Below are 72,089 nucleotides of genomic sequence, written 5' to 3' on the forward strand. Positions count from 1 at the left end.
GTTACTTATGGTTACACTTATATATTGGCATAGCTATGACAACAGGCCTGATAATAATAGTGTATTTGAAGGTAACTGCAAATTAGAGAAGTAGCAAAGAACAGACAGACTAAGTTTCTTCTTAATACTTGTCAGATGACAGATTATCTACAAATTTATTTATCTTTCAATTTTTGTGTACAAATGCTTTACTTAGTGCCATATATGTATCCCCTTTTGGATCATTTTACTCCGAGATGCTATAGAACTTTGTTAATGCAGAAATGCTGTTTTTCTTCCAACATATTTTATTGTAATATCATTGTTTACAATAGTGTGAATATAACTTTTTTTATGCTTATGCATCTACTGTACCATATGCAACATCGGAGTGCTGATCTATTTATTCCAAGGTCTTTGCTGTGTCCCACCTCCCCAAACTTGTAAGCCTCAGTTTTCATTTCTGTTAGTAATATCTCAGGACTTTCTTCTGTTGAGAGTTGTCTAGCCCCTTCCTCTGTCTTTTTATGCTCACACATCTATGAGATAATCCTTTGTCTTTCTCCTTCTAAATCCACTTAACTTGGCACCTTTCAGTTCTTTCCAAGTTGAAGCAAAATCTGAGGCATGTTGTTAATGAAATGGTTCAGTTCCCTAAGCCAATTGCTCAGCTGAAGCTAAGCAAGTTTTAGAGAATGGGTGCCAGGATGAAAGGGAAAGAAGCATTCTGAATGGCAAGGAGCCACCACATTAAAACATAAAATGGGGTCAGGATAACAGATATAATGTGTAGGTTTTTGTGAATATGTGTAGTCATGTATCAACATACTTTGATATTGATGTGCATATATTATGATAAAGGGTTATTTAAAACAATTAAATGCAATGTTTTAATGCAATATTTAAATATTAAAATGAAGTAGAAAATATTAAAATAAAACAGGCTATTCCAAGTGTCTGAAGCAGAATCATATGCACATTTCAAGCAATCGTGTTTGTTTGAAGGTCAACTATTCTTCCCAGCTGATTCTGTCAAACTGCCAACCTTAAGGCTTCTCTAAGCTCTTCTACCAGTGTTCAATGGCAGAATAGATCTGTCGGAATTTTTATAACATAGAATTGGTTTATAGGGAGCATAATTATTAACTGAAAGCTTATTCTGTTTCCACAAAAAAGATATATCTCAGGTCATATATTTTGTACCTTGGATTCAAGAATATATTTTATGATCTTGCTGTGCTTTAAGTAATATAAAGTAATAGAAATTAGTGCTGAATCTGATTTCAAATTTATCCTAGATTTTTAAAAGCCAACAGCTATATTCAGTTCACTCTCTCATATGGAATACTTCCTTTATGAAAATTTTATCTGAGTTATTTTGATTTACTAGTATTACTTAAATTTGACCCTTTCTAGCCTTCCTTTCAACCCTCATACTTTGTAATTCAGTCACTTTCAGAAGACACATCAAAGGTAAAATATAATGGATACTAGTTCAATGCGGGCATAACATTGTTTCTTTATGTCAATTATGTGCATCTTTAAAACATTTGTTTTCATTTCTAAGGGCAAAATAACTGTTAATTGCCCTACAATTTCCTGATAGACTAGAATTATCATGAAACATTTTATGACATCCTGTGAAATTTATAGTGGAATAACTACAAAATAAGAGTGATAATATCAATAGCAATAGAATGGAGTACAAGCACTATGATCTATGATCTTCAAATACGTTTAAATTAACTTATTTAATAGTGAATATAAAGTAGAAACAAAAACTATAGCAGCACATTATCATCTTTCAGAATTTTCTAGAAGCAAGTAGTTTACATCATTAGCTGCACTCAGAAAAAGGTATGAGTTGCTTCCATTTGCTCTCCTCAAAAATGAATACTATTTAATGCTGTAACTCTATCCCTGATACAAAAGAGATAAGTCTGCTAGATAAGTCAAATATGTAATAATAATACACCTTCCATAGCTTTTAATAAGGCTTTTTATTTGTCACATTCCTATTGAATAATACCGCACTACCAACTGGCATATGCTAATACAAAAGGCATATCATTACAGTAATGAGACAGAGGTTGTTTATTTGTAAATACTTAGTTTGTTTCAATAGGTGCCTTTTTATCTAATTTATTTTAGATAAATCCTCATAACTTGTGTTATGCCTGGTTTACATGAGTTATTCAACTAATTAATTGAAATGAGCACATAGTGCAGAATAGTACTATATATAAATGTTCCCAAAGGTAAATATGAATAACCTGCCAAAAATCATGGTTTACGTTCTTATGTTGCAGTATTTGTCTTTGTTCTTAATTTTGATATAATTCCTATTATGCATTACTAAATTTTTTAGCTTGTGTTACTAGCCTGCTGTAAATTATCCTCTTTGATAGAAGAAATGATAGGGACTAAAGAGATAGCAGAGCAATTAAGGGACTTACCTTGTACAAAGCTCATGTAGATTTGATCCTTGGCACCACATATGTGCCCCCACCTTTTTCTGGAGGGATCTCTGAGTACTGAACCATTAGAAAGCCTCGAACACAGATAGGTACCATGGGCCAACCATCCCTCCCACAATAAAGAGGCTTGCCCATGAAACCAAGCACTCTTTTAAGTATCTATGTGAGCAAACCCCCTACATTTATTTTGTAAAAATCCACTTTTTGCTAGAAAATTGTCTTTTCGGATGATCCCACTTATCTGTGGTATATAGAAAAACTAAAAAAATGTAATGAAGTAAAAGGGGGATGACTTGATCTCACTTGACCCTGAAGTACAGGTAAGATAAGGACAGAGAAGGAAAATCTTCAAATGGGTAAGGAAGAAAAATAATGGGGGAACTCAGTCAGGGGCCTTGGTTATTCTGGTGCTCTGGGGAGTTGTATAGCACAGTTTTATAGCACATTGCATATCAGAAGCACAGACTAAAACACTGAAAAAATGAGATATAAACTGCAATCACTGAACTTTAAAATGTGCCTGTCAAGTCGGGGGCGGGTGCAGGGTCACAAAAGGGAGCATGGAAATAAATGTGGAGGAAAGTTGACACTGGTCCTGGGATTGGTGTTGGAATATTGTGTACCTAAAATTCAAATATCAGTAACTTTTTAAATCATAATTGTTTAAACAATCAAAAAATCTTTTAGGAAAATGGAATAATTAATTATTTTTAGTTAATGGGACCTTTTAGTACCCATAAATACGGTCCAAATAAGTTTTCTCATTCTAATCCGTTAGGCTGCTTATTCAATAGAAATGAAATGTCATCTTCCTCACAATTAAAAGGAAATAGGTAGCTAAATGGAGGGAAGATAAAATGTTAGAAGATAGATTTGGGAATAGCCAATTAAGGAATTCTATATGAATGGAGTTACTAAATTGCCATGTGCATGAATAAAGTTACAACAGCATAACCGAATTTAATATTTTTTAGTCATGCACAAAAAAGACCACAGTCCATACACAACATTACTGGCAGAAAATATTGGTAAAAACATCATGTTGGAAAAAAGAGAACAGGCTTTTTAAAAAAATGTACCAAATTATTTTCTATAATGGAACTTTCATCATTTTTAATTATTATTATCAATCTTATGCTCTATAATAGAAGCAAAATAATGTAGAACAAAGATATACTATGTGATGATTCAAAATTTGAACACTCATGTAAAACAGTGCTTCTTAGATTAAGTAAAACTTATTTAACCCATAAATTTTGAGAATACAATTAAAATGTAATACTAAAAACTGAAAGAAAAGCAGTAGGTAATCAGTGTTGCATGTTATCATCTTATCTAGCTATTACATGGTGATTAGGAAATATGCAAACATTCTGTAAGGTCATTTGAAACCATTGCTTTGTATTCACCATGTGGCAAAGTGCATTATTAAACTTTTGTTGTAGTTATTGACATTTTTTTAAAAAAATTGTTTGAGTCACCGTGAAATAGTTACAAGCTTTCATGTTTGGGGTACAATCACACAATGATCAAACACCCATCCCTCCACCAGTGCACATTCCCCACCACCAACATCCCCGGTATACCCCCCTTTCCCACCCTCCCCCTGCCTCCATGGCGGACATGATTTCTTATAATCTCTCTACTTTTGGCATTATGGTTTGCGATACAGACCCTGAGAGGTTATCATGTTTGGTCCTTTATCTACTTTCTGCACACATTTCCCATCCCAACCGATTTCTACAGCCATTTTTTTCTTAGTGATTCCTTCTCTATTCCAGCTGCCTTCTCCCCTTGGCTCCTGAGGCAAGCTTCCAGCTATAGAGCAATCCATCTGTCCCATGTATCTACTATCCTTAGGTGTCAACCTCACATTATGTTGTTTTATACTTCACAAATGAGTGCAGTCCTTCTATGATTGTCCCTCTCTTTCTGACTCATTTTACTTAGCATGATACTCTCCAGGTCTATCCATGTATAAACAAAGTTCATGACTTCATCTCTCCTGAACACTGCATAGTATTCCATTGTGTAGAGTTTTCTTTAACCAGTCATCTGCTCTCAGGCACTTGGGGTGTTTCCAGATTTTGGCTATTGTGAACAGTGCTGCAATGAACATATAGGTACAGATGTCATTTCTACTGTGCTTTTCTGCCCTCTTGGGATATATTCCAAGAAGTGGTATTGTGGGATCATATGGAAACTCAATTTCTAGTTTTTGAAGGACTGTCCATATTGTTTTTCAGAAAGACTGGACCAGTCGGCATTCCCATCAACAGTGAAACAGTGTCCCGTTTTCCCCATATCCACGCCAGCACTGGGTGCTTTTGTTCTTTTGAATGTGTGCCAGTCTCTGTGGTGTGAGACGGTATCTCATTGTTGTTTTTATTTGCATCTCCCTGATGGCTAGCGATGTGGAGAATTTTTTCATGTGTCTTTTGGCCATTTGCATTTCTTTTTTGAGGAAACTTCTGTTCATTTCTTCTCCACATTTTTTGATGGGGTTGGAGGTTTTTTTCTTGTACAATTCTATTAGTGTCTTGTATATCTTGGATATTAATCTCTTATCAGATGGGCATTGGGTAAATATTCTTTCCCATTCTGTAGGCTATTTATGTATTTTGGTCGGTGTCTCTTTTGAAGTGCAGAAGCTTCTTCGTTTGATGTAGTCCCATTTGTTTACGTTTGCTTCCACTTGCTTGGTCAGTGCTGTTTCATCCTTAAAGATGTTTTTAGCTTCAATGCCATGGAGAGTCCTGCCTACATTTTCCTCTATGTATTTTATGCAGTCATGTCTGATATTGAGGTCTTTAATCCACTTTTATCTGACTTTTGTGCCTGGCATTAGACAGAGGTCAGAGTTCATTTTTTGCAGGTAGCTAAACAGTTTTCCCAGCACCATTTGTTGAAAAGGCTTTCATTGTTCCACTTCAAATTTCTTGCTCCTTTGTCAAAGATTAAGTGGTCATATATTTGGGGGTTTGTGACAGAATATTCAACTCTGTTCCGTTGGTCTGCAAGTCCGTTTCTAGCACAGTTCCATGCTGTCTTATTTACTACTGCTTTGTAGTGCAGTTTGAAGTTGGGGAGGGTGATGCCACTTATCTTCTTTTTAATAAGGATTGTTTTAGCTATTCCTGGGGGTTTGTTGTTCAATATTAATTTCAGGAGTGATTTGTCTATTTCTTTGAAAAATGTCATGGGTATACTGATAGGGAACACATTGAATTTCTATAGTGCTTTGGGTAGTATTGCCAATTTGATAATGTTAATACTCTCTATTCATGAGCAGGATATGTGTCTCCATTTTCTAGTGTCCTCTTTTATTTCTTGAAGTAGTATTTTGTAATTTTTCTTGTATAGGTCCTTCACCTCTTTGGTTAAGCTGATTCTGAGGTACTTGATTTTCTGAGGTACTATTGTGAACGGGATTTTTTTAAATGTCTCTTTCTTCTCTTTCATTATTTGTATATAAGAAAGCCATGGACTTTTGGGTGTTGATTTTGTAGACTGTCACTTTACTAAACTGACCTATTGTTTCTAGGATATTTTCTGTGAAATCTTTAGAGTTTTCAAAATAAAGTATCATTACATCTGCAAATATTGATAGTTTGACCTCTTCCTTTCCTATCTGTATTCCCCTAACACCTTTCTCTTGCCTAACTGAAATAGCCAGGACTTCCAGTACTATATTGAATAGGAGTGGTGAAAGTGGGTAACCTTGTCTTGTGCCCGATCTTAGAGGGAAGGCTTTTAGTTTTGCCCCATTGAGAATGATACTTGCCGTGGGCTTGTGGTAAGTGGCTTTGACTATATTAAGGAAAGTTACTTCAATGCCTATTTTGCTGAGAGTTTTCATCATAAACGGGTGCTGGATCTTGTGAAACTCTTTCTCTGCAGCTATTGATATGATCATATGTTTTTTATCTTTTCTTTTCTTGATATCATGGGTTATGTTGACTGATTTTCGAATGTTAAACCATCCATGCATCCCTGGGATAAATCCTACTTGGTCATAGTGTATGATCTTTTGGATGAGTTGTGGATTCTTTTGGCTAATAGTTTGTTGAGGATCTTTGCGTCTGTGTTCATCAGGTTTCACGATCACGATCATGATCATCCTGTTGTTCATTGATTGCCTCGAGCAGGCACCAGTAACATCTCGTTCGCCCTAGCACTGAGATTTTAAAAAGTGCCATATTTAAGGCTCTTTCAGAGTTAGGAGAATGAGAGCCATCATTTTTACTGGTATTTGGCATATTGGGTAAACCACAGGGAGTTTGCCAAACTCTGCCATGTGAGCAGGTTACATTTGAAAGCCTGCCAGGTTGTCCAAAGTAAGAATGAGATAATAAGGTATCATGGCTGCGCGCTTCCGGAGCTGGGTTTTATAGTCTCTGGGTCTTCGCCGATGATGGGATTAAATGGCGCCAGGGGGCAGTTGGTGGGTGTGACCCCTGCCTACTGGAAGTTGGAGGATCTGGGTGGAGGAGGCTCAGCCCCGATCAGAGCAGCCTTAGAGATCTCAGCCCCAGAACCCGCATGCCTTTGTTCCCATGCTGATACCTTCATCCGTGTGGAGAGTGGTCTCAGCATGGTTGTGGCTGGTTCTGGAGGTCTCTGGCTGCCGGGACTCTGCTCGGGGCAGGGAGGGAAACTCATCAGGGATATCGGCTTGTAATTCTTTTTCTTTGGGGTATCTCTGTCTTCTTTGTTATCAGGGTGATATTTTCTTCACAGAAACTGTTCGGAAGTGTTTCTGTTATTTCAATTTCGTTGAAAAGCTTAAAGAGCATTGGCAGTAAGTCCCCTTTAGAGATTTGGAAGAATTCACTAGTGAATCCATCGGGGCCAGGACTTTTGTGCTTGGGGAGACTTTTTGTTACCGTTTCAATTTCCTTCATGGTGATAGGTCTTCTTGGTTCAGCCTTGAGATTCTATAGGAATCTAGAATTTATCCATTTCCTTGAGATTTTCGTGTTCTGTGGCATAATGCTTCTCAAAATACTCCCTGAGGATCCTTGAATTTCTGTGGTTTCTGTTGTAATGACCCATTTTCATAGCTGATTCAGTTTATTGGGGTTTTATCTTTCCCTTTGTGAGTTTTGCTTGAAGCTTATTGAACTTGTTAATTTTCTTGACAAACCAGCTCTTGATTTCATTGATCTTTCGGATTTTTTGGGGGGTCTCCATCTTGTTAATCTCTGCTCTTAGTTTTATTATTTCCTCCTCTTGTTTGGATTGGGCTCCTTTTGTTGGTCATTATCAAGCTCTTAGGCTGTGAGGTTAGTTTACTTATGTGAGTTCGCTACTCCTTCCTGAGGAATGCTTGTAGAACTATAAACTTTACTCTTAACAAAGCTTTTGCTGTATCCCATAAGTTTTAGTAACTCGTTTTCTTAGTTTCATTCGTTACCAGGAATCTTTTGATTTTTTCTTTGATTTCCTTTTTTAAGCCACTCATTGTTCAATAGTGAGCTGTTTAATTTCCAGGTGTTTGATTTAGTTTTCTGTTTGTGTGTCTTATTTACTTCTAATTTCAGCACATTGTTGTCTGAGAAAATTGCTGATACAATCTCTATATTCTTAATTTTATGGAGGTATGTTTTGTGGCTCAGCATGTGGTCTATCTTGGACAATGTTCCATGCACACTTGAGAAGAATTTGTATTCATATTTTTGAGGATGAAGTGTCATATATACATATATATTATATATATTAAGTCCCTTTCTTCCATTTTTCACCTAAGATGAAGTATGTTCTTCTATGTTTGAGTCCGTTAGCTATATCAAGAGGTGATAAAGCAGTATTGAAGTCTCCCACTAGTATTGTGTTGCTATCGATGTCTTTTTCCAAGTCTATGAGTAGTTGTTTTAAGTACTTTGAGGGTACCTCATTAGGTGCCTATACATTTAGTATTGTAAGTCCTTCCTGTTGTACATATCCCTTGACAATAAGTAATGGCCTTCACTGTCTCTTGCGACCTTCTTCAGTCTGAAATCAATGTGGTCTGATACTAGGATGGCTACCCCAGTTTTTATGGGAGTTGCTTGCCTGTAGGATTGTTTTCCAGTCTTTGACTTGAGCCTTTGTTCTGACTATTAAGATGTATTTCTTGCAGGCAGCAGAATGTTAGGTTCAATTTTCTAATCCATCCTACCACTCTATGTCTTTTAATTGGTGCGTAGAGGCCACTGGCATTGAGAGAGATTATTGTTATGGGGTTTTATCCCATTGTTCTGTTGAAATTTGGTGTATTTGAGCGGCCTGTCTTGTCTTAAAGTAGCCCATTTGGTTATTCTTGTAACCATGGTTTTGAGTCTATGAAGTTCCTGAGCTGTTGTTTATCTGTGAAACTGTGTGTTTTTCCTTCTGTTATGAATGGGAGTCTCACTGGGTAAAGTATTTTTGGTGAGGCATTTAGTTCATTGAGTTTTTTCACTATATTCCACCACTGTTTTTGGGCCATGAGCGTTTCATCAGAAAAATCGGCTGTAAATCTTAAAAATGCTCCTTTATAGGAAATTTCTTTCTTTGATCTTGCTTTCAGAATTTTGTCTCTATCTAAGGTTTTGATCATTTTGAAAAGGATGTGTCTTGGGGTATTTTTATTCATGTTTCTCTAGCTGGTACCCATCGGGCCCCTGAATGTGGTCACATGTTTTCCTCAGCTCTGGAAACGTCGTAGCAATGATATCTTTAACAGTTTCTTGTTCATCAGGGTTTTCTTCCTGTCCCTCTGGGACTGCAATATTTCTTATCTTACTCCTCTTTCTTCATCACGATCTTCTCTTGCCATCTGCTCCCGGATTGTGATTCTATTTTCCATTTTCTGCTCTTTTCTGGAGAGTCTCTAGAATTCATTTTTGAGGCTACTGATTCTGTTTTCAGCAGCTGTTACTCTGCTGCTGAGGCCTTTCACTGAGTTTTTCAATTCGCCAACCAGATTTTTCAGGTCTGACATTTCCTCTTGTAATTTTGTTTGCGTTTTCCTCATTTTTATTTTCAAATCCTTTTGTCTTTTATTGGCATTGCTTTCCATTGTTTCTTTTAGCTCCCTAAGAATTCTCAGTAGCTCCCTTCTAAATTCCTTGTTAGCTCTTTTTCTTTGCCCCCAACACTCTGCTCGTCTTCTTAACCACCCAGGTCAGTTTGCCTGGCAGTATTCAAACCTAGGACTTGGCTTTTGCAATGCAAAGCCCCAGGCATCCTCTAGGACCCTGGGACAAATGCGGAACTGAGCCTCTTTCTCTTCGTCCCCAACACTCTGCTCGTCTTCTTCCCCACCCAGGTCAGTTTGCCAACCAGTATTCGAACCCAGGACTTGGCTTTTGCTGTGCAAAATCCCAGGCATCCTCTAGGAACCTGGGAAAAAAGCAGACCTGACCCTCTTCCTCTTTGCCCCCAACGCTCAGCCTTTACCCCCCACCAACACCAGGTTCCCCTGGGGGCGTGGCCTCTTCAGAAGTGGGCCTGCCTTTGGTAGAAGTTGGCGTGTTCTAATTTTAAGTGGGCGGACGTTACTCATACCAAGAAATCTAGTGTAATATCACAGTTCGAATACCTAAACACCAACATGAAGAAACAACACAAATCCCCACCACTTGGGGACAAAGATGAAAAGAGTCAGAAGCCTCAGTAGGTGCTACTCACCTAAAGGAACTCTCTGACAAAGAATTCAGATATGAAGTTATGAAGGTGTTCAATGATCTCAATGAAACAGTTAGACAGATATCCAGTAACATGAAAGAAATTACCGACAAATTACTGGAAGAAATGAGAGCAGAAATTTCACGAATAAAAGATTCCATAGATGAAATAAAAAAAAATCAGTCTGTGCCCTCAACAGTAGAATGACCACAGCTGAAGACAGAATCAGTAAGCTGGAAGATCAGCTGCACCAAGCCAACAGACAACAACAAAAAATGACAAGAGACCTCAATATAGCTCTAGAGTGAACCAGAATCCTAGAGGATGATTAGAATCATTGGAGTACCAAAAGCTCAGGCAAACAAACCCAAAGAAAAACCCACGGTTAAACAATTCATTACTGAAAAATCCCCAAAGCTCGACATTGCAGCTATTGAGATTCAAGGAGCTCGAAGGGTGCCCTCTAAAAGAGACCCTAACAAAAACACTCAAGACATATCAAAGTTAGAATGATTGATGCCGCCGATAGAGACACAATACTGCAAGCAGCAAGGTCAAAGAAGGAAATCACATACAAAGTAGCACCCCTTAGATTCATAGCTGACGTATCAGAGGAAACACTCCAAGCCCAAAGGCAATGGTGGGATATAGTAAAAAAATAAAACGCACTGAAATGAATGCTTCACCAAGAATACTCTAACGGCTAAACTCTCACTCAAACTCGAAAGAACGGTACACTATTTTCTGGATATACAGCAGCTCAGGAACTTCATAGACTCAAAACCAAACCTAAAAGAAGGGCTAAAGGGGCTACTATAAGATAAGACAAACCCTACACACAACAGACCCCTAAATAAAGATGACACAAAACCCCATAACAACAATATCTCTCAATGTCAACGGTCTAAATTCACCAATTAAGAGACACAGAGTGGCAAAATGGATTCCCGGACAGAACCCAACATTATGCTGCCTACAAGAAACATATCTCAACAGTCAGAGCAACAGAGACTCAAAGTTAAAGGATGGAAAAAAATCGTGCAAGCAAACAGCTCCCTCAAAAAAGCTAGAGTGGCCATACTAGTATCCAACAATGTAAATTTCAGGTTGGAAAAGATTAGATGGGACAGCGAAGGTTATTTTCTATTCATCAAGGGATATGTACAACAGGAAGAAATCACACTTTTTTTCTTTTTTGGGTCACACCCAGCTATGCTCAGGGGTTACTCCTGGATCTGCACTCAGAAATTAATCCTGATGGTGCTCAGGGGACCATATGGGATGCTGGGAATTGAACCCAGGTAGACCACGTGCAAGGCAAATGCCCTACCCGCTGTGCTATTGCTCCAGTCCCAAGAAATCACACTCTTAAATGTATACACACCTAAAGAGGTAACAGCCAAATATTTAAAACAACTGTTAACATATTTTAAGGAGGACATTGCTAGCAACACAATAGTAGACGGAGACTTCAACATTGCCTTATCACCTCTGGATAGATCAACAACTCAGCAAGAAAAAATTGGCTTTGAAAGAAGAAATACAAGAGAGAGGGCTTCTAGACCTGTACAGGGCTTTACACCCAAAAAGGAAGAGCACATGTTCTTCTCCAGTGCACAAGGAGATTTTCCAAAATAGACCACATGCTAGGACATAAAACGTACCTCAATAGAATAAGAAAGGTAGAAACAGTATCAACAATCTTTTCAGACCAATATGCACTGAGAATAAAAGTGAATCACACACAGGCACAGAGAACCAAATCAAACAGCTGGAAATTAAACAACTCAATGTTGAACAACGAGTGCGTGAGGAAGGAAGTCAAGGACGAAATCAAAAGATACCTGGAAACAAATGAGAATGAAGACACAAGCTACCAGAACTTACGGGATGCATCGAAAGCCATGTTAAGTGGAAAATTTATAGCTCCCCAAGTATTTCTCAGGAAGGAAGAAAGGGTCCACATAAACAACTTAATTTCACAGCTCAAGATCTTAGAAAAGTATAAACAAAAGGAGCCCAAGTCAGGCAAAAGGAACGAGATCATAAAACTTAGAGCGAAATCAATGACATGGAAACAAAACAAACAAACAAAAAAACAATCCGAAAGATCAATGAAACCAGAGATGGTTCCTAAAAAAAATAAGATAGATAAACCACTAGCAACACTCACAAAGAAAGAGAGAGAACCCTAAAAACTGAATTAGAAATGAGAAGAGGGATATCACAACAGAAACCAAAGAAATTCGAAAGATCATCAGAGACTAATTTGAAAGACTGTATGCCACAAAACAAGACAATCTAGAAGAAATGGATAAATTCCTGCATTCCAACAATCTCCCAAGTCTGAATCAAGAAATCTAGAGTACCTGAATACACCTATTAACATCAAGGAAATTGAAATTGTAATCAAAAGTCTTCCCAAAAATAAAAGTACAGATAGAGATGGATTCTCTAGCGAATTTTTCCAAACATTTAAAGACTTAGTGCCAGTTCTTCTCAAGCTTTTCCAGGAAATTGAAGAAAGAGAAACTCTCCCAAACAGTTTCTATGAAGCCCATATCTCTCTAATACCAAAAGGAAACAAAGATAGCACAAGAAAAGAAAACTACAGGCCGATATCCCTGATGAATACGGATGCGAAGATTCTCAGCAAAGTACTATGAAATAGAATTCAACAACTCATCAAAAAGATCATATACCATTACCAAGTGGGATTCATCCCGAGGATGCAATGATGGTTTAGCATTCGAAAATAAATCACCATAATCCATCATATCAACGAAAGGAAAGATAAAACTACATGATCATATCAATAGATCCAGAGAAATCATTTGACAAGATCCAGCACCCGTTTATGATGAAAGCCTTCGCCAAAATCTACCGCAAGCCTACAGCAAGCTTCATCCTCAATGGGGAAACACTGAGAGACTTCCCTCTATGATCAGGGACAAGACAAGGATACCCACTCTCTCCACTGCTATTCAATATAGTGCTGGAAGTACTTGCAATAGCGACTAGGAAAGAAAAACATATTAAGGTCATCCAGGTAGGAGATGAAAAAATCAAGCTCTCACTATTCGCATATGATATGATACTATACTTAGAGAAACCTAATACCTCTACCAAGAAACTCCTAGAAACAATAGACTTGTACAATAAAGTTGCAGGCTATAAAATCAATACCCAAATGTCTATGGCTTTCCTATATGCAAATAGTGAGAGAGAAGATAGTAATGTGAAAAAAAATCTGCACTTGTTTGTTCATTTTAGCACTATTTGCAATAGCTAGAATCTAGAAAAAACCTGAGTGCCCAAGAACAGATGACTGGTTAAAGAAACTTTGGTACATCTACACAATGGAGTACTATGTAGATGTTAGAAAAGATGAAGTCATGACATTTATATAAAAGTGGTACTACATGGAACGTATCATGCTAAGCGAAATGAGTCAGAAAGAGAGGGACAGACATAGAAAGATTGTATTCATCTGATGAACATAAAGTAGTAAAATAAGAGACTAACACCAAATAATAGCTGAGATATTTATCAGGAGGTTTTCTCCATGGCTTGAAGGTCAGCCACATACTCTAGGAGAAAAGGCAACTCAGATATAAAAGGGAGCACCAAATAAAGGCTGTTGGGAGGATCTTCCCAGGATGGGAGATCGTGCTGAGAGTAGATTATAGACCGAACATGATTGCCACTCAATGCCTCTTTTGCAAACCACATCACCCTAAAGGAGAGAGAGAACAAAAGGAAATACCCTGTTACAGAGGCAGGGTGGGATGGAGGGGGGTCCGGGGGGTTGGAGAGATACTGGGATCACTGGTGGTGGAGAATGTGCACTGGTGGAGGGATGAGTGTTCGATCATTGTATAACTGAAACCAAGCACAAAAATTTGTAGGTCTACAACTGTACCTCATGGTGTTTCACTAATAAAAATTTAAAAAAAAATTCCTTGTCAGAGAGTTTGATAGAACTTTATTACTTTTGGGGTCTTCTGGGCTAGCCTCCTCAATAAGTAACCTTGGTGGGCTTCTGCATTTCTTTTCCTTTGTGACCTGTATGGTTTAGACCTTCACACTTACTCTTTCTATTGTGCTTATGATGCAGAATTAATTGAGATGGGCTTAATGAATTCTTGACTATTGTTTTTCTCGTGGTTAAGCTAACCTAGTGAAAGTTCCATCTAAGATGGTAATTTATGGTTCCTGTGGGATATGTAGGGGGAGAATAATTTGCGGCTGCACTAGCGGCTGTGGCTCTGGGAAGTGGTCCTGCTGCGGGGCAAGTACCTGGATGAGTGATCAGAGGTGTCAGAAACGGTTCTGCTTTGGGTGAACGCAGTGTGCCTAAATTCCTGTCTCCTGCAGACAGAGGATGTAAACCGGCCAATCTCTGGTCGGGGGTGGGGGTGGGGGTGGGGAAGGCGTCGAGTTAGATGCGCAGCTCTAGGAAGGGGCCCTGACACGGGCGGGCATCTAGATGAGTGAGCCATATTATTAAACTTTTTGTTCTCAATTCAACAACTTTAACCCTTCCCATATTGATGAATTTGAATCTCATGCTTAGAAAGAATAATTATAAAACAAATTACTCACAATTTGGAAAGCAAGAAAGTTTCAGTTAATGGGTCATTTGCAGGCCTTCTCTGTAATGCACATTTTCTCCCCCTTATTCTTGTTTGCATATACATATTCTTGCATATCTAATATGCAAATGCATATTAGAAAGAAGTGCAAATTTCCCAAAAATATATTAAGAAATTTTTTCTGAGCTAATATTATGCTGCAAAAACATTAAGAAAATGACAAGATTGTATAATCAGTTTTCTTTAAAGCCAGAAAATTTTGACAATTAATTTAAGAATTGAAAAGAGATCATCTACACAGCGTGATATGTTGTTTGCAATGGATTTGAATCACTTTCAGTTATTCTAGATAAGTGAATTATATGCTATAGCCATCTCTGCTTAGAAAAAAACTGTCTGGTATCCAATAAATGGTAGAAGTCATATTTCAGAAGACAAACTGCAAAATTAATTAATATATTAATAAACATATGAAATTATTAGTCAGAATGTTCCAGGTGAAATTATATAGGTCATCAACCACAAGTTTTCCCCTTTTAAAATTATGTTATATTTGGTGCATATGCCGCCCAAGTCTGTGTGCTGCTTGTGCCCATGTGGCCAAGCACATGTGGTGCCTGAGCACATGTATTGCCTGCATCTCCCCTCTTGAGATGTGTACTTTCCTGCTTTCATACCTAATGCTTGGGTATGTGGAGGGGCTGTCTTCACCGTTGAGGGAGCCCAAATTCTCTCTTGAGCGCATTGCTCTGTGTCTCTTACTCTCCACTCTCTCCCACTTTTCTCTTCTTCCTTCCATTCAAAACTCCTCCAAATAAAATCTATTTACTTCAAAAATAAATAAATATAATAAAATAAAATTATGTTATATTTAATTTAAATTCTATAGGTGACTTTGTTTTTCAAGAGGCAAAAATGCTAGAAATATTGAAAAAGCAACCACAAATAAAATAGAGAGCTTCCCTGATGGAACAAAAATGATTTAGCAAAGGAACATGTCTGAAGAAATTTACTATTAAAATAAGTGAAAAATTAAGTGAGTGCTATGAAGATCCATGAAAATAACATACTTTGAGTTTATTACTATTTATTAAAAGCAAAAATTAAATATTCAAACATCTGTACATAAAATGAAGAAATATATATGACCTGAAGAAGCAGAAAATTCGAAATGAATTTTGAGCCCGTATCAGGACAACATAATGCAACTTTTACATAATATGTAACTTCACGAAACTGACAAATGATGTCTTGTTGGTCAAGTTCCATGAATTACATTTATTTTGCTTTTCTTGTTTTCTGACAGTTTTTAAAAAGATACCTATATATTGAAGTGGTATATCTAAAAACTGATAGGTCTTACATTAGCTGTTCTGGACTTTTAGGATTTTAATCTTTTACATCATGCATAATTTTAAAAGATCTGGAATGCTCCAGAAAGCAATTTGAGTGATTTGGTTGATGATTGTTGTATAACAGGGCTGAGCTTGAAAAAATGCCTATTAATACTTCTAAGTTAACAGGAATGTCTTTAGTTTGTTCAGTACATATGTGCTTTTTGAATTCATTCCACTAGATATTTTGAATGCAGACTTTGGACAGAAAATACAATTTTTTAATTATCTCATTCTGTTCTCAGTTAGACACCGAATGCCACTAACTTTCACAGAAATTCCTGAGATTCAAAAGAAAGTCTGTCTCTAAGAACATGGTGTGCCAGTTATGAGAAAAATGATTACAGGAGAGATTTACGAACATTTTAAAGTAGTTAGCACATTTGTTCAGAGATAAACAGCTTTCACATAAACAAAAATAGTCTACAGTTGATTTTTATTTTTATTATTATAAATGTAGTAATTTGCCTCATAATATTAGATTTCTTAAAATGGGAGTATGGTAATATTATTTAATATAACATTTTATAATATGGTTTATAAATGAATCAATATAGTGTACCAAGTTTGTGTACCATGACCATCAAAGTGTTGAAAACTCCTGATGTTCTGTCCCTTTTTTTTCCTTTTTGATTCACACCCAGGAATGCTCAGGGGTTACTCCTGGCTTTGCATGCAGGAATTACTCCTGCAGTGCTCAGGGCACCGTATGGGATGCTGGGGATCAGACCCAGGTCGGCCACATGCAAGGCCTTACCTGCTGTGCTATTGCTTCAGCCCTGTGATGTTCTGTCCTTACATCCTTTCTGATCAACTCCAGTCCTCACACCCTAAAATGGTAACCTCAGTTCTGTTGTCAGAGTGAAAGGGTTTGTTTTCAGTAGACACTGTATATTTCCTTAATTTATTTTGTTACATGCACTTATGAGTGATATTAGGACTTTGGTTTTTGTCTTTTCTTATTTTGCTAAATATGAAACTCTCTAGTTCCATCCAAGTTGTAGAAAAAGGCAAGATTTTTATATTTTATAGCTAAGAAGCACTCAATTTGTGTGTATATAGAAGAATATATATGCATACATATATATCATAATTCTTTATCTACTTCTCTGAAATTTGATAGTAGATGAATTTTCTTATTTTATTTCAGTTAAAACAGTCACAATATTTTCTTCTATTTTATGATATATAATAATTTATTCTCTCACCCTAAAAGCCAAGAGAACAGATACTTATAGAAGCAGTTACAATTACCCATGCGCATTTTGCATCCAAAAGTAGTTTTTCAATCAGATATAGAAAACAAGCAATTGACTTTTTCTATGATTATCTATTAAGTAATGCTTAACATGGTATGCAGAAAGCAGAATTTTCCCCTCAGTATTGCAAGAGGTCTATTTAAAAGTAATTATTCAAAGGATTAGAGATTAAAACTCCATTGCTGTTTTTACAATTATACAAATTCCAAAAACTGCAATGTTTCCCAGGTATCAGAATACCTCTAGTTATGATAAACTGTATAAAAAGTCATATTCATCTCTGTTAACGTCAGAATCATGAATTTCTCTAAGCGATCAATAGGCCAGTATTAGAAAATAATCACATGTTCACAAATAACCAAGCTTCAATGAAAAACTATAGTGGAAGGGCATTTACATTTTATTTTTTAATTTTAATATACTTTTATTGTACTTCAAATAAGATGATAAAATAGTTTTAAGGTATATGCTACTGATGTACATAGTTGCTGTACCCCACTACGTTTAAAGTGTCATGAGGTTCACCAGTGTCCTCTGTCACCTCTAGTATATTTTTCACTTTCCTCACATCTCTCTTGTTACTGTTGGTAAACTGTTTTGCAAGCCAAAGACACAGGTTTGCCATTGTTCGAAATAAACCTATGTTTTGAAAATAATATAAGATATCACTTATGTTATGCATGGCTATTTAAATTCACTTAATTTGCAGATAAATTTTGATCATTATAATAGGAAATGTTTTATTGTACTGCTCGGATCGGGGCTGAGGATTCTTCACCCAGATCCTCCAAATTCCAGTAGGCAGGGGTCACACCCACCAATTGGCACCCTGGCGCAGTGTAATCCCATCAATGGCCAAGACTCAGAGACTATAAAACCCAGCTCCAGGAAGCACGTGGCCGCATTTGCGGCAGCGTGACATCTTATCTCATTCCTACTTTGAACAAACTGGCAGGCTACCGAATGTAACCTGCCCACACAGCAGAGTCTGGCAAACTCCGTGGCGTGCCCAATATGCCAAACACCAGTAACAATGATGGGTCTCATTCTCCTAACCCTGAAAGAGCCTTGAATATGGCACTTTTTAAAAAAATCTCAGGGCTAGGATGAAGGAGACGTTACTGGGGCCTGCTTGAGGCAATCAACGAACAACAGGATGGTCGTGATCGTGATCGTGATTGTTTTATTGTACATGACTGAAAAAAGAAACTCTGGTACGTGGACACCATCAAATACTACTCAGCCTTAAGAAAGATAAAACTTGCTACTAAATGATGGATCTGAGCAGCATTATGCTGAATGAAGTTATTCAAAATGAGAGACCAATAGAGAAAGCTCTCTCATATGTGGGATATAAAGGGGAACAACAAAAGTCCCCAAACAAAACAAGGAACATGAGTACTAGTTTTCTTTAGGAATCACTGCTGGAAGGGGATAGGAAAGGGAAGAAAACTCGGTAATAATGGTGGAGGGAAGTGATTAACTGGGAGGTGGAGGAGAAGGGCACTGAACATTGGTAAAATGTTAGTCATGAAACCTTATCAGTAACAGTACTTTAAACCATAGTATAACAATTTTTTTAACAGAATGAAATATTTGAAAGTGGGTGCCTTACTTACTCTTGAACCCAGAATATGGGGAAATAAGACAGAAAATGAAGGAAAAAACTGGGAGGGAAGAAGTAATAGATGGGAAACAACTTGTCAAGATGAGCAGGGGTCAAAGTGATTCAAGTACAATGTATACGATTTATACAAAGTATAAATATCCAAACAACATGGTCAACAATGATAAAAATAATACTATGAGCAATACTAAAACCAAACAAAAACAAAAGCAATATTGAAAAGGAAGACTTCAAAACCAAACTTTAAAATGTGTCTGTCAGGGTGCAAGACTGGGTGAGAGGAAACCTGGGAATCCTGGTGAAGGGAAGATGATACTTGGGGTGGAATTGGTTCCTGAAGATAGTATGGTCTAATTATGTTCCATAGTACTTAATTATCAATAACATTCAAAATCATGGTGCTTTAATGAAATTTTAAAACATGTGCCCCTCATAGAGGCAGGGTGATTGGTTCGTAGGAGGGAAACAGGGACATGGGCAAACAGAAGTTGACACTTTTTATTTAAGCATTGGTGTTGAATCATAGTATTCCTGCAGCCCAATCAAGAATACTTTGTAATCTGTGATGAGTGAATAATTTTTAAAAAGAAAGGATAAAGAAATAAACAAAAAACCTAATTATGCCAATGCTATTTATTTGTTATTTGTATTATATGCATGTCTACTAATTTGTTAATCCCAAGGTCAAAAATAAAATAAAATATTCTTAAGGGTTTGACAACATTTAATTCTTTAAATTTTTCTATAAAGTTTCATAAGAAAATAATTTTAAAATGTCTTGTGGCACTTTTAGGTTTAGTAAAATAAGAAGCTTTTTTGTTTGTTCATCTCATCTGGTAGTATTCTGGGCTTATTCCTTGAATCTGTGCTTAGGAATCACTTTCTCCAGGCAGCACTCAGAATACCGTATTGTTTGCTGAGAATCAAACTCAGGTCAGTTGCATGCAAGGCAAATTCCAGTAATCTCTTCACTATTGCTCAGACAGCATGAAATTAAGAAACTTTCAAGTAATGTCTGATCTTAAAAGGAAATTTACCTACTTTTGAGAGGCATTAACTTAGTTTAGTCCTGGATTTTCCCTCAAGGATCACTCCTGGCAGTGCTCTGGGCACCAGATTGGGTGCCAGAGATTGAACATGTGTCAGCCATGTGCAAGGCAAATACCTTGCCCAACCTCAGAAGTTGCATTGTTAGTAATACTAATTGCCTTGTGCACAATACTAAATGGATCTTATGTTGTCTCTTCAGAAGTTCTTTCACCTCAGATTATTAAATTTGAACTATATTAATTTGATCTTATGCATTTATGCACAGATAAATGTCAATATATTCTTTTTAAGCCCAGGAAACAACTATTGCTGATAATTACTTTCTGCACAGACAGTATATTCTATTTAAATGTTGATTTTAAATGTTTTCAAAATATTTATATTTACTCTCGCCAGTAGTGGTAGATTTAAAATAATTTTGGATATGATACATGTATTTTTGAAGTAGAGCGTTTTAGGGATTAAGTAGCCTTCATATAGCTAGAGACTGACTTACTGGTTACTCTTGAGGACTAGCTTAGTCTATTCATTATTAACCAAAATTTTGTGTGGTGCTACTTCTCCTTTGACTCAGATAGGTTCTTAAATAGTTCACAATTCTGATTATTTGCTGACATTAGCTTTGATAGAGCCCCAAGTACTAAGTACAATTTCAGCTTTGTCATGTCAGTTTTCTCTGAATACATGGGCCAGGTGTTATCACACAGGTTAAGTTTCTTTGAGGCAAAACAAGAGTTATAAACAGCAGAAAAATCTGCATGTGTGACATGACACTTTAAAATTCTATGCTTTCACTTTAACTTAAACTGTATGTTTCAATGACAGATAGCAATTAATAATAATATCATTTTAATGATTGCCCAGTATAAAAAATTACAGCTTTTTTAAGCATCTTAAATCTATTATCTTTATGCTCTTCATCATCGTGTAATAATAAACATATATTTATTCAGCAAACATATCAGGTATGTATATACCTGATATACACAAGGAGCTTGGAAACATATGCAATGGTTACTCAAAACATTTCATTTGAGTAAATATTTATAAAAACTAGGGTTTAAGTGCATTAGGAATTCAATATAAAGCATATATTAATCACTATTAAATGGTGAAATGCAGTAGAATTGAGAATATATAATTTTATGGATTTACGACTATAGTTCTCCCAAATTGTACATTTGATTGGAGAGAAGTTACATGAAAATGTACTGAATGGGAGTCAGAAAAATGAAGATGAAAGATATAAAGGATTTAAAAAATTAAGGTGTAGGAAAGGGCAAAGGAAGGAAAAGCCAGCAACGAATAGGATTACTATGCAGCACAGGTTCCACAAGGACTTTCATTTCTTTATCCTGATTATTTATTATTTACCCCTAATCAGGCACAATCTTCTAGGTTTTGATAATTTCATTTCTATGAAACTGACTCTGCAATTATAAAATAGTGTGTGACATCAATAAGAAAGAGGAGTATTCTGACCATTATTGGAACTAACATGTAGGAAAAAAAATTTATTTTCACTTAATGTTAGCTCCCAGTTAGTTCTCAGAATATCTTCTACCTGGATTTTTAGTAGCAAAGCACCCTAAATCCAGTTGAGGCTCAGCATAACCCCTTTGTGAAAAGAGAGTAGATTTAGCAGTCAGTCAAGTCTTGGTTTAAATTTCGATGGTTTATCTATATGGAAATTTTTAAACTTGTTAAAATTGGTTTCTTGATATACAAAATATAAATACATAATCTTTAATGGCGGCCGCATGGGAGCCTTGTGGACAGCAGGTATGAGCCGGGGGTCGGGGGTGATAAAAACCTCATGGGAAAGGGGGTGTTCCGGCCTGTCCTTTATGCCCTACCGAGGTCACCAGTTGCCCCCCACGAGCAGCTCTCTGGCACGGCCACTACTCAAGAGCACAGAAACCAATCTCTTAATTATCTGACTTTTAGTAGAAATACTTCCAGTATTAATAAGTAAAATAGCAGAAATCCAAAACCGAGTGGCCGCTATTGCGGCCGTGTGACAACATTTAATTCTTGAACCCAGCTGTAGAAAGCAAATCATTTCACAATGCTTTTTCAGCATGTCTGATTTGGGGGGGTAAACTCTAAATAACAATGGTGCATCTTTTATCGAAACAATGAATCTAATCAAAGTAGATAGAGTGTTAACTAGAACTCATCTGCCTCACAGGAATTGGGAGGGGTGGGAGGTGGGGTTCTATTGGGGTCCATGGTAAAAAATAAGTATTGGTAAAGGGAAATGTGTTTGATATTTACATGACTGAGACCTAAACCTGAAAGCTCTGTAACTTTTCCCACAGTGATTCAATAAATAAATAAATTATATAAAAAAAAGTTACTGGAATAGAAAGGCATAGCTGGGTACGGGAATGAACATAGAATGTAGCACATGAATTAGAGACATAGATTGCATGCTATAGATTTTTATTGCATTTTATTCACACAATTTTCGAAATAAAAACAAAATATTGGTTCTTAAATTCAAGTTCAGAAAAATGAGGCTCAGAGAGACTGTGTTTATTCAAAGTCATGCTACCAATAAGTGGACATCCTGGAATTCAAACTTAGATTTGTTGAATCCTAATCGCCATGACAACCATGCGAGCAAGCAGGGTTCCGCAAAGGATTCAGCACCATCGACCATATCCACACAATAACCAAGCTCATTGAGGTTTCTCGGGAGTTCAAGATGCCACTCTGTTTAACGTTCATTGATTTAAAGAAGGCCTTTGATTCTGTTGAGATGGAAGCGGTCATTGAAGCCCTAGCCAATCAGGGCAATCAAGCCCAATATATCAGGATCCTCCGTGAGCTGTGTTGTGGATTCACTACCAGGATCTCACCATTCTACAAAAAAGTGATCGTTGATGTCAAGAGAGGGGTGCGGCAGGGTGATACCATTTCACCGAAACTCTTCAATGCCACCCTCGAGAACATCATGCGATGACTGGAATGGGAAGGAATGGGAGTGAAGATAGATGGTTGGCAACTATACCACCTTCGCTTTGCTGATGACATTGTTTTAATAACACCAAACATCAGCCAAGCGGCACAAATGCTGGCCGACTTTGACCGTGAGTGTGGAAAGGTAGGACTACAGCTGAATCTTACGAAGACAATGTTTATGAGAAACAGCCTTGTTCCTGACGCCCCATTCGCTCTCAATGGAACGACCATCTCCGAATGCAACAGCTATGTGTACCTAGGTCGAGAGGTCAACATGACAAATGACCTGGCACCCGAGCTGCGCAGGAGGAAGAGAGCGGCTTGGAACGCCTTCAAGAACGTCGAAGAAATAGCTAAGAGGACGAAGAACCTCCGGCTCCGGGCACATCTCTTTGACTCCACTGTTCTTCCTGCATTAACATATGCCTCAGAGACCTGTGCCCTACGCAAACAAGATGAGAATGCTATTCAGGTCTCCCAAAGAAGAATAGAAAGAGCTATGCTTGGAATATCACGTTTCACTCAAATGAGAGAAAGAATCCGGAGTTCTGACATCCGTCAGACGATCGAGAATCAGGGACGCTGTCTCATTTGCCAAGGTGTCGAAAATCAGATGGGCTGGTCACGCAATGAGATTTAAAGACGACCCTTGGACTAGAGCTGTTACTGATTGGATTCCACGGGATGTCAAAAGACCGCGTGGCCGCCCACCTACCAGATGGTCAGACTTCTTCGTCAAGATCATGAACGATCGGTTTGAGGCCCTTCATGTTCCCGGAGCGAACAGATGCCATTGGGCTACACTAGCACGAGACAGGGACAAATGTAGACGTTACTGGCGCTCACTCTAGCAAATCGACGACTAACGGGAAGTTAAGTGATTAAGTGATCAAGTGAATCGCCATGACTGATATCAGAAAAGAACTTTCTCACATTATAGTTACTGTGTGATTGTCTAATGCCTGATTAGTCTGATTTGATTCCAGAAATTGTTCTTTTAGTTGTTCTCTCTACTGCCATTTTGAAAAGAGGAATCATTTATCCTCATCAAATACTGGCACAGTGCTTGGTATGTAGTAGAAACCTGAGGTATGTTTGTCTAAGGGTGAAAAATGGAAGAAGTTGGAATGGTTGATTGCGTTACTCAGTGTGCCTTACTACTCAAAATAGAACAAAAAAGAGGCAAATGGATAATCTAAGGTTGTTTATTCCTTTATTTTCTTATGTTTTTATTGACTCTTTTATATAATAAAAATCTTAAGGTAGAAAGAAAAAATTCACATTCAAAAGGAATCATGCTTAATCTTGTGCATAAAATATAATAAAACTAAGTAAATGTAAATGCTATGATATGAATTTCAATATCGAATAATTTTATTTTGTGAATTAATGATGTAAATGTGTAAGCATGTATGATAATTTTTATATTTCAGTTTCATCTTAACTAATTTTTGCAAATAAAAGTTTGACTTATAACTAAAACTCTGTATATGAAGAAAATAATGGCTTTGTAGCAATTATTACACAAAATATTGCTAGAGAGCTATTATTTTTATCCTATGGGAAAAACAGAAACGATAATATCAAAAGATAATAAATATTTTGTATCACTAATTATCATATATGCAAAAAATGAAGAATGCTATACTGAAAGATCACATCATAAATTAGACTTAATGGTTTTGTTCTTTTTTTTAAGCTACCATTTTATTATTTATTTATTATTATTATTTTTTAAAATTATTTTAGTGAAACACCATGAGGTATAGTTGTAAACTTACAAATTTTTGTGCTTGGATTTCAATTATACAATGATCAAATACCCATCCCTCCACCAGTGCCCATTTTCCACCACCACGGGTCCCATTATTCCTCCCACTCCCCTCCCCCCTCCCCCCGCCTCTGTGGCAGGGCATTCCCTTTTGTTCTCTCTCTCCTTTTCGGTGTTGTGCTTTGCAAAAGAGGCATCGAGTGGCAATCATGTTTGGTATATAGTCTATATGGAAAGTATCATGTTAAGCGAAGTGAGTCAGAAAGAGAGGGATAGACATAGAAAGATTGCATTCATCTGGGGAACATAAAGTAACAAAATAGGAGACTAACACCAAGAGTGGCCGAGATTAGTACCAGGAAGCTTGCTCCATGGCTTGGAGGCCAGCTACACATGCTAGGGGAAAAGGGAGCTCAGATAGAGAAGGGAGCACCAATTAAATGTTTTGTTCTTATTCCTGGTTCACATTATAGGAACAAAGAACTCTTCAATGTGTACTTATATCAAAATCAAAAGCCAAATAAAATATTATTTAATTATGTATCATAGACAAAAAATGTTTAAAGCACTCATAACAGATGTTCTTTGGAAACCTTTTGAAAATTATAAAAGAACATATAAGTAGAAAATTCCATTAAGCTCAACAAGTCTAATTTGAGAAATAACATTGCTAAATAATAGTATTAATGTAACAAGTAACAAGTCTCACCATGTTACTGGACCCGCTCAAGCAAATCGATGAACAACATTAGGACAGTGACAGTGACAGTGACAGTGACAAGCTCAAATTAAACTGTCCCTTTGGGCATATCAGCATTTGATTTCCATTCTTATTCTCTAGGTGGTATAATCAAAGTTCATAATTTCTATTTTTTTCTGTTTTTGCTTTACTGATAATTGTAAGTTATTTTATTTAAAATTTTAGTTTAGTTTTAGATACCATGGATCACCAAATTGCTTTCATTACAGCTTCATATATGAAACATTCTAGCATCAAATGTTAGAATTTGGTACAGAGAGTCTCCTTTCCTCCCATTGTCCTGTGAGTTCAAACTGTGGAGTGCATGAAACGTGTGTTGCTGTCCTGTGAGTTTAAACTGTGGGGTGCATGAAACGTGCATTGCTGGTCAAGAACAGCCTCCCCAGGCCAGCTGAACGGGAAATAAGGAAGAGGACCACAGGCTGGTTGGTAATCAGTGACCATTTATTTCATTCTTACTTCTTTCTTAGAGTGTAGTATTATAGAAATCCTGGAGGGCGGAGTTTAATATGGTTGAACATACCAATAAACAGATGTAAAACTACAGGGGAAGTTCTAGGAGATTAACTCAAGAACAAAATCTCATCTGGGAGTTCTGTGTTCTAGATTACTAGGAGATCCACTCAAGGGGGGATTTCATCTATATGTGTACTGCTTTCTTCTTTCCTTAGGTAATAGTCCAATTATTTCTAGTCATTTTGTATGAACACAGTAAGAGTTGTATTAAGCCTAAAGGTTAGCTCCTCCTGGGGCATCTCACTAAAGATATCAAACTACAGTCCTCGGGTCAGACTATTCTTTCCTAACCCCAGCAGGGTGCAACAGTTACTTCTCTTTGGGTCATGAAAGAATCTGTTCTATAACCATGCTCTAACTTATTATATTATACTTCTTATGGATCTTAGTCTGTCCCTTCTCAATGCCAGGGTATCTTACAGCTTGCCGTGGGCACATCCAAGTTCCAAACTGGGACCCTTATTTTGGGAATGTTAGTAAGTAAGGGTAACTGAGGCCTAAGTTAAATAAATAAGATGGATGCTCAAGAGCTGATTAACTCCCATGTTTTGAAAATATTGCATCAATTGTCTTCCTGTGTGTATACTTAAAGGGCATTTCTAAATCATGCAAAGGACATAAAGGAAAGAGAAAAAGCAATGTAGGATTATTAGTGCCTGATGAAATTGGGTGAGCCTGGGGAGCACTGTGGTGGGAGTAACTCAATAAACCTAAACTCCCTGCGGCAGGACCAAGGATAAGCCAATCTTATCGAACATTGTCCTAATGTTCCTCTCCCCTTATGTCCCAAGTTTCCTACTTCCTACAAGTTCTCAATTTTCTGCCTTTGGGAATTTATTATTCCCCTATTATGATTCTATACATCCCACATATAAAACAGATCATTTGGTGTTTCTCTTCTGAGTAACTTCACTCAGTATGATACTCACTAGATCATCAGCAAAGCAACAAATTGTGTGCTTTCATTTTTTTTTAAAGCTGAATATCATTTTATGTACACACCATAGTCTCCTGCCTCCGCCCTTGGCTGTCCTCACCAGGGCCCCTTGGAGGAAGGTGGGTTGACTTTCCCTCCCCACCCCGAGCAGAGCCTCGACAACTGAAGACCTCCGGTTCCAGCCACAGCCATGCTTAAGACTACTCTCCACATTTTCGGACAAGCCTCACGCATGAAGGAACCGGCAGAGGAATCAAGATGTGCGGGACCCGGGAAGTAGATCTCCAAGCCTGCTCGGATTGGGACTGGAGCCTCCTCCACCCAGATCCCCCATCTTCCAGTATGTAGGCCTAACACCTACCAACTGCCCTTGGGCTGTGTAATCCCATCAACGGCCAAGACCCAGAGACTATAAAACTCTGTTCTTGGAAGCGTGTGGGCACTTTGGTGGTTATGCAACATCTTATTATCTAGCTCTTACTCTGGAGAACCTAGCAGGCAACCAAAAGTATCCTGCCCACATGGCAGAGTCTGGCAAACTCCTCGTGGCGTATTCAATATGCCAAAAACCCGTAACACTGATGGGTCTCATTCTCCTGATCCTGAAAAGCCACAAATGTGGCACTTTTTAAAATATCAGGGCTAGAACGAAGGAGATGTCACTATGGCCTGCTCGAGGCAATCAATGAACAACAGGATGACAGTGATACAGTGATACCTAGTTTATTTAATATGTTCTTAAACGCTGGGTTGTTTCCATATTTTGGTTATTGTGAATAGTGCCACAATGGAAGTAGTACAAATATTTTTCCAATGGATTTTTGGGGTTTTATACAAATAATTGGAATTACTGCATCATATGGAAACTTCATGTTTAGTTATTTTGTTTTATTTTTGGGGGAGGGGGATATACAGCAATACTCTGGGCTTACTCCTACCTCTTACTGTTGTGGTCTACATTTTTCTGATTATAAGTAATGCAGAGCAGTTTTTTCATATGACTTTTTGTCATCTGTATGTTTTCTTTGAGCAGGTATCTGGAAACTTTAAGAGGTAGTAAAGAAGAACCAGGGTCCATTCTCAGGACTATTGAACAACCTGACAAAGAATTCAATGCTAGAGAACAAAACGAGGAGTTGCACAGGGTCTTAAATGCCAGGATTATTTTGTTCATCCTGGTGGTGATTATCAATCATCAGGACCATACCCAGTGATGCAAGGAGGACCAGAATCTAATTTCATGTTGATTTCTTGCCAAGCATGCACTTTAACTCATGTTCCATCATGCTGGCTCTAAAGTATGAATTTCGAATTCAATAGGCATAATTTAAATAAAAAGTCAAGACTTTTATAGTATATGTGAATCTTAAACTTGACATGTGTGGGAAGATTAGATATTTTAATAGTTTAAATGACAATATTTATCACGATTGGGTTTAAAAACCTACAATTTTAGGGAATAATAAGAATGTTCATTGTATATACATTAAGAAGAGCTGGAGCGATAGCACAGCAGATAGGGCATTTGCCATGCACGCAGCCGACCTGGGTTCAATTCCTATGTCCCTCTCGGAGAGCCCAGCAAGCTACCGAGATTATCCCTCCCCATGGCAAAGGCTAGCAAGCTCCCCATGGTGTATTCAATATGCAAAGAACAGTAACAACAAGTCTCACAATGCAGACGTTATTGGTGCCTGCTCGAGCAAATTGATGAACAACTGGAGGACAGTGCTACAGTGCTACATACATTAAGGTATTTTGTCAAATTTTTAACTAAAAGGAATATTTATTGCTCCGAGCCAGTGAAAAAACTGTGGTATTTGAATTGTGAGGTCCTAGTTGCAGTTCTAATTTACTGACATCAATGTTTTCTATATTTCTCTTCAGCTTTTCTTTCTCTAATTTTAATTTTTAAAAACCTGTGATGATGTTAATAAGATTCTAGAGTTGGAATTGATTAGATACCAAAACTCTAATATGGAAATTAATGAGTATAAAAATGAATTTTACACAAAAAATGTTATTTCCGATCAGAGTGTTAAGTCCTGTCTGAGACTTTTTAAAGCTGTTGTTAGTTGATCCTTCTGTGTTATTGCTTTTGTTTGTTGAGTTTAGTTGACTCCTATGTTATTTTCCCATCTAATTTGGTGTGCCCTAATGGAACTTCACTATGGAGAAATTAGGAGGTGTGGTAATGCCAGGAATGTGGCCGCACATTCCATAGACTTTAGTATCTATGTTCGGTGCCAGTGAGTTAACATGGTTGAAGATGTGGGAGGTTAGTGTGGGTCATGGGCCTTCTAGAAGTAGAGTTGGAGGGTTGCTCACCCTGACCGTGCAAAGCTACCAGAGTTCTCTTCCTGGGTACTAGGGTACCTGGAATTATTCTCAGTGTGGTGTGTCTGCAGAGAATATTCATAAAGCATTAGATTTTAGCCCTTGGTGTGACTCCAATGGTGGGGTGTGAGTACGGGTGCCACAGATTTGACATGGTGAGGCTTGACCTATACTTCACCTAAGGGAACCCCAGGGTTTTCTGCAGAAAGAATAGGTGTTTCCATGAATTTTTTTCTGCTTGATATGCAGCTCCTCAGAGTTTTAGTCAGGGATTTAGTAGAACAAGGCATGTGAGTGAGTCCACTTTGTAGTCTTTGTGAGAGGTGTAGGGGACTGTGAGGGCTTTCTAAAGTACCCACCCAAACTTTGAGAAGACAGCATAGATTTCAAGCTGGGCACTGGGTACTTCAAATTATACAGTTTGGCTTCTCTGCACAAAATATTCATGAATCTGTGTAGTTGATCCCTTATCATAGCCGCAGTGTTGCTGTTTGGGTGTGAGTGCTAGGAATACAGCAGTGAGAATAATAGGCCTGCCGGCCTCCCTTCTCTATATGTTATTTCCTTTTCTTCTTTTGTACTTCATTCACACGGAAAACCTTCTCTCATCAACTACAATGTTTCAGTTACCATTTGTTGTTGGGAGTTCTAAACTTAATCAATTCACAGAGAAACATATAGCTATAAATAGTTCTCTATACCATACAGCCATCCTATTAATGCATGATAAAACAAGCTAATTAGCTTTGTTTACCGTTCTAATATACTTAAGTTTTAGTTTTAAGCAATTTTTATGGAGTCATAGTCTCAGTGGAAGAATGGAGCAGTGAATTTTTTTAATTAATTTTTTTTATTAGTGAAGCACCTATGACGTACAGTTGTAGACTTACAAACGTTCGTGCTTGGGTTTCAGTGATACAATGATCGAGTACCCATCCCTCCACCAGTACCCATTCTCTACCACCAATGACCCTAGTAGCCTTCAAACCCCCACACCCCATCTCACCCCACACACTGCCTCTGTGGAAGGGCATTCCCTTTTGCTCACTCTTTCCTTCAGGGTGTTGTAGTTTGTAATAGAGGTATTGAGTGGCCATCGTGTTCGGTCTACAGTCTACTTTCAACATGCATCTCACATCCCGAGCATGTCCTGCAAATATTCTTTACTTGGTGTTCACTTCTCTATATGAGTTGCCTTTTCCCCCAGCATGTGCTGCCAGCTTCCAGGACCTGGAGCATATCTCGTTGTACTTATCTCAAATATTCTTGGGTTTTCTACTCCCATTCTATTACTTTATATTGCCCAGATGAGTGCAGTCTTTCTATATCTGTGCCTCAATTTCTGGCTCATTTCAATTAGCATGGTACTTTCAATGTAGACCTACTTGTATGTAACTTTCATGACTTCATCTTTTCTAACAGCTGAATAGTATTCCATTATGTACATGTACCAAAGTTTCTTTAACCAGTTATCTGTTCTCGGGCACTCAGGTATTTTTCTAAATTTTGGCTATTTTGAACAGTGCAGCAATGAACACAGAAGTGCAGATGTCATTTCAACTGTACTTTTTTGCCTCTCTGGGTCAAATGGATTCTCAGTTTTTAATTTTTTGAGAATTGCCCATAGTATTTTCCAAAAGGGCTGAACAAGTCGGCATTCCCACCAGAAGTGAAGGAGGGTCCCTTTTTCACCAGATCCGCAGCAACACCAGTTGATTTTTTTTCTTTTGGATGTGGGCCAATCTCTGTGGTGTGAGATGATATCTCATTGTTGTTTTGATCTGCATCTCCCTGATGATTAGTGATGTAGAACTTTTTCTCATGTGCGTTTTTGCCATTTTATTTGTTCTTTGAGAAACTGTCTGTTCATTTTGTTGCCCCATTTTTGATGGAGTTGGATATTTTTTCTTGTGGAGTTGAACCAGTGTTTTGTATATCTTTGATATCAACCAATTATCGGATGACTGTTGCGTGAATATCCTTTCCCATTCTGTAGATTACCTTTGTATTTTGGTCACTGTACCTTTTTTGGTGCAGAACCCTCTTAGTTTAAGATAGTCCCACTTGTTTATCTCTATTTCCACTTGGTTGGTCAGTGGAGTGTCGTCTTTGAACATACCCTTAGCCTTCAAAATTGTTGAGGGTTTTGCCAAACTTGTCTTCAAATTACCTTATGGATTCCTGTCTGATGTTGAGGTCTTTAATCCATTTTGATCTTACTTTTTACATGGTTTTAGGTAGAGATCTGAGCCCATTTTTTTTGCATGTAGCTGTCCAGTTTTCCAGCATAATTTGTTAAAGAGGATTTCCTTGCTCCACTTCACATTTCTTGCTCACTTATCAAAGATTAGATGATCATATATTTGGGGGGAGATGTCAGTATATTCAATTCTGTTCCAATGGTCTGAGGCTCTGCCTTGTTCCAGTACCATGCTGTTTTAATTATTACTGCTTTGTAGTAGAATGATTTGGCTTTCTGCATCTGTACATGATTAACTTCTATTTTCAGCATATAGTGGCCTGAGAAGATAGTTGATACACTGTCTATCTTCCTGATTCTCTTGAGGTATTCTTTGTGACCCAGTGCATGGTATATTCTGGAACATGTTCCATGTGCACTGGAAAAGAATGTGTAATCTTTTTTTTTGGGGGGGGGGCATATAAAGTCCTGTATAGATCTATTAATCCTCTGTCTTTTATTTCTTCTTCAGAGCCATTATTAACTTGCTGAGTTTTAATCTTCTTGATCTATCTAGGGGTGATAAGGCAGTGTTGAAGTCTATCAACTATTATTGTGTTGCTTGTAATGTCCTTCTTAATGTCTGATAACAGTTGTTGTAGGTATTTGACTGGTCCCTCATTGGGTGTGTATACGTTTAGGAGTGTGATTTCTTCCTGTGATTTTTTCCTAATAAAAATGGCCTTCATGTCCCTTCTAATCTTTTTCCACCTGAAATCTATGTTGTCCGATACTGGTAAGGCCATTCCAACTTTTTTAGGGGGATATTTGCTTGCAGAGTTGTTTTCCATCCTTTGACTTTGAGTCTGTGTTTTTCCTGATTGTTCAGATATGTTTCTTGTAGGCATCAGAATGTTGGTTTTTTTTCTATGAATCCATTTTTCCACTCTCTGTCTCTTAATTGGTGAATTTAGACCATTGACATTTAGAGAGATTATTGTTATGGGGTTTTATGTCATCTTTCTGTAAGGGTTTGTTGTGCTTGTAGGGGGTTGTCCTGTCTTACAGTAGACCCTTTAGCCCTTCTTTTAGGTTGGGTTTTGAGTCTATGAAGTTCCTGAGCTGCTATTTATTCACAAAATAGTGTACCGTTCCTTTGAGTTTGAGTGAGAGTTTAGCAGGAAAAAGTATTCTTGGTGAAGCATTCATTTCAGTGAGTTTTTTCAACTATATCTCATCATTGCCTTTGGGCTTGAGAGTTTCCTCTGATAGGTCTGCTGTGAATCTAGGGGAGCTCCTTTGTATGTGATTTCCTTCTTTGACCTCACTGCTTTCAGTATTGTGTCTCTATCCATGGCATCCATCATTCTAAATATGATATGTCTTGGAGTGTTTTTTTTAGGGTCTCTTTTATCTGGCACCCTTTGGGCTCCTTGAATGTAGATGTCTGCATTGTCCAGCTCTGGGAAATTTTCAGCAGTGATTTGTTTAACCGTGCCTTTTTCATTGGGACTATTTCCCTGACCTTCTGGTACTCCAACGATTCTAATGTTGTTCCTCCTGAAATCATCCCTTATTACTCTGATTCACTCTAGAGCTATTTTGAGGTCTCTTTTCATTGTGTGTTGTTGCCTGTAGGCTTTGTGCAGCTCATCTTCCAGCTCAGTGATTTTGTCTTCAGTTGTAGCAATTCTACTCTTGAGGACACACACTGAGGTTTTTATTTCATCTATCGAATCTTTTATTCGTGACATTTCTGTGCTTAGCTTTCCAATTCCTTCTCTCATTTCTTCTTGTATTTTGTCAATTGTTTCTTTCATGTCCTTCTTTAATTTACTGCATATCTTTTTCACTGTTTCATTGAGTTCATTGAAAATCTTCATCACTTCATATCTGAATTATTTCTCAGAGAGCTCCCTTAAGTGATTCTCAACTAGTGAGTCTTCTGGACTGTTTTCGTTGTCCTCTTCTCATGGTGGGGATTTGTGTTGTTTCTTCATGTTGGTGTGGTGGTATGGAGACTGAGATGTTACACGATGTTGCTGGTTATAAGTAATTTACCTGCTGTGACATAAGCGTTGGCTAGCCCAAAATTAAGCCACGCCCACTTCCACAGAGGCCACGTCCCATAGGAATACCTCGTTCAGGGGGAGTTACAACCTGGGAGGAGAAGATAATTGGACCCATTTTTCAGGACAAACAGAAAGAGGCTCAGGGATGGTGGGCAATGCAGGATCCTAGAGGATGCCCAGGGTGCGTACGTGGGGAATGCGAAGTCCTGGGTTTGAATAATTACTGACCTGGGAGGAGAAGAAAACCGGACAACTTTACTCATTTTTAATGACCATGGAACACAGAGCTTTAATAAAACATGATAAAATCTTGAAAAGCTAAGTAATTCCATTTAAAAGAAAATAAATAAATATATTTCTATTTTTACAATATTGGCAATGTACAAATTCATAAAATGTCATATTTCAATGAAATAAATAAGAGGCCACCATTTTTATAATCTTTTATTGTTCAATTTGTCTTCTATAAAGCTTTCTTTTGCCACATGTTCTCAGTTCCTGGGTCCTGGTTCCTAATCTATACTATCCTTATATGATTCGCCTAAAGCCTGAGGACTTAGGAGGGTAACCACATTATGACATGCAATGTGTTTACCATTGAAATGCTATGAAGGGGGTATGGTGCCACCAGAAGGTCAATCTATATCTGTGAGGCTAGTGTATCAGCAGCGTCATGGCACCTTCAAACTTCCAGATACTGCAAAATTGCTGCTGTGTCTTTGGCTAGACTCCAAAATTTGCGGCAAAGTTTACCAAGAAAGTAAACCACCAAAAGGTATGTATGTAGGAGATAAACCCATAAACCACCTCCACTAAGCTATATAACTGGAGGCATGGCCTCTCTGGTTCCTGATCAAACTTCTTAAGGAGCTTGATCCCAGAGACACAGAAACAAATCTCGAAACCCAATGGCTTTCGGTAGAAATGTGTCTGGTCCCTGCAGTAGGTTACTGACACTGCGCATCCCAGTAGGGAATAGGTTTTGTACCTTGACCTGTTCCCCCTGGCGGCCCAGTGGCCATCATACTCCAGAGGTAACGGGACAGTCAGGTTTGAGCCCACAGTGACGAGACACATGGGGCCTCACGGGATGGGGTGGAGCCAGTCCTTTCCTCCCCGTCCCAATTAGACCCCGAGTCACTGCCCACGAATGGCTTCTCTGGCTCCTGATCAAGCTGCTTAATGACCATGATCCCAGAGACTCAGAAACAAACCTGAAAACCCAGCAGGTTTTGGCAGAAATGTGTCTGGACCCCAAAGTAGGTTACTGTCACCAGGCCATCCCAGGGGAGAAAGGGTGCTGTCCCTTCGCCTGCTCCCCCTAGGCGGCTCAGTGGCTGCCATCTTGCAGAGGCCTTTGACACTCAGGTTTGGGCCCATGTGACGAGACATGCGGGGCCTCACAGGATAGGGGTGAATCCGGCTCTTTCCTCCCCATCCCAACGAGACCCTGAGTTGTCGCCCATGAACAGCCTTTCTGGCTCCTAATCAAGCTGCTTAATTGCCATGATCCAAGAGACTCAGGAACAAATCACGGAACCCAGCAGGTTTTGGCAGAAATCCCCCCAGATTTAAGTGTTAAAATTTCAGAATTTCAAAATTGTGTGGCCACTACTCCAGCTAGGCGACATCATGGGTTATTCATAACCAGCAATAGAAAATAACTTGTCTACGGTTGCTTTTTCAGTAGATCTGAGTGTTGGGGTAAAATTCCAAATAATAATAATGTGTCTGGTGTCAAAATATTGAATGTAATTAAAGTAGAGAGAGAGCAATGTGGAAACCATTTGCCCCACAGGTAGGGAGAGGGTGAGGGATTGGGGTATACTGGGGTTTTTGGTGGTGGAGAATGGGCACTGGTGAAGGTATGGGTGTTTCATGTTGTGACCAAGACCGAGACTTAAACCCGAAAGCATTGTAACTGCTCTGACGGTGATTCAATAAATAAAATTATAAAAAATATGCAAAAAAACGTAAGGTGGAGTTCATGCCCAATTCAATCAGCTAATCAGTGCCTGAATAAATATCAGTACTCCTACATAAATAAAAGAAATACTATTAATTTATCTGTCCATGTGTTACTTGTATCACTTGTCATCCAGTTGTTCAGCGATTTGCTTGAGTGGGTACCAGTAACATCTCCATTCGTCCTGTCATGTGCTAGTATAGCCCAATGACATCTGCTCGCTCCAGGAACATGAAGAGCATCAAAGCAGTCGTTCAGGGTCTTGACAAAGATTTCTGACCGTCTCGTAGGTGGGCCACCAGGCATTCTTTTAACATCCTGTGGAATCTAGTCGTTAATAGCTCTATTCCAGTGGTTGTCTTCAAATTGTGTACAAGTTGGAGATTTAATTACGTGTCTTACTCACCTGATTTTTGACACCTTGGCAAATGAGGCAGCGCCCCTGATTCTCAACCGTGGACGGAGCTTGGAACTCCTGATTCCAGCTCTCACTTGAGTGAAGCATGATACTCTAAGCATAGCTCTTTTGATTCTTCTTTGAGAGAACCAAATAGCATTCACATTCTGTTTTTGTAGGGTACAGATCTCTGTTAGTGCAGGAAGAATGGTGGATTTGAAAAGATGTGCCCAGAGCCAGAGGTTCTTCGTCCTCTTAACAACTTGTTTGATGCTCTTGAAGGAATTCCACGCTGATCTCTACCTCCTGTGCAGTTCTGGCGCCAAGTCGTTTGTCATGTTGAGTTCTCGACCCAGGTACACACAACTAATGTATTCTGAGATGTTCATTTCATTGAAAGCAAATGGAACATCAGGTACTAGTTCGAGTCTCATAAACATTGTCTTCGTGAGATTCAGCTGCAGTACGACCTTTCCATATTCACAGTTGAAATGGGCCAGCATTTGTGACACTCGGGTACTATTTGGTGTTATAAGCATGATGTCATCAGAGCGGAGGTGGTATAGTTGCTGACTGTCTATCTTCACTCCCATTCCTTCCCATTCCAGTCGTCACATGACGTTCTTGAGGGTGGCACTGAAGAGTTTCGGTGAAATGGTATCACCCTGCAGAACCCCTCTCTTTACATCTATGATAACTTCCTTTTAGAATGATGAGATTCTGATGGTGAATCCGTTATACAGCTTGTGGAGGATCCTGATGTACTGAGTTTGAACACCCTGTTTGTCTCGTTTGTCTAAGGCTTTGATGACCACTTCAGTCACAAAATCAAATGCCTTCTTTAAATCAAAGGCCTTCTGTCCATGTAGTACCCTTTATTTATTTACTAATCATCTCTCTCTGATCTAAGGGAAGCAAATGATACATTTTATTTGCTATCCAAAGAGCAAATTTATTTTAATTTAGATGGAAAGCCTGATTATAGAAAGGACTGTCTTTTCACATAGCACTGAGCATTGCTTTAACATTTAAGAGCTAAGTATAACTCAACTCTCTAAATTTCAAGCATAGGGGACTATAAAATATGGATTTCTAATTGAATAATTGTATGCTATGTTATTTAACAATAGGGAATGCAATTAACTATAAAATTATAGATGTTAAACAAATACCACTGATTCAATGTGAGAGCCGTGCTGGTAATGTATAAAATTAAGACACTAAATATCCTAGTTTTGAATAGATGTAATGGAGAATCAGACTATGGTTGGAAGCCTGATTGGAGCGATAGCACAGTGGGTAGGGTGTCTGCCTTGCACGCAGCCAACATGGCCGACCCGAGTTCGATTCCTCCGCCCCTCTCGGAGAGCCCCGCAAGCTACCAAGAGTATTCTATATGCCAGACACAGTAACAACAAAGTCTCCAATGGAGACGTTACTGGGCCCGCTCGAGCAAATCGATGATCAACGGGAGGGCTATACTTCTATTAAATTACCTAGCACTGTAGCACTGTCCTCCCTTTGTTCACGGACTTTCTCGAGCATGCACCAGTACCATCTCCATTGTGAGACTCGTTGTTACTATTTTTGGCACATTGCAAATGCCACGGGGAGCTTTCCAGGCTTTGCCATGAGGGCGGGATACTCTCGGTAGTTTGCCGGGCTCTCCAAGAGGTGTGGAGGAATAGAACCTGGGTCTACCGTGTGCAAGGCAAACGCCGTATCAGCTGTGCTATTGTTCCATCCCATTAATATATAACTCAAAATATTAGGTAGATTTATCAGTGTTTTAATATACTTAAAGATATATAAAAATAATCATATTTCAATGTGCTTTGAGGTAGTACTAAGCTGGTAAGATATTGTATTTTAAAAATTGCTATAACTGCATTAATAGTACTTTTGTCCTACATAAATACAGGAAGAAGTTAAAAAGCTTAGAAAATTTTCTAAGATATACAATTTTAAGGAATAATATGATTGACACATTGGTGAAAGCATGTCACTGATTTCACAGCCCTCCAGATACTTTCATTCAAGGACTAGTTTTACAAGACCAAAAGAAATCCCACATGAGAATTTCTTAAAATATGTAACATTACTTCCAAAAATTAATTATTTTATTTCCTATTTAAATTTTAACCAATCATACCAAAACTGGGCTGGAGCCATAGCACAGCGGTTAGGGAGTTTGTCTTGCATGTAGCTAATATGGCCAACCTGAGTTCAATTCCTCCACCCCTCTCAGAGAGTCCAGCAAGCTACCAAGAATATCTTGCCTGCACAGCAAAGTCTGGCAAGCTACCTGTGACATATTCGACATGCCAAACATAGTAACAAGTCTCACAGTGTTACTGGGCCCACTCCAGCAAACCAATGAGTAACAGAAGGACAGTGACAGTGGTACCAAAACTTCTTTAATAATAATTTTTGTTACAAAATGACAGAATTACAAAGCTGATCATAGTCGGGTTTCAGTCATACAGTGTTCCATCACCCATCCCTCCCCCATGTACATATCGCATCACCAATGTCTCAAATACCACCCCTGTGACCCTCTCCCCAGATGTCTCTATGGTAGGCAGTTTCCTTCTTTCTCTCTCTGTCTCTTTCTCTGTTTCTCTCTCTCTTTCTTTCTCTCTCTTATGAATTGCTATAGAGATACTGAGAGGGTATCATGGTTGTTCCATTACCTCTTTTCAGCATGCAGTTATTATCCAGAGTGATCATTGCCAACTATCTTTGTCATGATGGTCCATTTTCGATCCCAAATGCCTTTTCACCTGTGTTTGAGGCAGGCTTCCAACCATAGTCTGATTCTCCTGCCTCTTCTTTCTGGTGTCCTTGGGTATTGGTCTCATGTTATTATTTTTTTAATTATATCACACAAATGAGTCCAACAATTCTATGTCTAGTCCTCTCCTTCTGACTTATCTCACTCACCATGATAGTCTCCTTATTCATACATTCTTCTTGATCACTTGATATTCCGTTACTCATTGATTTGCACAAACGGAATGCAGTAATGACACCATTCATCCCTGTTGTGTGATAGCGTAGCCCAATGGCATCTGCTCGTTCTAGGAACATGAAGAGGCTCAAACCGATCGTTCAGGGTCTTGACGAAGAAGTCTTGCCATCTCATAGGTAGGCAGCCACAGGATCTTTTGATGTCCCGTGGAATCCAGAAAGTAATGGCTCTAGTCCAGCAGTCATCTCTAAATCTCATTATGTGTCCAGCCCATCTGATTTTCGATGCCTTGGAAAACGAGACAGCATCCCTGATTCTTGAGTGTTGAGGGAGGTCGGAACTCTGGATTCTTTCTCTCATTTGAGTGAAGCATGATACTCCAAGCATAGCTCTTTCGATTCCTCTTTGGGAGACCTGGATAGCGTTCTCATCCTGTTTTCGTAGGGCCCAGCTCTCTGAGGCGTATGGTAATGCAGGAAGAACAGTGGAATCTGAGAGTTGTGCTCGGAGTTGGAGGTTCTTCATCCTCTTAGTTATTTCTTCAAGCTCTTGAAGGCATTCCAAAGCACTCTTTCCTTCTGCGAAACTCAGTTGCCAGGTCATTCGTCATGTTGACTTCTCAACCTAGGTATACATAACTGTTTCATTCAGAGATGGTCGTTCTGTTGAGAGTGAATGGAACGTCAGGAACAAGACTGTTTCTCATGAACATTGTCTTTGTGAGATTCAGCTGTAGTCCGAACGTTCCACACTCACAGTTGAAGTCGGTCAGCATTTGTGCCACTTGGATGATGTTTGGTATTATTTGAACCATGTAATCAGAAAAGTGGAGGTGGTATAGTTTCTAACCATCTATCTTCATTCCCATTCATTCCCATTTCAGTCGTCACATGATGTTCTCGAGGGTGCCACTGAACAGTTTCGGTGAAATGGTTATCACCCTGCCAAACCCCACTCTTGACATTGATGATCACTTCTTTGTAGAATGGTGAGATCCTGGTAGTGAAACCATAATACAGCTCACGGAGGATCCTGTTGTATTGAAGTTGAACGCCCTGATTGGCTAGGGCTTCAATGACCACTTCCTTCTCAACAGAATCAAAGGCCTTCTTTAAATCAATGAACGTTAGACAGAGGGGCATCTTGAACTCCCTAGAAACCTCAATGAGATTGATTATTGTGTGGATATGGTCAATCGTGCTGAATCCTTTTCGGAACCCGATTTGCTCGTATGTTTGTCCTTCATCTAGTGTTCTGCCAATCCTATTCAGGATGACTCGAGTGACCAGCTTGTTGATGACAGACAATAGGCAGATCGGGTGATAGTTGCCAACGTGCTGGATGTCACCCTTCTTGTACAGTAATACAGTCATGCTGGTTTTCCATTGGGATGGAACCTTGCATTCAGACAGGTAGTGTGTGAAAAGCCAAGCCAGTGTATTGATGAGTACTGATGGTAAGTTCTTCAGGTGTTCAGGTCTGATCTTGTCTGAGCCAGGTGTTCTTTGTTTCTTTACCGAGGAGATGGTGTGTTGGAATTTGGAAGGGAGGATATTGGGAACGACATATCCATCCTGCAGAATTTGGTATGTGGGCAAGTGGATGTAGCTATTAAAGAGATCTGAGTAGAAGTCATGAATAATCTTCTTCATTGTTCTTCTGGAAGATGTGATAGATCCATCAGGATATCGGAAGGCAGTCATCTTGGTCTTGTAGTTGCTTAAGGACAGGCGGGCGTTATGAATGCTTTTCTTGGCTTCTGCTGCATCTACCAGCACTGAAGCTCTTCTCTCTTTGAGGTCTTCCTTTATCTCTTCTCTGCACTGCTTTGTGAGTTCGGATGTTCGCTTGCAGTTGCCTGAGCCATGTGCCAAGCCACGTTGCCGAATAAGCTCAAGAGTTTTCAAAGACAGGTTTTTTTTTGTGGTTATCTCTCTCTTGGCATTTCTCGCACAATCATGGAAGTGCTGAATCTTTCGATCATATTCCTCGTCAATGTTGTCAATGACGGCATCTTCCCATGTTGCCACAACAGAGCCAAAGAGCTTCCAGTCGGTGATTATTAATTAGTATTATCAATCCATACATTAATGAGTAAATTTCATGACTTCATTTTTCCTAAGTGCTGCATAATATTTCTTTGTGTATATGTACCATAGTTTCTTTAAGCAGTCATCTGTACTTGGGTACTAGTGTTGTTTCCAGATTCTGACTATTTTGAACAGTGCTGCAATGAACCTAGTACTTCAGATAGTGCTTCTGCTGTGTGGTTTTGGGCCCACGCAGTATATTCCAAGAATTATGACTGGATCTTATAGAAGCTCTAGTTTCTAGCTTTTTGAGGAATGCCAGTATTGTTTACCAAAATGCTTGTACCAGTTACCATTCCCAACAATGAAGAAGAGTACCTTTCTCCCTGCTTCCACACAAACTTGCGTTACCCTTGTTCTTTTTGTATGTGCCAGTCTCTGAGGTTTGAAATGATATCCCATTATTGTTTTCTTTTGCAGATCTCTGATTATTAGCTATGTAAAGCATTTTTAATTTGTCTTTGGACCATTTATATTTTTTCTTTCTCAAAGTTTCAGTTCATTTTCTCCCCGTTTTTGATGAGGTTGAATTTTTTTTCTCTAAAGTTCTACCAGTACCTTATATACATTCAATACTAAATCCCTGAGAATAGGTTGAGATCGTTTCACTCCCAAGACCTCTAATCATTCGCTTTACCAGATGTCTCAAAATGGAGATTTTACTGGGCCTGCTCGAGCAAATCGATGAACAACGGGAGGACAGTGACAAGCATCCTTATCAGATGCTTATTTACAATTGAAATCTTTCAAAGTTTTAAAGAAGACCTACTGCCAATCTTTTTCAAGCTTTTAAAGGAAATTGAAGAAATAGAAATATTGCCAAAGGTTTCTCTGAGACAAATATCACCCAAAGCAGACAACACACACACAAACACACAGATCAATAACCCTGATTAAGACAGATGCAAAGATCCTCAACAAAATAATAGCAAATAGAATCCAAGGGCTCATCAAAAAGATCACGCTCCATGACTAAGTAGCATTAATCCCAGGTTGTAAGGATGGTTTAACATTAGCAAGTCAATCAGCATAACACACCGTATCAATAAAATAAAAGATAAAAACAACATTATCATATAGTTAGGTGCAGTACAAGTATTTGACAATATCTAGCACAGCACCGCTTCATCATGCCATAAACTTCTATTAGATTATATACTTCTTATAATATTCAAAAAATCTGTTTATCTAAATTAAATAGTATTAGTTCAGAGTTTTAAATAATAGACCTTTCTATTAACAGATAACTCAATAGTTGTAAGAGAATCATTCGTGATCCAAAGTCAGGACTAACAATTTAATTTATTTTTCATTGGACCACACCTGGCTCTGTTCCGGGCTTAATCCTTACTTTGTGCTCACTAATAACTCCTATGGAGGTTTAGGACCATACGTGGTGCCAAGGGATCAAACCCGGTTTGGCCATTTGTAAGACAAGCACATAATCCACTGTAATATACCGGGTCCCAGAACTAACAATTAGTTAAAACTTTGTTCTTCATGTAGATGATTTTACAATCAAAATGAGTTTGTGCTATCTTCCATTCACTGTGCTTTGAAGAGTTCATGCATTTCTGAATAAGGCAGTAAACAGGTTTTGTATCTTTATTAGCTTTTTTTAAATATTTGAGGCTGCAGTCAAGAATTATTTAACTTTAACTTATTAATATTAAAGTAAAATTAAGAATATAGGAATTAATATATAATATGTAGCACTGTAGCATTGTCCTCACATTGTTCATCAATTTGCTCGAGTAGGCCCAGTAACGTCTCCATTGTGAGACTTGTTGTTACTGTGTTACATCAAATACATCACGGGTAGCTGTGCAGGCAGGAAACTCTCGGGAGCTTGCCGGGCTCTCCGAGACGGGTGGAGGTAGCAAACCCCAGTTGTCTCAGCCGGCCACATGCATAGGAGTGATAATGCCCTACTGATGTGCTATCGCTCCAGTCCCATATAGAATATAGATGGAAGTATCTACTCTATTGCCAATTTATTTTTACCATTTTTTATATTCCTAAAACTGTGAATAGTGTGTTAGCTAGTTTTTTATATTGATAGTGGCAAAATTCTCTGTTGAAGGACACAATAGAAGTCTCTTTCCATGAGATAGGTATAGAGTAGATAGGGTTTCAAAGACATTTTTATTATCACAGGTTCCTATATTAAAGTAGAATGTTCTATTTATGATTTTTTCAACTTTTAAGCACATGTACAACTCAATAGAAAAGAGGGTTTATTTTGGACTTTTTTATTAAAAATTTTTTTAATAGTGAGACATCATGAGGTACAGTTGCAGACTTACACATTTTTTGCTTGGGTTTCAATTATACAGTGATCAAATGTCCATCCCTCCACCATTGCCCAATTCCCACCACCACGGATCCCAGTATCCCTCCGTCCCCCCCTTCTCCCCCATCCCACCCTGTCTCTGTGGCAGGTCATTCCCCTCTGTTCTCTCTCTCCTTTGGGATGTTGTAGTTTGCAAAAGAAACATTGAGTGGCAATCATGTTTTGTCTATAGTCTACTTTCAGCATGCTTCTCCCATCCTGGGAGGATCCTCCCAACACCTTTATTTGGTGTTCTCCTCTTTATCTGAGCTCCCTTTTCCCCTAGTATGTGTGTTTGGCCTCCAGGTCATGAAGTAAAATTCCTGGTACCAATCTCGGCCATTCTTGAGTGTTAGTTTCCTATTTGTTACCTTATGTTCCCCAGATTAATGCAATCTTTCTATGAAGAGGATTTTTTTTAAGTTTTATTTATTGAATCACCGTGAGAAGTCAAAAAGCCTTTCAGTTTAAGTCTCGGTCGGTCATACGATGTACAAACACCCGTTCCTTCACCAGTGCACATTTTCTACCACCAGGAACCCCAGTGTACTCCCCACCCCACCCCACCCCACCCCCGCCTAAGTGACATATTTCCACTTTACTCTCTATGTTTATCACATTCAATATTACGACAAAAGACCCAACATTATTATATGAAATTTTCCCCAACATTCAGACATGCCAAAAAGGTATCATTAGATAATTTGTTTCCTATTGCTGATTATGAGGAGCATATGATGTCGTGTGGCCGCTATTGTGGCCACATGATTTTGGATTTCCGATATTTTAGTAATAATCCTAGAGGGATTACTGCCAAAAGCCTCTGGGTTCTGAGATTGGTTTGTGTGCCTCTGGGATCATGGTCATTCAGGACCCAGAAGAGGCATTTCTGGGTTGCAACCCGGGGCCTTGCCGGGGCGGGGAGCAGGGCCAGTTCCACCACCCATCCCACGAGGCCCCATGTGCCTCTCAATGCAGTCTCATACCTGGTTGTCCATTAGGCTCTAAAAGATGGAGGCCACCATGCCACTGCCCCAAGGGGGAACAGGCGGATGGACAAACACTCTTCTCCTCCCAGGGCAGCATAGCACGGTAGTTTAATGCACAGTCAAGATGCATTTCGGTTGGGCATTATATTTTGCTCAAATTTTCCGACCACCTTTGAAGCTTGCCTTCCAGGGACAAACGCTAGGTCATTTACTTTCCATTGCTCACTTTGCATATCAGGAAAGATTCCGTAGCAGCATAAGAGAATAGGTTCAGAGAATAGTCCTGGTGCCCGCATATCAGAGCCATGCTTGTAGAAGCTCATGGTTGCCGGGATTCCATCTGGAGAAGGCGGGGAGACAGCACCTACCATTTCTGGGACCTCCTGGGTATATCAGCTCGGTAGGGGGCCTGAAGAATTCTCCAGGAGTTGTGGAGCCCGCCAGCCAGGTTTCTCGCTGCTGTGTGCTGCAAGCAAAAGAGGGGATTATTGACAAGAAATATTTCAATTGAGAAGCTAATTTATACAACATTGAGTATAGATCAGGCATCAAAGAGAAGAATCATAGGAAAAGGTTTATGACACAAAGAGTTTGGATGCCATATTAATCCAAATATATTTAGTATTTTTGAAGGAAAAGGTATGCTTATTATGAGTGGCAAAGGGAGGCATACACAGTTAAGAAATAATCAATGATCAATATAGTAATATCAAATATATAGAATTTGGCAGAAATACATAAAGAACGTTATGTTTTTCCATAATTTTGCTTAGGATAAAGATCACTTAATCACTTAATCACTTAACTTCCCGTTAGTCATCGATTTGCTCGAGCGGATGCCAGTAACATCTCCATTTGTCCCTGTAGCGTGCTAGTGTAGCCCAATGGCATCTGTTCGCTCCAGGAACATGAAGGGCCTCAAACCGATCATTCATGATCTTGATGAAGAAGTCTGACCAACTGGTAGGTGGGTGGCCACGCGGTCTTTTGACATCCCGTGGAATCCAGTCGGTAACGGCTCTAGTCCAGCAGTCGTCTTTAAATCTCATTACGTGACCAGCCCATCTGATTTTCGACACCTTGGCAAATGAGACAGCGTCCCTGATTCTTGATCGTCTACGGATGTCAGAACTCCGGATTCTTTCTCTCATTTGAGTGAAACGTGATATTCCAAGCATAGGTCTTTCTATTCTTCCTTGGGAGACCTGAATAGCGTTCTCATCTTGTTGGCGTAGGGCCCAGGTCTCTGAGGCATATGTTAATGCCGGAAGAACAGTGGAATCAAAGAGATGTGCCCAGAGCCGGAGGTTCTTCGTCCTCTTAGCTATTTCTTCGACATTCTTGAAGGCGTTCCAAGCCGCTCTCTTCCTCCTGCACAGCTCGGGTGTCAGGTCATTTGTCATGTTAACCTCTCGACCTAGGTACACATAGCTGTTGCATTCAGAGATGGTCGTTCCGTTGAGAGCGAATGGGGCGTCAGGAACGAGGCTGTTTCTCATAAACATTGTCTTCGTAAGATTCAGCTGTAGTCCTACCTTTCCACACTCACGGTCAAAGTCGGCCAGCATTTGTGCCGCCTGGCTGATGTTTGGTGTTATTAAAATAATGTCATCAGCAAAGCGGAGGTGGTGTATTTGCCAACCATCTATGTTCACTCCCATTCCTTCCCATTCCAGTCATCGCATGATGTTCTCAAGGGTGGCACTGAAGAGTTTCGGTGAAATGGTATAACCCTGCCGCACCCCTTTCTTGACATCAACAATCACTTCTTTGTAGAATGGTGAGATCCTGGTAGTGAATCCACAATACAGCTCACGGAGGATCCTGATGTATTGGGCTTGAATATCCTGATTGGCTAGGGCTTCAATGACCGTTTCCATCTCAACAGAATCAAAGGCCTTCTTTAAATCAGTGAACGTTAACCAGAGCGGCATCATGAACTCCCGAGAATCCTCAATGAGCTTGGTTATCATGTGGATATGGTCGATGGTGCTGAATCCTTTGCGGAACACAGCTTGCTCGCATGGTTGTCCTTCATCTAGTGTTCTGCCAATCCTATTTAGGATGACTCGAGTGTTCAACTTGTAGATGACAGACAATAGGCAGATCGGGCGATAGTTTCCAATGTCATGGATGTCTCCCTTCTTGAACAGTAGTACGGTCCTGCTGGTTTTCTATTGGGACGGAACCTTGCATTCAGAAAGGTAGCGAGTGAAGAGCCGAGCCAGTGTATTGATGAGTACTGACGGCAGGTTCTTCAGGTGTTCAGGTCTGACCTTGTCTGGGCCGGGTGCTGTTTGTTTCTTTACCGACGAAATGGCATGTCGGATTTTGGAAGGGAGAACATTGAGAACGACATATCCATCCTGTGGAATTTGGTATGTCGGCAAGTGGACATGGCTATCGAAGAGATTTGAGTAGAAGTCATGGATAATCTTCTCCATTGCTGTGCTGGACGATGTGATGGATCCATCAGGACGTCGGAGGGCAGTCATCTTGGTCTTGTAGTTGGCGAAGGACAGACTGGCGTTACGAATACTTTTCCCGGCTTCTGCCACATCTACCAGTACTTCTGCTCTTCTCTCTTTGAGGTCTTCCTTGATCGCATCTCTGCACTGCTTTGCGAGCTCGGACATTAGCTTGCAGTTTCCTGAGGCATGTGCCAAACCAGGCTGGCGAATTAGCTCAAGAGTTTTCGAAGATAGGCGATTTTTTGTGGCTATCTCTCTCTTGGCGTTCCTCGCACATTCATGGAGGTGCTGAACCAGTCGATCGTATTCCTCGTCAATGTTGTCAACAATGGCATCTTCCCATGTTGCCTCAATAGTACCAAAGAGTTCCCAGTTGGTGGTCATTCTGGGAGTTCTCTTTTTGAACTTTGCAGCCCTTTCTCCCTGCTCTGTGAAGTAGAATTTTGCACGAAGGAGACGGTGGTCCGATCCCGTTCGAAATTTTGGGACAACAGCGACATCAGTCAGGCAAAACCGTCGATTGAATATGATGTGGTCTATTTCGTTGTGGAATCGTCCACCAGGAGACTCCCATGTCCATCGTTTAGATTCTGCCTTCTGGAACTGTGAGTTACCATGAATGGTCTTGGTCGACATGATGAACTCAGACAAGTCTCTCACCCTGTTCGTTCCATTCTAGGCCATGGGTCCCGATTTGAAGTTCTTCAGCTGATCTTCTCGGTCCTATCTTGGCATTAAAATCACCCACAATGATCTTGTAGAAGGTGTGGTCTTCTTTGTAGAACTTCTCTAGCTCCATGTAGAACTTCTCGATTTCTCTTTCGTCATAATGAGATGTTGGTGCCTAGACAACGAAGACAGAAACTGCAGGCAGTGAGCCACATCTATTCAAATGTAAACGTCTGATTCGGGTTGTTAGGCATTTGAATGAATCAATGCTCTTGGCCAAGTTTGTGTTGACAAGGACACCGACGCCTCCAACACCTCTTTTATCACATGTTCCGAGGAACAATTCTTCTCCAGTGTCGAAAACGGCATGGTGAGATTTGTGCCTTCTTGTCTCGGTCAGACCAATGATGTATTACTTGATCATTCGCGCTTGTACCATCAGGTCCTCGATGGATGCATCTGATGCTAGCGTATGTGCATTGAATGTACAGATGATCATTTTTGTCTTCCTTCATTGTGGCAGCCTAGGTCGGCCTTGAGATTTTGTCGGCCTCTCCTTTCTCATTCTTCTCAGTGCTGCCATGTCGGTGAAGCCTTCAGGGTCAAGTGTATGAGACCAGTTGTATTTACTGGTTTGGGCATATCGAATACACAGCGGATAGGTTGCCAGGCTCTTCCGTGTGGGCGGAATACTCTCGGTAGCTTGCCAGTCTTTCCGAGAGGGATAGAGGCTTTTGGGGCGACCTCTAATCACCCTTGTAGGTGTTACCATATTTGAACCCTATCAAATATGGTGCGACAATTCCGGAAGATGGGTATTTAGTGTCCAATGATGTGTTGTGCGGCCGCAAAGTGGCCGCGCGGGTCCAGAAAGCGTCCTGGAGTGTGGTGACGGCTGGGTAGTTGAGGTAGTGTCGATACAGTTTGCAAATATATTTTTGCCATTCAGTAGAGTTTCTTTTTAATTTATCTGAAGTATCTTTCTCCATGTAAAAATCTTTTAAGCAGGGCCAGAACTATGGATAGTACAATGGGTACAGCATTTGCCTTGCAAGAAGCCAACCTGGGTTCTGTCCCTGGCACATGGACTCCTGAGCACCACCAGGAATAATCCCTGAGTGCAGAGTCAATGAGCATTGCCAGGTGTGACCTCCCTCTAAAAAGTCACCCCCAAAAGACTTTTAAATATTTCTATGCAAAATTATACAACATTTTACATGGAAAAAGTTAACTTTCTTTCTGATAATACATCATTAAGGACAATTCTGAGTTTCATGTACTGGAGACTTCTGCCGATGTTTTTAAAACCATTTTATGCATTTTATTTAAATATCCAAGTCTTTATTTTGAATCAATTTGTGTGTACAGTGTGATCCAGTTACATTGTTTTGCATGTGACCATCTACTTTCCCCAGCAACTTTTTTGGTAGAGCTTTATTCACTGCTTCTGCCACTTTGTCATAGATAAGATGTTTATAAAAATAAGAGGTTTCCCATATCTCTACTATCAATTCCATTCTCTCAGTTTGAGAGTCTGTCTAATCAGGCACAAAATATTTTTATTACTATAGTTTTCATAGATCAATGTGAAGTCAGGGAATGCAATAAATCCTTTCATGTTTCACATAATAGCTTTGGTCATTGGGATAATTTTATAATTCGACATGCACATTTTAGAAGAATTGTTTCTTATTTCTTGAGAAATATCATTGGAATTTTATGGAATTTCACAGAATCTGTATAATTTTTTGGGAAGGATGGTTATTTTGACAATGTTAAATTTCTATTACCTAGTAACATTTTCTATTTTTTTGATAGTCAGGGTCAGAGTCACAGTCCTCCCATTGTTCATTGATTTGTTCAAGCGGGCCCAGTAACGTCTCAATCGTGAAACTTATTGTTACTGTGTCTGGCATATTGAATACGTCACGGGGTGCTTGCCAGGCTTTCCCATGTGGACAAGATACTCTCGGTAGCTTGCTGGGCTCTCCGAGAGGGGTGGAGCAATCGAACTCGGGTTGGCCAGGATGGCTGCGTGCAAGGCAAACGTCTTACCCGCTGTGCTATCGCTCCAGCCCTTTTGGATAGTCATAGTTTGTTTTATTCATAAGTGTTTTACAGTCTTTGTTGATTCATATGCATTTGGTGTTTTGTGGCTTTTTAAAAAAATTTTTATTAGTGAAACACTATGAGGTACGGTTGTAGATTTACAATTTTTTGTGCTTGGGTTTCGATTATACAATGATCAAATACCCATCCCTCCACCAGTGCCCATTTTCCACCACCATGGATAATAACCCTCCCACTCCCATCCCTTACATCACACCCTGCCTCTGTGGCAGGGCATTCCCTTTTGTTATCTCTCTCCTTTTGGGTGTTCTGGTCTGCAAAAGAGGCATTGAGTGGCAAACATGTTCAGTCCATAGTCTACTTCCAGCGTGCATCTCCCCTCCTTGGAGAATCCTCCAGACACCCTTGATTTGGTGCTCCCTTCTCTATCTGAGCTGCCCTTTCCCCTAGAATGCTCGGCTGGCCTCTAAGCTATGGAGTAATCTTCCTCGTGCTGATCTAAGCTATTCTTGGGTATTAATTTCGTATTTTGTTCCTTTATATCCCCCAGATGAATTCAATCTTTCTATGTCTATCCCTCTCTTTCTGACTCATTTCGCTTAGCAAGAAACTTTCCATGTTGTACCAGTTGTATGTAAATTTCATGACTTCATCTTTTCTAACAGCTAAATAGTACTCCATTGTGTAGATGTGCCAAAGTTTCTTTTACGAATCATCTGTTCGTGGACACTCAGGTTTCTTCCAGTTTCTGGCTATTGTAAATAGTGCTGCAATGAATAAACAAGTGCAGATGTCGCTTCGACTATACATTTTTGCCTCTCTGGGATAAATTCCCAGGAGGGATATTGCTAGGTCAAATGGGACCTCAATTTCTAATTTTTTGAGAATCGTCCATACTGTTTTCCAAAAGGGTTGAACCAGTCGGCATTCCCACCAACAGTGAAGGAATGTCCTTTTCTCGCCACATCCGCGGCAGCATTGGTTGCTTTGTTCTTTTGAATGTGGGCCAGTCTCTGAGGTGTGAGATGGTATCACATTGTGGTTTTTATCTGCATCTCCCTGATGATTAATGATGTAGAGCATTTTCTCATGTGCTTTTTTGCCATTCGGATTTCTTCTTTGCGAAAGTTTCTGTTCATTTCATTGCTCCATTTTTTGATGGGGTTGGATGTTTTCTTCTTGTGGAGTTCAACATATATCCTTGATATCAACCCCTTGTCAGATGTGTATTGGGCAAATATCCTTTCCCATTCTGTAGACTGTCCTTGTATTTTGGTCACTGTTTCTTTTGAGGTGCAGAAGCATCTTAGTTTACGATAGTCCCATTTATCTATCTCTGTTTTTACTTGCTCGGCCAGTGGCGTGGCGTCTTTGAAAATGCATTAAGCTTCAGTGTCACGGAGGATTTTTCCAACTTTGTTTTCAATGTACCTTATGGTTTCTCGTCTGATGTTGAGGATTTTAATGTATTTTGATCTTATTTTTGTGCATGGTGTTAGGCAGAGATCTGAGCCCATTTTTTTGCATGTAGCCGTCCAGTTATGCCAGCACAATTTGTTAAAAAGGCTTTCCTTACTCCACTTCAAATTTCTTGCACCTTTATCAAAGATTAGATGATCATATGATTGAGGTGAGATGTCAGTGTATTGAACCCTGTTCCATTGGTCTGCTGTTCTGCATTTGTTCCAGTACCATTTGTTTTAATTATTACTGCTTTGTAGTAGAGTTTGAAGTTAGGGAGGTTGATTCCTCCCATTTTCTTTTTACCAATAATTTATTTAGATCTTCGTGGGGACTTATTGTTCCATATAAATTTCAGGAGTGCTTGCTCCACTTCTTTGAAGAATGTCATGTGTATCCTTATAGGGTTTGCATTGAATATATACAATGCTTTCGGTAGTATTGCCATTTTGACAATATTAAATCTCCCGACACCTGAGCAGGGGATATCTTTCCATTTCCTCATGTCCTCTTTTATTTCCTGAAGTAGCATTTTGTAGTATTCTTTGTACAGATCATTTACTTCCTTAGTCAAGCTGATTCCTAGGTACTTGATTTTCTGGGGCACATTTGTGAACGGGATTGTTTTTTCATGTAGATTTCTTCTCTCTCAATGTTTGCGTATAGGAAAGCCATGGACTTTTGGGTATTGATTTTATAGCCTGCAACTTTACAATACATGTCTATTGTTTCTAGGAGTTTTTGGTGGAGTTTATTGGGTTCTCTAAGTATAGTATCATATCATCTGCGAATAGTGAGAGCTTGATTTCTTCCTTTCCTACCTGAATACACTTAATATCTTTTTCTTGCCTAATTGCTATTGCAAGTACATCCAGTACTCTACTGAACAGCAGTGGAGAGAGTGGGCATCTTGTCTCGTCCCTGATCTTAGAGGGAAGGCTCTCAATTTTTCCCCATTGAGGATGATGCTTGCTGTAGGCATGTGGTAGATGGTTTTAACTATGTTTAGAAAAGTCCCCTCTATACCCATTTTGGCTAGGGTTTTCATCATAAAGTGGTGCTGGATCTTGTCAAATGCTTTCCCTGCATCTACTGATATGATTATATGCTTTCTATATTTTCTTTTGTTGATATGATGGATTATGTTGATTGATTTCCGAACGTTAAACCATCCTTGCATTCCTGGAATGAATCCTACGTGGTCATGGTGTATGGTCTTTTTGATGAGTAGTTGGATTCTGTTTGTTAGTAGTTTGTTGAGGATCTTTGCATTTGTGTTCATCAGGGATATCATCCTGTAATTCTCTTTCTTTGTGGTATCTCTGTCTTCTTTTGGTATCAGTGTGACATTTGCTCCATAGAAACTGTTTGGAATTGTTTTTGATATTTCAGTTTTCTTGGAAAAGCTTAAAGAGGATTGGGAGCAAGTCCTCTTTAAAGATTTGGAAGAATTCACTAGTGAATCCATCTGGGCCAGGACTTTTGTGCTTGGGGAGACTTTTTAGTACCATTTCAATTTCCTTGATGATGATAGGTCTGTTCAGGTATTCCAGGTCTTCTTGGTTCAGCCTTGAGAGTCTGTAGGATTCTAGGAATTTATCCATTTCCTCGAGGTTTTGATGTTCCGTGGCATAAAGCTTCTCAAAGTATTCTCTGAGGATCCTTTGAATTTCTGTAGTTTTTGTTGTAATGACCCCCTTTTCATTTCTGATTCGGTTTATTAGGGTTTTCTCTCTCCCTTTCTTTGTGAGTTTTGCTAGAGGCTTATCGATCTTGTTAATTTTCTCGAAGAACCAGCTCTTCGTTTCATTGATCTTTCGCATTGTTTTTTGGGTTTCCATGTCGTTAATCTCTCCTCTGAGTTTAATTATTTCCTTCCTCCTGTTCGGGTTGTGCTCCTCTTGTTGGTCCTTCTCCAAGCTCTGAAGCTTTTAGGTTAGGTTATTTATGTGTCGTCGCTCCTCCTTCCTGAGGAATGCTTGTAGAGCTATAAACTTTCCTCTTAACACAGCTTTTGCTGTGTCCCATAAGTTTTGGTAAATCGTTTCCTCACTTTCATTCTTTTTGAGGAATCTTTTGATTTCCTCTTTGATTTCTTTTCTAAGCCACTCTTTGTTCAATAGCGCACTGTTTAATTTCCAGGTGTTTTTTTAGTTTTCTCTTTTTTATGTGTGATTTACTTCCAATTTCCCCTCATTATGGTCTGAGAAGATTGTTGACAAAATCTCTATCTTCTTAGTTTAATGGATGTATGTTTTGTGGCTCAGGATGTGGTCTATCTTGGAGAATGTTTCATGTATGCTTGAGAAGAATGTGTATTCAGCTTTTTGAGGATTAAGTGTTCTGTATATATATACTAAGTCCCTTTCGTCCATTGTTTCCCTCAGATGAATTATGTCCTTGCTAATCTTGAATGTGGTTGATCTATCAAGAGGTTACAATGCGGTGTTGAAGTCTCCCACTAGTATTGTGTTGCTATTGATTTCTTTTTCCAAATCTATGAGTAGTTGTTTTAAGTACTTTGCTGGTCTTTCATTAGGTGCATATACATCTATTATTGTAAGTTCTTCCTGTTGGACAGATCCTTTGATCAATAAGAACTGGCCTTCACTGTCTCTTCTGACCTTCTTCACTCTGAAATCAATGTTGTATGATATTAAGATTGCTACCCCAGATTTTTTATGGGAGCTCTTTGCCTGTAGGATTGTTTTCAAGCCTTTGACTCCGAGTCTGTGTTTGCTTTGACTATTGAGATGTGTTTCTTGCTGGCAGCAGAATGTTGGGTTCAATTTTCTAATCCATCCTGCCACTCTATATCTTTTAACTGGTGCGTTTAACCCATTGACATTGAGAGAGATTATTGTTATGGGATTTTTTCCCATTGTTCTGTTGAAATTATGTGTATTTGAGGGACCCGTCTTGCCTTAAAGTAGCCCATGTAGTTGTTCTTGTAACCATGGTTTTGTGTCTATGAAGTTCCTGAGCTGTTGTTTGTCTGTGAAACTGTGTGTTGTTCCTTCTATTATGAATGAGAGTCTCGCTGGGTAAAGTATTTTTGCAGAGGCATTTATTTCATTTAGGTTTTTCACTATGTTCCACCCCTGTTTTCAGGCCATGAGGGTTTCATCAGTAAAAGCAGCTGTGAATTTTAAGGATGCTTCTTTGTGAGAGATTTCTTTCTTCGCTCTTGCTGCTTTCAGAATTTTGTCTCTGTATAAGGTTTTGGTCATTTTTATCAGGATGTGTCTTTAGGTACTTTTATTCGTATTTCTTCTAGCTGGTACCCTTCGGGACCCTGAATGTGGTCACAAGTTTTCTTCAGCTATGGAAACGTTGTAGCAATAATGTATTTGACAGTTTCTTCATCAAAGTTTTCTTCCTGTCACTCTGGGACTCCAATAATTCTTATTTTACCCCTCCTGGCTTCATCACAATCTTCTCTTGCCATCTGTTCCCTAATTCTGAGTCTCTTTTCCATTTTCTGCTCTTTTCTGGAGAGTCTCTGAACTTCATCTTCTAGCTCACTGATTCTGTTCTCAGCAGCTGTTACTATACTGCTGAGGCCTTCCACTGAGTTTTTCAATTCGCCTACCAGATTTTTGCGGTCTGACATTTCCGATGGCATTTTCCTCATTTCTGCCTTCAAATCCTCTTGTCTTTTATTGGCATTGCTTTTCATTGTTTCCTTTAGTTCCCTAAGCATCCTAAGTAGCTCCCTTCTGAACTCTTTGTCAGAGAGGCTGTCTAATACTACAGTACTGTTGGTGTCTTCTGGGCTAGACTCTTCAATAAGAAAGTTTGGTGGGCTTTTGCGTTGCTTTACCATTTTGACCAGTGTGGTTTAGTTCTTCACGTTCACTGTTACTATTCTGCTTGATATGCAGTGTGAGTTAAGATAAGCTTATGAGTTATAAGCTACTGTGTTTCTAGTGGTTGAGCTAACCTAGAGAAGGTTACATCTAAGAGGGTAGCTTATGGTTCCTATGGCATATGTAGTGGGAGAATGTTTCGCGGTCAGGTTAGCGGATGCGGCTCTGGAAAGGGTCCCTGGCACTGGGCGCCATGCTGTACCTGGTTGAATGAGGAGAGAGTACCCGGAGACGCTCAGCTTTGTTGCCGAGAGATGGGCCTCAGTTGCCATCCCGAGCAGATCAAGGGAGAAAACCAGCTGTTCGAGGGGATCGAGCTAGCTATGCATGCCCAAAGAGTCCCAAGCCCTGGGGGCAGGCTGTACCTGGTTGATGAGGAGAGAGTACCCAGAGAAGTTCAGCTTTGTTGCCAACAGTTCCCGTCCAGCGCAGATCAAGGGAGAAAACCTTGTGGCATTATTTTAATTGATTATATAACTTTGTAGTTTAATACTTGCATATAAAAATAAAACCTTTTCTTAATCGATTTTGTAGATTGCTATCTTATAGTATTGGTTTATTATTTTAAGAGTTCCCTTGGTTAGAATCATTAGCATTAGTGTCTTATAAGTACAACATTAGGTTATTAGCAAATAGAGTAAATTCTTTTCATGTTTTATGTCTTTATTTTTTCTTCCTTTATTGCTGAGACCAGAATTTTCAAAGCTAGATTGCATAAAGTTGGAGAAAGGGTATACTTGCTGTTTCTCTGAAGACGTGCTTTCTGTACTTTATGCCAGTTTAATGTGATGTTGGTTCTATATTTCTATAAATGGTCATTACTATCTTGAGGTATTTCACTGTTTTCTCTATTTTTTCTAGTGATTTTTATATCCTTAATGAATATTTCACTTATCAAAATATTTCTCTCCACTTGACTCTCTGCTTGCTAATCTGCCACTCCTAGTGAGAACTAGGAGACCTCACTAGGCCTACTCTTGAATGAGAGGAAGAGCCCCTTCCATCTGAGGTTAAAGCAGCCTCCATACAAAACTTGTGTCATGCTAATGGCCCACACCAAGCTCCTTCCTGACCTACCTTCTCCTCTGGCACATCTCATGAGGACTGCTTCCAGTTAACATCACTGGAACTACCCATAAAATTACATTTGAGTCCCCATACTCCAAAACTCCCATAACAAGAGAATAAGTTCGGAAATCAAAAACATCCACCTCATCACACCATTCCAGTAAGACCACAGTAAACTTAACGGAAAAACGTGTAGAAGCCTACCAAGCTCAATGAATCAAACAAACCTTATCACAGGTAGTCAGCAAAGCAAGCAGTGAATAAGAAAGAATGAGTGCTGAAATAAGAAAACTACAAGCATAATTGAAGAACATGGTAGGTGATATTTCAAAAAAAATCAATAGAATCCCTGAACAGCAAATTAACAGCATTTGAGCTGCTATATATAAAAAAATATCAAGGATCTTCAAGATAATATGAAGGAAACTGCTAGGAAACAACCCATGATGGAAAATAATCTGAAAGAAAATAAACAACACACCAGGGTGTGTTGGATGATCTCAAGGGGAACTTCATAAGAATCCTCAGAATCCTTGAAGAACAGGAAGACAAATTCAATGAGTAAACAATATTTAAAGACTGCATACACAGGAAGATCCCAGACTTGAGTAGTAAGGTACAGAAATGTAAGAGGCCAGAGGATTTCAAAAAATTTGGATATAATTACGAAATCGCCAACACATATTGTATTCACAGTGAAAATTTCCAAAGACAGAGACAGAACATTGAAAGCTGAAAGATTAGTAAAGCAACTTATAAATAAAGAAGAGCCTTTAAGACTCATAGCACATCTACAAAATGAAAACCCATAAACCAGAAAGAATGGGGGATATTACAAATATTACAAACATACAATGAAATGAACACAAAAATATTCCATCCAGCTTGACTATCATTTTTTAAAAAATTTTGTTAGTGAAACACCATGAGCTACAGTTGTAGACTTACAAATTTTTGTGCTTGGGTTTTAGTTATACAATAATTGAGTATCCGTTCCCTCCACCAGTGTCCATTCCCCACCTCCAATGCTCCCAGCATCCCTCACAACCCCTACCCCCCATCCCACCCCACCCCTGTGGCAGGGCATTCCCTTTTGTTCTCTCTCTTTTTGGATGCTGTGGTTTGCAAAAGATGCATTGAGTGGCTATCATGTTTGGTCTATATTAACTATCATTTTGAATTGAAGGAATGATGCAAAGCTTCAGGAATGGGCAGCAGTTAGGGAATTCATAGCTTTACAATCAGTTTTACAAGACATGTTAAAGATCTTTAAAGGGTGGGAAAATTTCTCAGCACACTGCATTGAGTATGACACTCACTCATGATGCTTATATTTGTCCTATACTAGATTAAAGAAGCTAATCTTATTTCCAGATTGCTAAGGGATTATATATATATACATATATATATATTCCCAATAATGAATTAACATCTAATTTATATTGAATATGCCATATCTTAAAAGTCTTCTTAATATTCCCTTTCTTAGGATGAAATATGTGGTAGTTTTATAGACCTATTCATATTTTCCCCTTTATATTTTCTTCTCTTCACTTTTAGTAAATTTTACAGTTGAAGATTTTACCTATGTCATGTAAACTCTACAACATATTAGCGAAGGATTAAAAAATAGTTCACTAATTGCAGGAAAGACAGAATTATTACCATAATTATACACAAATAAAAATTAAAAAATGTTTTAGATATGAGTTGAACACTTGTTTATATAAATGAAAGTAGGAATTCTCTCATATTTTATTAAATAATTTCAATGTTTTTATTTACATAAGTTAATATATAGAGATGAATTTTTATTGCAAATTAAAAAGGTAAAGGTGGGCTGGAGTGATAGCACAGCAGTAGGGCGTTTGCCTTGCATGCAGCCAACATGGCCGACCCGAGTTCTATTCCTCCGCCCCTCTTGGAGAGCCTGGCAAGCTACCGAGAGTATCTCGCCCGCAGGGCAGAGCCTGGCAAGCTCCCCATGACGTATTCGATATGCCAAACACAGTAACAACAAAGTCTCCAATGGAGACGTTACTGGGCCCGCTCGAGCAAATCAATGATCAACGGGAGGGCCTTTACCTTTACCTTTTTAAATAAGTAAGTAAAGTAAGTAAAGGCCCTCCCGTTGATCATCGATTTGCTTGAGCGGGCCCAGTAACATCTCCATTGGAGATTTTGTTGTTACTGTGTTTGGCATATTGAATACTTCACGGGGAGCTTGCCAGGCTCTGCCCTGCGGGCGAGATACTCTCGGTAGCTTGCCAGGCTCTCCAAGAGGGGCGGAGGAATCAAACTCGGGTCAGCCATGTTGGCTGCGTGCAAGGCAAATGCCCTACCGCTGTGCTATCACTCCAGCCCATATAATAATAATCAATAAAAATAATCCCTTAGGATTATTGTGGAAGTGTGAGAGAAGAAACCCAAGGAGCTATGACCAAGGTACTCACTCAAGCAAGGAACTGAAATCTCCCAAGACCACGTTTGTTAGACTCTATCCTCCCAGCATTCCCTAAATACCGCCTGCCTACCTCTCACGGCCAGCGACACCAGGATGGGCCTGAGAGGGAGTTAGATACAGGATACCGAAATCTGAAGTCGGCCAGGAGCTGCCAACTCCCATCATCTATGGCCAGGGGTCGCTGGGGCACATGCCAGACTGAAGGAAAAGGTTAAACTCACAGAACCCGGGAAGGTCGGAAACTGCAGCCAATCCAGTCTCTTGAGAAGTTTAGGAAGGCCACAACTGGGGTTGCCCCTGCTGTGTGGTGAGTGAACACCTGTGTACACTGGCCTGGTGACCAGAATCTTGCATCCCAAAGGAGCCCTGGCACTAGTTCTGCCTGGCCATTTTTTCCCGCCATTCTCCTTGTCCCTTCCGGTTTCTAACTCCAGACTAGAGCGGAAGAATCTGAAGAACCTGAAGGATAGAATGTCCCTGAGCACCTGAAGACCAAGGAAAAGGGGGAACCCTTGCAGAAGGTGGCAGCGGTTGGCAGGGCGGGAATGGTGTGGTCCACAGGACCTGGGGTTAAGCAAGGGTGACATCCACATCCTCTCGCATTTCCCTTGTGCATGTGTAATCTTCCCATGTGCCCCGTAAATTTGCCTGATCTGTACCACTAGCTTCCTGTCAAAACAAGGTGGCATTTTCGGGAGGTCCAGCAAGGCTGCAGTGTGGTGAGGCTCTCGCAGAGTTGGGTGAGCAGAGACGAGCATGACTGCTTCAGTTCAGATGATTCTTGGTTCTAACCAACCTAGTGCAGAAGTTGCCTCTAGAGAGCCAGAGGAAGTGATGTAGGGGCAGGCAGGCAGGTAGGGAAGGACCCCTCCCCAGGCAATGGCAGTAAATTTCCTAGGAAGTAATTAGCTCTGAAGTTGTGAAAGCCAACCTTGCAGAAAAACAGGAACTAAAGCCCTCACCTGGCACCTACAACAGATGCAGAGAAGCTTCTGCAGAAACAAAAGGCCAGGGAAGGAATTTCAAAGAAGACCATCACCACTCCCAACCCCCTGGTAACCTCCTTAGCAATGGATTTTTACCTAGGTAGAAGTCCCAAGTGGGGGAAGATTGGAAAAACCTAGAAAGGCCACCTTGGACAAAGGAAGGACAGGAATATGCTGCCTGAGCCCGTGTGCTGCTTGCACCCACGTGGCCAAGCACATGTGGTACTTGAGCAAGTGTCACCTGCATCTCCCCTCTTGAGATGCTTTCGTGTCTAATGCTCGGATGTATCTAGGGGCTCTCTCTTTCTGCCCTTGGAAAAGCCCATGTTCTCTCTTGAGCGCATTACATTCTCTCTCACTCTCACCCCCTCCACTCCTTCAAAAACCCTCCAAATAGGGGCTGGAGCGATAGCCCTCCAAATAAAATCTATTTACTTCACTGCTTGTCTACTCCGGAAATTCCTTTCTGTGAGACAAGAACCCAGTAACCCTGAGTCCCAGGTGACAGAGGTGGATGGGGAGAAAGTGATCATCTTTCTCCTCCCCACTTCACATAAGTCACCCGTGGGTGACATCAGAAGGTGTCATGGTGCCGCTGCCTTCCAGTGGCCCCCAGCTCTGCCTCTTGATCTTTGGAAAGCAGGGTGCTGCAGAACGCAGTCATATTTGGAGACTGTCATACCGTCCCTTTGATATGAGGTTCAAATTTGTGACTTCGGGTGTTGTCATTGTCCTACAGTGACCACTGGGGTCCCCTGGTACATTCAGGGCTCATGACCATTCGCCTCCCCAAGCCCCTGCCAATGGTCGAAGGAATAAGGTCACAGGTTGGTAACTAGTGGCTGGTAATCAATGGTGGTTTATTCAAATTAATCAGAATTATTATTATTTTTGGGGGGTCACACCTGGCAACGCACAGGGGTTACTCCTGGCTCTCCACTCAGGAATTACCCCTGGCGGTGCTCAGGGGACCAGATGGGATGCTAGGAATCAAACCTGGGTTGGCCACGTGCAAGGCAAATGCCCTACCCGCTGTGCTATTGCTCCAGCCCCTAATCAGGATTATTATAGAGAAATCATGAAGGGTTGGGGGATTGGCAATGACACATAGGTGTGGTCAGTCTAGATTGATCATAGGTATGGTAGGACTCTAGATTCTTTCTAAGAGATCCACCTAAGGGCAGAATTCCATCTAAGGGCATATTGCTTTCTCTAATTTATTTTCTGATAATTGAATTTGCCATTCCTCTAAGATTTCTTGGAGCAAATAATATGAAATAAGGTTTTTTTGAGTGATAAGGAGTACAAAATCAGGTGTTGAAGTAAACAGGACATATCTGAACGAAAGATAACACTGGTGGTGCAATTGGAGTTGTGTACATAAAACAACTATATTATGAATAACTAAATCACAGTATTTAAATGAACATTTATAAAACATTTCTCTGCATCTGTTTATATGAACATATGGTTTTATATTTCATTTTGTTAATGCTATGCATTTCATTAATTACTTTCTAATGTCAAACCAGTCTTTGTTTTCTGTTTTTTTGGCTCACATCCAGAGATGCTCAGGAGTTAGTCCTGGCTCTACACTCAGGAATTACTCCTTGTGGTGCTCCGGGGTCTGGTGGGGGGACCATATAGCATGCTGGAGATTGAACCCAGGCTGGCCCAGTGCGAGGCAAATGCCCTACCGGCTGTACAATCACCCTGACTGTTAAACCATTCTTGCATGCATGAAATGAATCTTGCTTTATTATGGTGTATGATACTTTAGATAAATTTGTGCATTTTTTAGCCTCGGATTATGTTGAGTATCTTTGCATTAATATTGAACATGGATTTTTATCTGAAGTTTTATTTTTTAAGTAACATTGCTCAGATTTTGGTACTAAGACAGGGTTAACTTCATAGAAACTATTAGAAATATTTGATATTTTGGAATATCTTGAGGTTATATAAATTATAATTCTTTTATGAAGACTCAGTATAATGTGACCTGAACTTGGGTAGATTTTTAAATTGTCTTACTCATGATTGTCTTTTCAGGGTTTTTACTTTTCTCTTATTCAATTATGAGAGACTGTATAATTCTAATACTTGTCTTTTCTTCTAGGTTTTCTGGTTTAGTGGCATAGTTATTCCTAAAACCTCTTACATTTTATATTTCTGAGGAGCTTGTTGTAAGATGTTCCCTTTCATCTCTGATTTCATTTATTTGTTTTTTTCTCTTTCCTCATAAGTATAGCTGTAGGTTTTAAAACTGTTTTTATTGTTTCTCTAAAAACCAATGTTTGGGCTGGAGTGATAGCACAGCAGGTAGGGCATTTACCTTGCACGCTGCTGACCCGTGTTTGATTCCCAGCATTCCATATGATCCCCTGAGCACCACCTAGAGTAATTCCTAAGTGCTGAGCCAGGAGTAACCCCTGTGCATTATTGCGAGTGACCAATAAGAAAAAAAATGAAAGCAAAATTAAAAAAAAAACACACCAGTGTCTGGTTTCATTGATTTTTGTATTGTTTTTCGATTTTGATGTCAGTGATTTCTACCCTAATTTTGCATTTCTTTCCTTCTACTTAGTTTGGATTTATTTGTGTTTATTTTCTTGTTATAAAGCAATTAGTTGAGTTACTTATCTGAGCATTTCCCTCTTTTCTACTTCAATCCAATACTGCTATGAAATTTACCCTTATTGCTGCTTTTGTTGTGATACATATATTCTGGTAATTTATGCACTTATTTACATCCATTTGAGGAATGCTTTTCTTGCTTTCATATTTGAATCAGTAGTATGTTGAACTAGGGTTTTTTCATCAGTTTTCAATTGATGCATCTTTTGAGAATGTGTATCTAGTTTGCAATAGGTAGAATGTTTTATCATATGACTATTAATTCCAGTCTTTTTAATTTCTTAATTTAGGCACCGGTGGCATTATTACTGGAAGTTTTATTGATCTTTACACTCGCAACAGTTTTGTGTTAATGTTTGTTACTATTAATGTGTTGTCATCAATGTATCTCTTCAGTTAAGTTTATGTTTTGCTGCCTCTTTATTTGATGCTTGTACATTTAATAAAGTTACGTCCCTTTTATCCATTAATCCCTTAAACACAAAATAATTTCTATTTCTAACAACTGTTATTTGTTAAAATTAAATTCCTAGGTCTAATACAATTATGATCATCATTTCATTTGTCTTATCTACTGTACCTAACATTCGCCTAATATATCCCTTAAATCTGTGTTTATCATAAGAGTTCTAGTGTTACTAGTAATTTTTAAAAAGTCTTCTGTTTTTATTACATGATTAATGCATCACTGTTTTTTATTACATGATTACATGATTAATGCATCACTAAGTTTTTTATGGAAATATTTAGTCCATTTTCATTTAGGCAAATTATTGTCATAGTTCTTTAAACAAAGTTTATTTAAACAGTCATCTGTACTCGGGTACTCAGATTTTTTTTCCCAAATTTTGGCTATTGTGAACAGCGCAGTAGTGAACATAGAAGTACAGATGTCATTTCGACTGTACTTTTAGCCTCTCCGAGATATATTCACAGGAGAGGAGTGGTATTGCTGGGCCAAATGGGAGCTTAATTTCTAAATTTTTGAGAATCGCCTAAACCATTTTGCAAAAGGGCTGACCCAGTAGGCATTCCTACCAGCAGTGAAGGAGGTTCCCCTTTTCTCCACATCTGCTCAAACACAGATTGCTTTTGTTCTTTTGGATGTGGGCCAGTATCTGTGGTGTGAAGTGATTATCTCATTGTTGTTTTGATCTGCATTTCCCTGATGATTAATGATGTAGAGCATTTTCTAATGTGCTTTTTGCCATTCGGATTTCTTTTTCAAGAAAATTTCTGTTCATTTCATCTCCCCATTTTTAATAGGGTTGGATGTTTTCTTCTGGTTGAGTTCAACCAGTACTTTGTATATCTTTGATATCAACCTCTTTTCGGATTCGTATTGGGCAAATAACAATTCCCATTCTGTAGAGTCTATTTGTATTTTGGTCACTGTTTCCTTTGAGATGCAGAAACTTCTTAGTTTGTATAGTCCCATTTGTCTATCTCTATTTTCACTTGCTTGTCCAGTTATGTGTCATCATTGAAGATATCTTTAGCTTCAATATCAAGGGGGGGGGGTTGCCAACCTTGTCTTCAATGTGCCTTATGGATCCCTGCCTGATGTTGAGGTCTTTAATCCATTTTGATCTTACTTTTGTACATGGTGATAGGTAGAGATATGAGCCCATTTTTTGCATCTAGCTGTCCAGTTTTGTTAGCACAATTTGTTAAAGGTGCTTTCCTTGCTCCACTTTACACTTCTTGCTCCTTATCAAAAATTAGACGATCATATGAATTGGGAGGAAATGTCAGTATATTTAACTCTGTTCTATTGGTCTGCGGCTCTGCCTTTGTTCCAGTATCATGCTCTTTTAATTATAACTGTTTTGTAGTGGAGTTTGAGGTTGGGGAGTTTGATTCCTCCCATTTTCTTTTTCCTAAGAATTTCTTTAGCTATCCGTGGGTGCTTGTTGTTCCATATGAATGTCAGGAGTGTTTGTTGCATTTCTTTGACGAATGTCATGGGTATCGTTATAGGGATTGCATAGAATTTGTACAATGCTTTGGAGAGTATTGCCATTTTGCCTATGTTTATTCTCCCAATGCATGAGCAAGGGATAACTTTCCATTTCCTTGTGTACTCTTATATTTCTTGAAGTAGTGTTTTGTAGTTTTCTTTGTATAGGTCTTTTAAGTTCCTAGTTAAGCTGATTCCTAGATACTTGATTTTCTGGGGAACAATTGTGAAAGGCATTGTTTTTTTCATCTCCCTTTCTTCTTCCTAATTATTTTTATATAGGAAAGTCATGGACTTTTGGGTATTTATTTTATAGCCTGCAATATTATTATACAAGTCTACTGTTTCTAGGAGTTTCTTGGTAGAGGTTTTAGGGTTGTCTAGGTATAGTATCATACCATCTGCGAATAGTGAGATCTTGATTTCTTCCTTTCCTACCTGAATGCACTTAATATATTTTTCTTTTCTAACCGCTATTGCAAGTATTTCCAGTACTATATTGAAAGGCAGTCGGGAGAGTGGGCACCCTTATCTCTTCCCTGATCTTAGAGGGAATAATCTTAGTTTATCCTCATTTAGGATGATGCTTGCCATAGGCTTGTGGTATATGGATTTAGCTGTATTAAGGAAAGTCCCTTCTATCCCCATTTTGGTGAGGGTTATCATCATAAACAAGTGCTGGAAAATTTCAAATGCTTTCTCTGCATCTATTGATATGATCATATGGTTTTTATCTACTGTGTTGATATGATGGCTTATTTTGATTGATTTCTGAGTATTATACCATCTTTCATCCACAGGATGAATTGTACTTGGTCATGGTGTATGATCATTTTGATGAGTTGTTGAATTCTATGTGCTAGTATTTTGTTGAGAATCTTCCCATCCGTGTTCATCAGCGATATAGGCCTCTAGTTTATTTTTATTGTGGTGTCTCTGTTTCCTTTTGTTATTAAAGAGATATGAGCTTCATAGAAACTGGGAGAGTTTTTGCTCCTTCAATTTCCTGGAAAAGCTTGAGAAGAACTGGCAATAGGTCCTCTTGAAAGGTTTAGAAAAATTCGCTAGTGAATCTGTCTGGACTTGGGCTTTTGTTTTTGGGAAAACATTTGATTACAGTTTCAATTTCCTTGATGTTAATAGAAATATTTATGTATTTAGAATTTCAGCCTTGATTCAGCCTTGGGAGATTATAGGAATCCAGGAATTTATCTATTTCTACTAGGTTCTCTTGTTTCATGGAATAAAGACTTTCAAAGTAGTCTCTGGTGATGTTTGGAATTTCTTTGTTTCTGTTGTGATATCCCCCTTGTCATTTTGATTCTGTTCATTAGTGTTCTCTCTCTATTTCTTTGTGAGTCTTGCTTGTGGTTTATCTGCCTACTTTATTTTCTTGAAGAACCAGCTCTTGGTTTCATTGATCTTTCGGATTGCTTTTTAGGGTTTCCATGTCGTTGATTTCTGTTCTAGGTTATATGATCTCTTTCCTTCTGCCTTGTTTGGACTCCTTTTGTTGGTCATTTTCTAAGATCTTGAGATGTAAGTCAAGTTGTTTATGTGGGCCCTTTCTTCCTTCCTGAAAAATGCTTGCCAAGTCATAATTTTTCCCCTTAACACAGCTTTAGCTGCGTCCCATAGGTTCTGGTAGCTCGTGTCTTCATTCTCATTTGTTCCCAGGTATCTTTTGATTTCATCCTTGACTTACTTCTTGACCGACTCATTGTTCAACATTGAGTTGTTTAATTTGCAGGTGTTTGATTTTGTTCTTTGTGTTCTTGTGTGATTTGCTTCTATCTTCAGTGCATCTTGGTCTGAAAAAAATAGTTGATACTATTTTTATCTACCGGATTCTATTGAGATATGTTTTGTGGCCTTGCATGTGCTCTATTTTGGAAAATGTTCCGTGTTCACTGGAGAAGAATTTGTATTCTTTATTTTTGGTGTGTAAAGCCTTGTATAGGTGCGAAAGCACTCTTTCTTCCATTTCTTCATTGAAAGCCAATGTTTTCTTGCTGAGTTTTGTTCTTGTTGATCTCTGCAGAGGTGATATGGCGATGTTGAAATCTCCAGCTATTATTGTGTCGCTAGCAATGTCTTCCTTAAAATCTATTAGCAGTTTTTTAAATATTTATCTGTTTCCTCATTAGGTGCGTATACATTTAAGTGTGTGGTTTCTTCATGTTGTAGGTATCCCTTGATGAATAGAAAATGGTCTTTACTGTCCTTTCTAAACTTTTTCAACCTGAAATTTATGTTGTCAGATACTAGTATGGCCACACCATCTTTTATGAGGGAGCTTTTGCTTGCAAGATTATTTTTCGTCCTTTAACTTTGAGTTTGTGTTTTCTCTGACTGTTCAGATGGGTTTCTTGTAAGCAGTAGAGTGTTGGTTTTTGTCTCTGAATCCATTTTGCCACCCTGTGTCTCTTAATTGGTGAATTTAGACCATTGACCTTCAAAGATTATTGTTATGGGGTTTTGTGTCATCTTCCTGTAAGTGTCTGTTGTGCTTGTACTGTTTGTCTTGTCTTATAATAGCCCGTTTAGCCCTTCTTTTAGGTTTGTTTTTGAGTCTACGAACTTCCTGAGCTGCTGTTTATCCACAAAATCGTGTAGTGTTCCTTCGAGTTTGAGAGACAGTTTAGCCAGATAGAGTATTCTTGGCGAAGCTTTCATTCCAGTGAATTTTTTCACTATATTCCACCATTGCCTTCAGGCTAGGAGGGTTTCCTCTGATAAGCCTATTGTGAAACTACAGGGTGCTCCTCTGTATTTGCTTTCCTTCTTCTACCTTGCTGCGTCCAATATTGTGTTTCCATCCGCAGCATCCATCATTCTAACTATGACATATCTTGGAGTGTTTTTGTTAGGGTCTTTTTTATCTGGCACCGTTTGGGCTCCTTGAATCTGGTTGGCTGCATTGTCCAGTTCTGGGAATTTTTCAGTAATGATTATTTAATCGTGGCTTTTACATTGGAATTGTTTCCCTGACCTTCTGTTACTCCAATGATGCTAATATTGTTCCACTTGGAATCATCTCCTAGGACTCTCATTCGCTCTAGAGCTAATTTGAGGTCTCTTGCCATTGTCTGTTGTTGCCTTTCGGCTTCCTTCAACTGATCTTCCAGCTCACTTGTTCTGTCTTCAGCTGTAAGCATTCTACTGCTGAGGGCATACACTTAGTTTTTGTATTTCATCTACCGAATCCTTTATTTGTGATACTTCTGTGCGTAGCTTTTCAATTTCTGCTCTTATTTCTTCCTGTAATTTCTCAATTGTCCAATACATTGTTTCTTTCATGTCCTCCTTTAATTTATTAGATAACTGTTTCACTGTTTCTTTGAGTTCATTAAATATCTTCATTACTTCTTATCTGAATTCTTTGTCAGAGTGGTCCCTTAGGTGAATAACACCTAATGAGGCTTCTTGACTCTTCATCGTCCTCTCCTAGTGGTGGGGTTTTGTGTTGTTTCTTCATGTTGGTGTGGTGGTATGTTGACTGAGATGTTACAGGAGATTTTTGGGTACGAGTAATTTACCTGCAGCTGCTTGAGCGTCCACTGGCCCAAAAATAGGCTACGCCCACTCCCGTAGATGCCACACCCACTTCTGTGGAGGCCAGGCCACCTACACGTACCTGATGTGTGTGCAGGGGTACAATCTGAGGGATGGAGAAGACCAGATTCAGCGTTGGGGATGAACAGGAAGAAGCTCAGTGGTGGTTGGCAGCCCAGTGTCCTAGAGGACGCCTGGGGCACGTATTCAGGGAGAGTGAAGTCCCGGGTTCAAATAATGACTGACCAGGCTCATGGGTGGTGGATGTCCCAGGGTCCTAGAGAATGCTTGGGGCGTGTACCCAAGGAGAGTGAAGTCCCGTGTTTGAATAATGACTGACCTGAAGGATGTAAAAGACCAAACGCAGCATTGGGGATGAACAGGTAATGGCTAAGGTGTGATGGGTGGCCCAGGGTCCTAGAGGACCCCTGGAGCACGTACGTGAAGAGAGTGAAGTCCTGGGTTCGAATAATGACAGACCGGAGGCATGGAGAAGCGGCCTTACGCATTTTTTACTATTTATTAATTGTTTAAAGAAGGCTACTCAGTATTCCTAGCTGAATCAGTTTAGTTTACAACACATTTTCAGCAATTGTTTCTCTGATAATTCTTTTTTATCTCTGCATCAAATAAAAATAACAGTTGTTATGGCTATAGGATTATTGGTTAGAAGTTACTTTCATTTAATATTTTGAATATAGCATTCTATTATCTTATTGCTTGCAGAGTTTCATTTGAAAAAAACTGATTTGAACTTCTCATTCATTTAAAGCTTTGTTCTTATCACTCCACGTACTCTGTCTCACAGTTTGATTTTTTAAAATTTTTATTATAATGTGTCTTGGTATCTATCATATTGAATTGCTTTTGTTTATCACCATATTGGTCTCTTGCACCAGTGCCCATTTTCCTACCTCAGATTGGGGAAATTCTCATTTATTATCCTTTGTACAATCCTTTCTTCCCTTTTCTCTATTACATTTCCTTATGGAATTCATATAATTTGATGGCGTTCCTCTTGCTATTTTCAATTTAGTTTGCTAAAATTTGTAATTTGTTAAAAATATATTTTTATTATATTTTCATGTTGTTGATATCATATGCCAAATTTGTCTTGAGATAACTGATTTTTTGGTCTGCATTCTTTCTGTTGCAGAGTTATGGCACTTTGTCTTTTTCTGTTTGAATGGGTTCCTTGATTTATTCCATTAATATTTATTTGAGTTTATTGAATCTCTAGTTCAATGATTTCTTCAGTTCAGTGGATACCAAGGGGATTGTTGGTTAAAAGTTATTCTTAGTGAGCATCAAATTTTCTGATAAACTTTAGGACAATCTTGTACTTTTGATATCATCCGGTGTGGGAGCTAAAAGTATATCTCCAAGTTACAGATGTTCTGAGCCACGTGGACTAGCCATGTGGGCTAGTCCTGCTCTTTACAATATGTTTCTGGTGGCTATGATTTTTATTTATTTATGGAATTCACAGGTGCCTTGTGTAGATTATTTTGTAGGCATATTGAGACTGATCTAGGGGGCACTGTATTTTTGGGCAGGTGTTGGAGGCTGTCAATGATTGTGGTCAATACTCAGAGGGTTTATTTCATGAGTTTGTCAGGGATAGAGCTAGGCACCTTTTGGCTTTTCTAGCAACAGAGAACAGATAAAATTTTTAATTGTTATGTTAAATTTGGTGGGTGAACATTAAAACATAAGAATGCTAATAGTGCATATAAATTAATTGTCATCACATTTCAGTGAAGCTGGAGCGATAGCATAGCAGTAGGGTGTTTGCCTTGCATGCAGCCAACATGGCTGACCCAAGTTTAATTCCTCTGCCCCTCTCGGAGAGCCTGGCAAGCTACCAAGAGTATCGAGACCACACGGCAAAGCGTGGCAAGCTCCCCGTGATGTATTCAATATGCCAAACACAGTAACATCAAGTCTCACGATGGAGACGTTACTGGGCCCGCTCGAGCAAATCGATGAACAACGGAAGGACTGTGACTGTGACTGACTGTGACACATTTCAGCACCTGGAAACAACATAAATAACCATAGAAAACAAGAGTTTATTTTTATATATTTGGCATAAATTTAATAAAATATTTTATACAATATTTTATGTTTTCCATTGAGGGAATATAATAATCTTCATATATACTTAATTTGCAATCTTAACGTCATGTTCCTTACTGTATTGTTTGTTTCTCTGTGTTAGTGTAACCTCAAATTTCTAATTTTTTGAAAAATTAAAACCTAAGTCAATTTTGTACCAAAGTTGCATTTCTCCAATATGTTTTTTGGACTTTTTTCATTTATTTTTATTAATTTTTAAATTTTATTCTCATAAGGTTGTTCACCTTAATTGATTACATTCAATACTTCAACACCAATCCCACCACTATTATTTCAAATTTCCCCACCATCCCTCAAGCCTGCCTGCCACAGGCTGATGCTAGATAATTTATTTTGTATTGCTTGTTATGAATATCATGAGATATCACTCCTGGAATTCTAAAATTTTAAATAATTGGGGTCCTGCAGTGAGCTAATCGGTTCCAAGATTCAGTTGTGAGTCTGTAAGTCTTTGAATAAAGGCAGTTAATGCGCTTAAATGGCAACAGGAGACAGTTTGTGGGCGTGACATCCAGGACCCTGAAGGGGTGTGGAGATGGGGAGGATGGCCTATCCTCTCTGCCACGTGGCCTGCAGTCTTAAGTAACTGGTCCTGAGTACCTGGGTTTTCCATCTGGAAGCATGTGGCCATCGGAGGTTCATTTGGAGTATGCACAGAGAGAGTATCTGCTCCATCAGAGGTGCCCTGGTGAAATTGGCGTGGCACGGGGTCCGGAGAAATCTATGGCAAAATTTGCTGTCTTCTGAGATTGATTCATCCCTTGGGTATTTTCTTATTTAATTATTTCTGCTCTGAAGGATTTACCAATTACTGGGTCAATGTGTGGATCTATATATTAACAATTAACTCTGTCCTAATCAAATATTTCTCTTATTTAGTTGAATATTTCAAAAGCCACAATTTCTGGCACTTAGCTTGAATATGTAGTCGCAAAGCAAATGTATATTATGTTTATGTTTAATCAGGTAGAGTGATAGGCATATAATTTCATAGGATTTTACTATATAGAACAGGGGTATTTGCTCAAAACATTTTCAAGATAATATGGCAATACACTACTCAAACAAAAAATCCATATTTTTCCAATGAATTATTTTAAGCTTCTAAACCATTAAATTTTTCCTTTTGTTTAAGGAAAAATAAATTATTTAGTACTTGGTAACTTGGATATTTTCCTCAATTTGAAATATTTTTAGAGGAAATATTCAGAACTTCTTGCCAGTAGATATGCACAAAATTTCTTTCAGATATTCAGACAATCCTGACACCCTATATGAGTCCATTCTATTTGTAACTCAGTGTATTTGAATTAGCTGATTCCAGGGTTTCCAGGGTTTACACTCTTTATGGAAGTACTAATTTTATTATATTTGAGGCCACAGGTCTTTCCATAAATCTTAACTATCTTTTAGATATATATTTTAATCTTCACTAGGAACTTTCACATTGACACAAAAAGAAAATTCTAAATTAATGGTGATCAGCTGGACTAGTTCCTCTAAAGGATAATTCATATGATTAATTCTATGAAAGAGGGCTAGTAAAATTTATACATTATTTTTATTTGTGACCCTATTATCTAGTAATACATTATGCAAAATTTTAAACACTGTAAATATCACTTTTTAAAAATTAATATATAAGGTAATTAAGATACTTTTCACCAATTGATATTCTCAGAACATTTACAAAGACATGTATACTAAATCCCAAAGTGACTTTACATTTGCTATTTGTGTCAGCAATGTACCAAAGCCAGCTATATGGAGACAAAAACAAGGCATATTTCCTTGCTAAATCAATGTCAGGCATTGTGTTTTACATCTCCCCAAAGTGGTAGTTCAGGAAAAGAATTATAGTGGCTATCAATCACCGAAAGTAGCCATCAGATCATATTGATTCCGATAGAGAAAACTATCTTGCCAATTGCAGGTCTGTGGACATTTTGCTGTTTTCCAAAGTGCCTATAGTTTAGCTCTTTCTTCACCTTTATTCCCTGTCTTTGATGCTACAGTAACCTATTGATTTTCCTAGAAGCTCTGTTCTTTAGCTAGAATATTTCCTGCGCTTTCATTAATTGGTGCAGTGTCTGTCAATCATAAATCACTACACAAGTCAAGGAGCAATGCCATCCGTACTCATGCAAGAAGGCGAAGGCTACATAATGTCAGTCTTATAGAGATAAAGGGGGAGAGTTCTATTGTTTTTCCTGATTTCGTTACTTTCATTGAAAAATATCTTTGATACATTAAGGAATATATTTAACATAACTTGAAATACTGAGATTTCGGAATTGCCTATAAGTAGGTGAATGACGTTAAACATGAGAGAAATATAATTTCTTCAAAGCTCAGTTTCTTCCTTTTGAAATACTAGAACTATAAAAGATTTAAGTAGCCATATATTATTAAAAAAGGAACTGTT

This window comes from Sorex fumeus, unplaced genomic scaffold, assembly GCF_029834395.1.
Source record: "Sorex fumeus unplaced genomic scaffold, SorFum_2.1 ptg000050l, whole genome shotgun sequence".
NCBI lineage: Eukaryota > Metazoa > Chordata > Mammalia > Eulipotyphla > Soricidae > Sorex > Sorex fumeus.